Source organism: Acomys russatus, unplaced genomic scaffold, assembly GCF_903995435.1.
Source record: "Acomys russatus unplaced genomic scaffold, mAcoRus1.1, whole genome shotgun sequence".
Taxonomy (NCBI): domain Eukaryota; kingdom Metazoa; phylum Chordata; class Mammalia; order Rodentia; family Muridae; genus Acomys; species Acomys russatus.
The window spans coordinates 1-72,089 of NW_026131645.1; the positions used below are offsets into that span (position 1 = coordinate 1).

The window sequence follows — 72,089 nt, forward strand, 5'->3', positions numbered from 1 at the left end:
CAATGGCCAAATTCAAATCAAATGGAGTGAAACTCAAAGCAACTACACTAAAATCAGGCACAAGACAAGGCTGTCTCCTCTCTCCATACCCGTTCAATACAGTGCTTCAAGTTCTAAGACAACGGAAGGAGATCAGCGGGATCTAAATTAGAAAGGGAGAAGTCAAAGTGATTGCAGGTGTGATATGATAATATAACCCAGCCCCAAAGTTCTACCAGGGAACTCCTAAAGCTGATAAACACCTTCGGTGGGGTAGCTGGATACAAGATTAACTAAAAACAAACAAACAAAAAACAAAACAAAACAAAGCTCATTAGCTTTATACAAATGACAAAAGAAGAGAGAAAGGAACCAGAGAAACAACACCCTTTACCACAGCCACAAATAATATATCTTGCTGTAAGTCTAACCAAGCAAGCGAAAGACGTGTATGACAAGAACTTCAAGTCTCTAAAGAAAGAAATTGAAGAAGATACCAGGAAATGGAATGATCTCCTATGCTCATAGATCAATAGTAAAAATGGCCATCTTACCAAAAGCAACCTACAGATTCAACAATCCCCATCAAAATTCTAACACAATTCTTTACAGACCTTGAAAGGACAATTTCTTATGAAAAAAATTAAAAACCCAGGATAGTTAAAATAATGCTAAACAACAACAAAAACTTCCAGAGGTACCCCTGATTTCAAGCTATTCTACAGTGCTATAATTGTAAAAACCACATGGTACTGGCATAAAAACAGACAGGTTGATCAATGGAATCGAACTGAAGACCCCGAAGTAAATCAACACACCTATGGACAGTTGAGTTTTGATAAGGGAGCCAGAAATACACAATGGAATAAAGAAAGCAGCTTTAGCAAACGGTGCTGGTCTAACTGGACTTTGGTATGAAGAAGAATGTAAATAGATCCATAGCTATCAGCCTGCAAAAAAGCCCTAGTCCAAGTGTATCAAAGACCTCAACATAAAACCATGAACACTGAACATGATAGAAGAGAAAGTGAGGAAGAGCCTTGAACACATTGGTTCAGGAGATAACTTCCTGACTAGAACACCAATTGCAGAGGAGCTAAGATTAACAATCAAGCAATGAGACCTCATGAAACTGAAAAGCTGCTGTAAGGCAGAAGACACCGTCAGTAGGACAAAACTACAGACTGGAAAAAGAACTTCAACTCCACATCTGACAGAGGGCTAATATTCAAAATCTATAAAGAACTCAAGAAACTAGGCATATACCCTAAGGATGTTCCATCCTACTACAAGGACATGTGCTCAACTGTGTTCATAGTAGCTTTGAGGCATAACAGGCAGAAACTAGAAACAATGTAGATGCTCTTCAACAGAAGAATGGGCAGTGAAAGTGTGGTAGATTTTATACAATAGAGTCTTACTTAGCTATGAAAAAAAAGCATGATAAAATTTGTAGGCAAACAGATGGAACTACAAAAATAGTATCCTTAGTGAGGTAACCCAGACCTAGAAATGTGTGTGTGTGTGTGTGTGTGTGTGTAGTATATATTTACTTATAAGTGGATATTAACCATTAAGTAAATGTTAAGCAAGAGACAATCTACAGACCCAGAGAGGTTAGGTAAAGAGGTGGTGTCTGGGGGGAATGCATAGGTCTCACTGTAACAGGGAAACACAATAGATTTTACTGGGACCATAAGGGAACAGCAGCAGATTGGGGTGGTTTCAGATGGGATGATGAGTTGTTTTGTTTTGGGTTTTTTTTTTTTTTTTTTTTGGCTTTTTTGTTTTTCAGTAAGTTGCAGAAGATAAAATTTTTAGAATACAGGTATCTAAAATATACAAATAATACTGACAACTCAATAATAAAAAATAGCTATAAAAGGGGGAGCAAAATATGAGCAAACATTTCACACACTAAAAAATGAACTCAAAGGCACTAAATAAATGTTCACATCCCTGGTCATCAAGACACAGAAGCTAAGATCTTATGAACTAATGTAAGAACAAAAAACTAAGAAGCTAATACCATGTGCTGAACAATGGGATACAACTGGGTTTAGTATATACTTCTGATGAAATTACAAATATACAAACACTTTTACAAAGTTTCCCGGTTCTTAAAGAACCAAATATTCATTTGCCATGCCATCTCTGAGTAAACAGATAACACTGAGAATGTAACCATTTGCTCCTGTAGTTTTGCAGGGGAGAAATGACTGACACTTAGCTAAAGCCTGGACATGTGGAAGTAGAGTTTTCTTCATGGTAGTGAATGATGATTTTGCCTGAAGTACCTAGACAACAGGTGACCATGACTCTTGCTCTGTCATACTGCTTTATATAAACATCAAGGCTGCTGATGTACTTTGTAGTTTCTGCTGTGGTGGCTAGGTATATAACAGGATTTTTAAGTCTCAGTCCCTAAGACTTACCTGAAGTTCGCTACCAGTGAGAAAACATACTGTGTGCTCAAGGAAGAACTAGGAAGCTGTTGTGGCTACCACAATGCTATCGTCTACAGATTTTATTTTATTTTTTAATAAAAACTAAGAGGCTGGAAAGTTTAATGCAATATATATACAAACTTGACCATAACCCTAACAGGGTGAGATATCTCAGAAAAAAATTCATTCCAAGTGGTAACTAGTCTTTGATACAGGCATAGGGCACAGTGATGTCCACAAGCCAACAATCTCAAAACAGTGCAGAAGGACTGTGAGCAGTTACTCCTCCTTAGAATTTGTCTATCAAAGCCGAGGATGACTTGGTGGGAACACCATTAACTTCAGTCCAACATAATCCAAACCAAGGAAAAGGCAATGGAAAAATACAAAATATTTCTTCTACCTAACCCAGCTAACCACACTGAGCATGTGTACTATGTGTTTCTAAGTTGCAGCCTGTGGTGATGGCAAACATACTACAGAATAGCCAAACACTGTGTGCTGTATTTGGTATACAGTGGTTTTTTTTTTCCTGCTCAGCACAAGAAAAATCTACTCTCAAGCACACTTAAGGGCTGGACCGAAGGAAGGCCTGGTAGCAGCAAGGTGGTGAGATACAGGTTTGTTTGTTTGTTTGTTTATTTATTCTCTTTCTTCTTTTTGTCTATAGATTTTAACCCAAAGTGCTCATTGTTTTTTGACTCTTCTAAGTCCTTCTACCAAGTCGCCAATGGGAATGCCACCTAACTGTTCCATTGCCACATATTGGCACAAGAAAATGATAACCAAGATTAGTACATAAATGTTCACAGAAGCTCTATTAACAAGGGCCCCAAACTGAAAACACCAAAACGATCGTTGAGTAAATAGATCAACAAACTGTGATATATCTCTGAAAGATATTGATAAGCAACATGGTGGAATGAACTACTGATGCACAGAAAACAAGGTGAACACAAAGTCACTCTGTTAAGAGAAAGGAGACATAGAGGAAGACACACTGAACTATCACAGTTACATTCTAGAGATGAGAACACAGCTGCAGAGACAGGAGGTGTGCAGCAAGGGTGAAAAAAGTTCTAGAGATCATGGAAATGTTCTGAACCTTGGATACAGTGAGAGAGAGAGAGAGAGAGTGTGTGTGTGTGAGAGAGAGAGAGAGAGAGAGAGAGAGAGAGAGAGAGAGAGAGAGAGAGAGAGAGATATCTTTCAAAACTATAGTGTGGGCTTTAACTTCTACTTCATACTCTGCTATTTTAAAAAAGCCTGACATCTAAAATCAGGAAGCTGGACAATTTTCCAGTGTAATAAACTTGATTTACATCAAGAAAATGAATTTACATGTCATTAGGCAGAATTATCAGAGGTCTGAAGAAAATTACAAAGATTTAAATAGCTACAGTGGAAAACTAGAAAATTATTTAACAAAAAATGACAGAAGTCTATGTATACACGTGCTATTTAAAATTATCATTGATGTCTATTATTATCAGTTTGTTCTTGTTTAAATCCTTTCAAAAGCATATCTCATGCTCAAAGAAGACAACAGATGGATTTATAAAGCATCTAAATGTCTGATAGAGGAAAAAATGGCCTCCAAGAAAACTGCATCTCAATCCAAAAACCCATGAGAATATGATACTTTTAACATTCAAAAGGGGACTCTGTGGATGTGACTAAATTAAGAACCTTGCAAGGAAAAATTGTGATATATTATCTGGATAGGCAATATATTCGCAAAGGTGTTCCATACATTAAAGAGAGATACAGGAGAGTGAGAGAAAGATTTACCAGAAAACTGCCATAATGGTACAGCAGGCAGAACACAACTACCACTGGCTTTGCTGCATCAAGGAGGCCACAGGATAAGAAATGAAGCAGTCTATAGAAACTGGAAGAGAACATCAACGTGTGTCCTTCGTAGAACCTCTAGAAGGAGGACAGTTTTGCTAGCATCTTAATTTTAATCTGCTGAGATCCATTTGCGATTACAAAACTGTAAGATAACTGTGTGCTGTTTGTTTTATTTTGTTCTGTTAAGATTTATTTACGTATGGGAGTGTTTTGCTACATGTACACATCTCACCACATGACTGTCTGGTGCACAGTAAGGTCAGAAGAGGGCATCAAATTCCCTAGTGTGGAGGTTATGGGTTGGTGTTAGGTACCATGTGAGCACTGGCACCCAAGCCCAGGTGCTCAACAAGAGCAACAAGTGTTCTTATTTACGAAACCATTTCTCTAGTCCCCCAGTGCTGTTTGAAGCAATCAATTTAATGTTTTAGTATCTGTAAGCAATGATTACATTAGATTAAAAGAAAAGATATGTTATTTAGCCAACTTAGCTACATAAGTGATATGGCTAACGGGAGAAAAGCATACAAGGAAATTACTGACAGCAAAGAGCCATAAAATGTTATTTTTTTAAAATAACAAAATAAGGCAGATGGAAGCCAGAAGACAGCTCCATATTATTGTCTATACTCATCATCTGCACTCAGCATGCTCCATATTCATCTTTGTGTCCCAGCCACGGAGAACGACGCTTGCAGTTCATGTTTGCAGAATACATGATCAATTATTTGTATCACTGCTACCACAGCAGTTCAAGGAAATAGAAATGCCAAATCAAAAGGAGAAAATGTGAATTACTAGGAGCACAAAATTAGAGGCTAACTGGAAAGGGACTGCCTGTATCTTTCTACATATCATAAGCCTCTTCAGCCGTATCACCAAATGAAACCTCAAATGAATTTTAAAGACTCTCTGTACTAACTTTTGTTCTGTACTCTAACTCTACATATAGAACCACCATATATACGGGGAATAAAAGTTAGGAATATGAGCTTGGAGTGATGGCGCACACCTGTAATCCCAGCACTCAGGGAGACAGAGGCAGGAGGATCTCTGTGAATTCGAGGCCAGCCTGGTCTACAAAGTGAGTCCAGGACAGCCAAGGCTACACAAAGAGATCCTGTCTCAAAAAAAAAAAAAAAAATCGAATGACTGCGTTTGTTAGAAGTATTTTATATATTAAGAAAAAATTCTACATACTATTCCAAAAGCAAAACTAATGACCGATGATAACACTGAAAAACCTATTACTCTTCTGTGAATCCAATAATACTTTCCTTAGAGTAACTAACTCTCGCCTTGTCCACATGGCACACCCATCCATTGATGAATTGCAAACCTAACAATTCAGTTTAACTAAATTCATCCATTTTCCTGGCCAAGGTGAATGCTACAGATCAGTAAGATATCCTGAGACTTTCTGCTAAAACTTGTAAAAGTAGTTGCCTGTTAGTAGAAGAAAATGAAGGTGACACTGTCAGAAGCTTCAGTCACAACCACAGGCAGAGAGAACAAATGAGATCAAGATATAAATTTGATATTTTTTAATCCCTACATCTTCCTATGTTTAACATAAACAAGAATAAATTCCATCCCTTCATCTTATTTTTGATTTGTTATTTTGTTACTTTCGCCAGCTAGCAACAGCAAATGCATTAATTTTAAAAAACAGGAAACACTTCCAGCTGAAAGTTAAATACAATATACAGATCCAGTTAAGCTCCTGTTTCTGTGACCCAGAGTGGGACAGTTCAGAAACCACAGACACAACTCTGTTCTTCTTCCTATTTAGGTTTCACACTACTGATGTCCAGTGGGAAGACTCTTCTATAGAGAGGAGGCTCTGGTAACTGCAAATCACCACCACACACACACACACACACACACACACACACACACACACACACACACCCCAAAACAAAAACAAAAACTAGAGGAACTTTATGGCAAACAGGATTGCTCCAGTAAGTGAGATACTTGGTCTCCTAAGGTCCATCTCAAACAGTATATACTGACTTTTCTTTTATACAGCTATAATTAATCAAAAGAAGTTCTGAGTAGTACAGACACATTAAGAGGCTCCTTATTCATCAAGAAAAGCATATAATGAATCCAAATCCAAACCCCAATCCACAAGCCAAGCTTAATACTCCTAGTACAAGTAATCAGAATATATGAAATGAGCAAATATAGTAAGAATAAATAATGATAATTTTCAGTATCCAGATATTAATTTCCAGGATAGTAATCAAACATCTCAAAGTAGATACACACACATACACACACACACACACAAACACACACACACACACACACACAAAGAAAAATAAGCATCGCTTTTTTATGGGGCTGTGGATGTAGTCCACATCCATTGGACTAGGTAGGCTATTACTAATTGTTATTAAAAGGACACGAATCTGGATGGAGGAGGTTGGTGGGTCCCAGAGGAACTGGATAGTGCTGGTGTGAGTAGGTAAGATCACAACACACTGTAGTCATGCATAAAAATTTCAAAGAATAAATTCAAAAATTACTTTTAAAAAGAGGCTTCTACAAAATTACTTTAGCACACAAAACAGAATGATTTGCTAATTATACTTCTATTTTTAGGTCTTTTCATTTTGTTCCAATTACTATGTAACAAGTTGCTGCAACTTTACCTTGCTTCTTGTCTTTACTTTTGACTTGCTTTTCTGTTTTCTCTTTAATTTCTTCTTATTTAAAATTTTCTTATTCCTAAAAATAAGAAGTGCAAACATTATGAATATTTACATCAAGACATACAAAACCAGTGAAACAGGTTATGTTTAGTAGACATTTGCATGTTTCTTACATCTTCTATAAAGCAATATAATGTAATATGTACATAGATAGATTTTAAAAGGGCAATATTACAGAGTCAGGAATTACATATTAAAAATATAATTCCAAAAAGCATTTAAGGTATTAAATGAAGTTTTAACAACAACAACAAAATCTGTTCCAGGGACAAGCAGATACTCACAAAAGAGGGTGGGCAGACACTAACTGCAATCCGTGAACTCACAGAGTGGCAGCCTAGCTGTCTCTGAAGTTCATATTTATGTTGTGACATACTTGTATACAGATGCATATATGTGCATACACACAGAGTAAATGTAATTTTAAAAGAACAAACTTTTCTCACCAGTGGATATGCTAATAAATATCGAAAAACTTGTTGTTTATGTTAGTAAAAGCTTCAATGCAGAAAGGTTCGAGGAACTTTTTACTAAATTACTATTAATATAAAGAATATTGAGGGGCTAGAAAGACGGCTCAGTGGCTAAGAGCATTGGCTGCTGCTCCAGAGGACCAGGGTTCAATTCCCAGCACCCCACATAGCAGCTCAAACCATGGGTAATTCCAGTCTCAGGGAATTGGACACCATCTTCTGCTCTCTACGGGCACTGTATGCATATGGTACACAGGCACATATAGGCAAAAACATCCATGCCTCTACAGGCACTGTATGCATATGGTACACAGACACATATAGGCAAAAACATCCATGCCTATAAAATATATATCAAGGTTTAAAAAACAAAAGAAAAGAAAATCTGAGCTCATATCCTTAGCAACTAGCTCTCAGTGCCTGAGTCCCAGGCCAGATTTTTGCATTAAGGAAAAGGAGCCCTCGGAGTAACTTAGAAAAAGACATCCTTTCTCACTCTCTGCCCCCACAGTGGTAAAGAATAAAGTGAGAGGAATAAGAAGACTACCCAACGTTTCCTTTTCCTGTAACTTCATATCCTGGATGCTTACTATGCTTTGAACCCACTCCTGGGTAGCAAAGACATAAAATAAAAAAGACAGTTTTTGCTCCAGAAGAGAAACATTTATTTGCCTGTATTTTTCTCAACAGCTGAATAACACTGCATTGTGTAATATACATTTTCATTACCTACGCGTCAGCTGATGAACATTTGGCACAAATGCCATGGTAGTAACCAACCACTCTTTGATTGTATTTAAGGCCTAGTCCATGAGATGGAACCTTATATGACAATGCTAAAATGGCCAAAAACTAGAAACTAAAGAAGAATGACCCTCATAGGCCTATATGTTGATGCTTAGTCACCAAGGGATTGGTACTCTTTGAAAGGATTACAAGATTAGGAGATGTGGATTGAAGGAAGTGTATCACTGGGGCTGTGCTTTGAGGTTTCAAAAGCCCATGTCAGACCCAGGTTCACTCTCAGCCTATAGGTCAGGATGTGGGCTCAGCTACTGCTCTAGTTGTTAGTTTACAATCCAACAGACTGCTTCTAGGTTGCCTAGCAATCTAACATCACCTGAAGCCTGGCACAGGTGGGATGAAAGCCCCACCAGCCATTCTGCATGCCCTCTTATTCCTCTCTCCCTCCTACTCCCCACCCCTCACTCTTTCCGTGTCTCTCTCTCTCTCTCTCTCTCTCTCTCTCTCTCTCTCTCTCTCTCTCTCTCTGTCTTCCTATACTCTCCGGTTGTCTCTCTCTCTCTGCCCTCATGGCCCACTCAGGCCCTAATTCCTCTCCCCTTCCCTTCCACAATGAATCTCCTTTCATACCAGAACTGTTACATGGCATCTCTTTATCAGTATTAAAACCAACAGTGTCATGTGTGCCACCATGCTACATGCCATGATGATAATGGACTAAACCTCTGAAACTGTAAGAGAGCCCCCAGGTAAACACTTTCTCTTACAGAAGTTGCTTTGGTCGTGATGTCTCTTCACAGCAATTGACCAGGGACTAAGACACCTGGAACTTCATGCAGTAGAACTCAGACCGACAGCTGTACCATGTGCTGAGAGGGAGAGACTTTGGTGCACTTAGTATTAAATGGGATGTTCTCATCAAACAATTCCCCTCAAGGCTCAGGATCTATGCTTAAAAGGAGGGGAAACAAGATTGCAAGAGCCGCAGGTGGTGAGATGATTCCAGGGAAACAGCACTATCCAGACACAACAGCACTGACACGCGTTTGAACTCACAAAGTCTGTAACAGCAAGCAGAAGACCTGCACAGCATCAAACATAATAAAATCACAGCACTGGAAGGGGAAATAGACATAAAATTGGTGGGAGGAGTTGAGAAAAGAATATGATCAAAATATATTGCACGGAACAAATTAATTAACAAAAGTAAGAAATTAGGGCTCACAAAGGAGACAACAATTTGTTTGGATTTGTGACCCCAGACCTACGTGAAGAAAAGGAGGAGGGAGGAGAGGGGGAGAGAAAAAAGGGGGAAAAGCTGTTTTCTAGGGCCAAAATGAAAAAAATAAAATTTTACCTAGGTCATTTGTAGACAGGAAGGCTATTTCCAAATAAAGAAGTCAGGTAACAGAGCTAATGTGCTAGAAAGAAACACAGGCTCCATTTTCAGTTACTAAAGTGTCAAAAGATGGATATGGAGAATCAGCACATGAAAAGTTCATATTTCACACTGCCTGTTGCTTCACTCCTCACATCCAAATGATCACAAAAGCTAAACATATATTTCCTGGTAAGTCGTGGTGATGTCCACAGCATCTCTACTTAAGCTACTCTATTAACTGGCCTCTGTCATTCAGCTGGACCACAGCAGAGCGTCACACTTCTGTACCTCCACATTCCCCCCACCTCCTTCAATCTACTCTTCACCATCCACTTACACCAGTATCTTCTCAGTTCTCTTCAGATAGTCTGAAAAGACTGACATCATTTAACGCGTCCTCTTTCAGCATCTGGCTATGGCCACCTCTGCCATTTTAATCTGCATTTTAAAAATACAGAGTTTTTAAAGAGCCTCTTTTAGGAGGAGATTATATGAAGGGAACTTGCATCCGCCACTGGAAAATTAAACTGCTTTTGCCAGTAACATAACATCTTAACCCCTAACTCGATTCGAGAACCAGCATTTTTTCATGATATCTAAAAATAGACAAAACTCCAGAAGTCAGTCTTATATATCAGCAATTTACTTTGGAATTTCTGGTAATTTAAGAGTTTCAATAGTAAATCAACAGAAGCTCAAAGAAGCATGTCTAGAATTGGTTTTGTGAGGCATTTTTTTTCTCCACAAAAAGAACTTCATACACAAGAAAATATTGTAAAAGTAAAAGATAAAATGCTTTTTAAGTGAGGAAAATATTTTAAGTACATTAAGGGGTAGAGAGCTGGATGGCTCAGCACTTAAAACATTTGCTGATAATACAGAGAACCAAGTTCGATTCCCAGCACCCACAGAGCAGTTCACAACTGCCTGTAGCTCCTGTTCCAGGGGATCCACTGCTGCCTTCTGGCTTCTGCACACCAGGCATGAATCTGATGTACACTCATACAGACTTGTAGGCAAAGCACTCACACACAGAAAATAGGAATAAAATTATATAAGAATTACTATATTATTAAAGGAAAGTTAAACATTTCTCCAATATAAAAACTGAGCCTGCAAAAGTCATGGCAAAAAGCTATGTCGACAATTTCTCTATAAACTTATTAGTAGATCTGTTTCCTAGTAAAACAAAAATTAATCACAGTTTTTAAAATATCTCATTCAATATGTTCCTTCTAATTCAAATGCCAAGTTTTGATGAATGTACAGGATATTTGGGATTAAGAGGGTTCAATATTTTATCTAATTTTATTTATTAATGAAAACTTTATTTAAAAATTACTAAGCTGCGATCTAAATGAAGAATAGGCAAACGTTTTCTATAAAAGACCAGAGGGTTAAGAATTTACTTGTTGGAGGCCATAAGATCTCTGAGGTAATTGTTTCAACCACCAGAATATGAACACAGCCACAGATAGCACAGAAACAAATGATTGTGGCTATGAGTAAAATTTTATTCCTAGATACTGAAATTCAGTATGTAATTTTCTGTATCCCAAACATTCTTTATCTATTTTTTTTTTCTTTTGAGCTTTAAAAATGTAAAATCCACTCTTAGCTCATGGGCTATCCACAAAAATAGGAACTGTACTAGGTTTGTTACCTCCCACCTTTGCTTGTTCTACATACCAGTATGAGTGTAACTGAATATAAGGAATTGTAAAATCAAAAACAAACAAATAAACAAAAGATAATAGTAAAAAGTTTCTGAGCACATACCAAACAAAATCTAGTTCAATACCAAACACATTATAAATCCAGATGTCCATGTCATTAATCGCGCATGCTGCATCATGAAACTACACTGCAGTCTTAGTACTGAGCATGCTTTGCACTACACATAACAGGATGCTCCCAATACCAATTCAACAATGCCTTAAAAAAACTTCAGGTCAGATGTGATGCTACTATGTGTTATCAAGCAGTGTTTCCGATACAATGCAAAGTTTTCTGCTCTTACAGAAACATGCTTTAATTATAAAAACAATGACTGAATTATTTTCCTATGGTCATTTTTCAGCATGTATCAAAATCAGTACACCTTTAGATTGTATTGTGTTAGAATGTATCATTCTAAAAGTTATTTTGAGGTACTTAGTTGAATTTCATAAAAAAAATTATTAAATCAATTTTGGCTTGGGCCTGAACAGTATTTCCAATAAATACTTTCTAAAACAGTTTTGAACACAGTTCAACCATATATTAAATATTTATATGAAGCAGTATTCCTATCACTAATGATTGTAAAATAGTGATAATTTTGTAGTGGCTGAAGACTCTCTATGTCCTATAATATCCACTACCCACCAAAGAGTTAATTCTTGGCAAAAATAAATAAGCATATCCAATCCATCTGTACACAAGTTTGCTTTCCTCTTTAGTAAAAGGCAAACTACACATATAACAAAGGTTGTCCTAAAATAAAATTCTTAATGATAGCTCTAGAAGCCAGAGGCTCCATCCAGCTGTGCCTCAAAACAGATGCTGAGACTCACAGGCAAACACTGGGGGAGTCTTGCGGAAAAGTGAGAAGGATTGCAAAGGACCTGGAGGTGACAGGAGCTCCACCAGAAGACCAACAGAGCCAACTAACCAGGACCCAGAGGGGCCTGCTGAACTGAAGCACCCATGCATGAATGGACCTAAGCCCCCTACACAGATGGGCAGCTCAGGCTTCATGTGGGTCATGTAGTAAGGGGAGCAACAGGGGCTGGCTCTGACATTACTTCCCACAGGCAGGACTGCCTTGCCAGGCCACAGGGGAAGAGGACACACTCAGTCCTGATGTGACTTGATGAGCTGAGATGGATGGGAAGTGGGGGAGGCTCCCCTCTTCTGAGGAATAGGGGAAGAGATTGGGGTGGGGAAATAGGGTGCGACTGGGAGGTGAGGAGGAATGGGGCTACGACCAGGATGTAAAGTGAGTAAATCAATTTTAAAATAAATCAATAAATGGAAAGCTCTAGAAGAAATGAGAACTAAACAACCAAGCACAGAACACACCAAGATCAACTGAGAGCACTGGCATTGTCTTTTATGGGCATTTAGACACAAACAAGAATTGAACTTCAGTCAGTCAGGTGACTACTACTGAAGCAAACAAAAAACAGTAGGACTTTAAATGCACGCATGGTCCAGAATGACACTAAATCACAAATATGTTTTGGTGATAGTGATGGTGATGAAATAAGATATAAGGTCTCTTTACAAAATCCAGGCTAGCCTCACTGCCATTATGCTGTGTAAGCTAACCTCAAACTTACTACCTCCTGCATCAGCTCCTAAGTACATAATGTAATTCTTTCATTCATCAATTCATCAAAGACAAACTAGAGAGCCGAGGGTTAGCACTCACCTTTAATTCTAGCATTGGGAGGCATATGCAGGCGAATGTCTGAGTTTGAGGACAGCCTAGTCTACAGAGCAGGACAGCTAGGACTCCACAGAGAAACCTTGTTTTGAAAAAAAAAAAGAAAAAAAAGGAAGGAAGGAAAGAAGGAAGGAAGGAAGGAGGGAAAAAGAAAAACTAGGGATTAACAACAGAAAAATTAAAATTCTCAAATGTTGGCAACCAAAAAAAAAGCGCCTGCAAATAAGTTATGGGTCAGATATCTAGTCACAAGAAAACTAAAAATATTTCCTGTTAAATGATAAAAATGTGATGTCAACACTTCTAGAAGGAAGGAAGCCTAAAACAGCATTTAAACAAAATAACATAGCTCAAGTATGTATACTAAAAGTAAAAAGCTTCAAAGTAAATTATCTTGGTGTACAATTTGAGAAATCAGAAAGAAAACAAATTAAAAGGAAAGAATGTAGAAAGGGAAAAACAAGCAAAGGAAAGAGAGATCACAGATTCAACAGAGAAAACCACAATGCTAAAAATTAGTCTTCTGAAGAGATTAATCTCTAGCAAGAAAACAATTAAAAGTATAAATTACCAACATGAGAAATGGGAAAGGAGACATTATTTAAAACGGTGCTATACATTTGACAATATAAATGGGCAAGTTGCTTGAAAACTAACTTCCCAATACTAGATGAAGGAAAATGCCGTGTATAAGCATACCTCTGTCTGGAAGGCATGAAGGAGTTGAGCACCTAATCAAAAGCTTCCTACAGAAAACAGAGTCATGGCTTCCATGGTAAATTCTTGCAAAAAACTCTCCAATATTCTTAAAACAGTAGCAATCTTAGGCTAACTTCTACAGAGATTATAAAAAGAACAAATATTTCCTGAGTCATGCTATTTCTTTCATACTGAAGTCTGAAAAGGATATTCCAAAATATGAAAATGTCAATGAAATATTTTTCTCTGAAATAGAAGTATAAAGCAATCATCAAATAAGAATTTGTAAGTGATTTTCCATTGTCACTGGATACCATCCACCTTTTAAAACTCAATTATAAAACACCATGTATATGCTGAAGATTTCTATAGAAACCACCTTTAACCTCTATAGCTATTAATGACATTAATGGTGTGTCAGAAGCATCACTGACTAGGAAGAGGTAGCAGTCTGACTACTAATGAGAAAATTTGTATATATTTAACCCACCATGCTGTTGGTAACAGGGAAAAATGATCGTAACAATTCAAGTTGATTCACAGGAGATTATACAGGTATCCTACTTACACTTACAACCACTCCATTGAAAATTTTTTTAATGAGGAGAAGATGGGGAGAGAACTGTAAAGTTATGCTGGTAGTGGGCAGAGCAGAGAAAAGGAAGAAATGAAGAAATGGAAGGGAGGGAAGGAGGAAGGGATGGAGGGAGGGAAGGAGGGAGAGAAGGAGGGAAGCTGAGTGAACAAATGGGTAAAGCTGAGGGGAGAAACCTCTGAAGCAGTGTGACTCTGTAGATCACGCCTCCTCCAGAATCACACCCTCATAGCTCAGGTAAGCTGGGATACATATCATGATGCAACTTTAATCTACTCACACTAAACTTCAAAGAAACGCCCCAAGGCATTAATAGTGAATAACAGCAGAATTAGATACATAAAGATAAGGAAATAAATCTCTAAAAGCCCTGTGCAAAATGAATAAAACAGTGACTCTCAAAGAAGCAAATGCAGTGAGAATAGAAGTAGGTAGTAAATGCTCAATAAATTGTTTACATTATCATTCCCATCCGGAGCGCTCTACCTTGAGTTGTATTCCCTCAAAGCACAAAAGCAGAAGGGGGGAGGGAGGAATCAATTAATAAAAAGTGCATGAGCTCCCTAGTTTTTGTCAGGTGGACACAAACTGGCTTCAGCCAGAGGAGGAAACCTCAATTGAGGAACTATCTTCATCAGTTTGGCCTTGGCCTGTGGACATGACTGTGGGGCATTTCCTTGACTAGTGACTGATGTGGAAAGAGCCAGCTCAGGTGGGCAGTACCAGCCCTGGGCTAGAGGGCCTGGGTTATATAGCAAGCCATGAAGAACAAACTTGCAAGCAGCTGCCCCATTGTCCCTGCCTCTGCCCTTCTTCAGTTCCTGCCAGGACTTCTCCCAGGGATGAATTATGATCAGGAACTGTAAGCCAAATAAACCCCTTCCTCCGCCTCCTGCTTTTGGTCAGTGCTTCATCACAGCAATGAAAGCCAACAAGGACCGTGCATTATAAAGCTCATTACCACGATGGGTCATGGCTCACAGGTACTCTAACTGTAGGTGAGGAAAATGAGTTGCTTATCTATTTCTTACTCATTATTGGTTGGTGCATGCGACAGGCATGAGGACAAGTCATAGAGGCTTTGCTTGAAAAAGTTCCAAAGACCTCCGACTACCTAGCATGGTCCTTAGACATCCAGAACAGCTGTTGAGCCTTGCTTGACAAAGTTCCAAAGAGCTCCAGCTGATCACCACTGCCCTTAAATATTATGTATGGTCCAGGTGTAATTTTTCCTAAAAACTACTTTGAAATCTACTTTTTCTCTTAAAACTGCCTTTCTCTCTATTTCTCAGCCCTAATGAAATTTACACTGGAAAACTTTTTCCCACAGAGAATGTTGAAAGAAGGCATCTAGCCAAAGGCTTGAGACGATGAGAGAATCTTGGCTCTGACTGTGTGCAGCCAGGCAAAAATTGCTTGAAAAGAAAGTTAGGACTGACATAATAGTACCTGGTTAGAGATAGTTAGCTGGAGAAAAGTAAACTTGATTCTTTAGAATCTGCTTTGAGATAGAAGGTAGGCTTGGAATGTTGGCTTTACAGGTATTTTACAATAGAGGACCCCTTGGCAGTTGGCCTAGGCTTGGACAGCACACCTGTTGGTTTGGTACTGGAACTAAGTCAAGTCTTTTTCTGTGTTAAAAAACATTCAGTTTCAAGCTATGATGCTATGGCAATCATGTAAACACAATAGCTTTAGCCCGGGGAAATTTATGATTAAACTCACCCGAGTATTGTTTAAGAAATAATAATCAGGTCATGCTGACCACTGCTTGGATATTGATTTATTTTTGCTATATGCCTTATTGTAGGTTATACAGAACTGTTTGTATTCCTTTATTAGACTGTCTTCTTGCTCTGTTGATTTTTAACGGCTCTATTGATTGTAAAAGATGAGAAAATCATGATGTAATCTGTAATTTAAAAAACTGAATTTCATTTTATATAAAGTACTGGGTTTGGCCCAAGGAGACAAGGAAAAAGCAGAAGGAAACTAAAGTTCTCCTGGACTGGAAGGCCTTTCAGTTTGCATTGCATTTTTGCCTGGACTAGTATTAATATTCTCCTCCATTCTTCAAACTCTCTTCAACAACCAGTTCCTGTACCTAGTTGTTCAACCAATAGTTAGTTTCCCTTAACTAGCTGTTCACCACCTGCTCAATTCTCCCTACCGTGAAACCACCAAGATTTTCTGTTCTCTCTGATCCCGTAGCTGGTCTGAAAGAGATAAAAACATTTCTCTGGAGAAATTTCTGAAGTTCTGCACAGACTTTCAAGGCTCAAAGTCACTGATGTTTGCAGGAGACAGCTGTCAATGAATGTCAAAGAGATATAGCCAGGACAATAAGAACATCTGCTACAGTCTCTTAAAAGAAAAAAAATTTTTTTTTCTCCACTCCATTTCCTCTAAACATTAACTCCCGCTCCCCTTTCTAACCTTATTATCTCACTAAAATTTAACTTTTCTGGCCTTCTGAATGAAGAGTAGATAACAGTTCGCTATTATATTATTTAAATTTGTAAAAGTTAGATATTTTCCTTCATTGATCTCTCTTTGCTTTTGACACAAGGTCTCTCACTGAATCTGTATCTCAGCAGCTGGTTGAGCTGTCTAGCTAGCAAGCTCCAGGCATCCATCTGTGGCTGCCTCACCAGCTCTGGTCTGACAAATCAACAACACCGTGCCTGTTTTGTTTTGTTTTTATGGCAATGCTAAGGGCACCAACTCAGGTCCTCATGGTTGCTAAATAAGCATTGTCGCCCCAAATCCGAGTATAATTTCTTAATGCCACCTGCATGATCCTGTCTAAAGCCTCCATTCAAGTGACTACAAAAAAGGAGGCAGGGCTGGAGAGATGGCTCAGCAAATAAGAGCACTGTCTATTCTTCCCACGGTCCTGAGTTCAATTCTCAGGAACCACATGGTGGCTCACAACCATCTATAATGTGATCTGATGCCCTCTTGTGGACTGCAGGAAGAGCACTATATACATAATAATAAATATTTTTTTAAAAAGGAGGCAGTTTACGATGGCTTATTTGTGATATCATGTTGTAGTTTCAGAAGTCGAAACATATCTGCTAATACTATAATTATATAATAAAGATTTAAACTACTGTAAATATATCCCATCAAGTAAAGTCAAATACAACTGAAATACAAAGAATGAATTTCCCCGTACAGAAGAAAATTTTACATTGAATTAATAATATAAATTTAAATTTCATTAGGTAGTTCATTAAGAAAATGGAGATAACACAAAATCTATAAACTTGAAAATGGGTCAATAAAAATTATCCAATTTGGGCTGGCAAGATGGCCCAGCAAGTCACTGTGCTTACCATGCAAGCCTGAGGACCTAAATTCATGCCCAGAAGCCATGATGTGCCGGCTCCAGCATGTAGTTTCAGCACTCCCACAGTGACATATCAGGAAGTTGAAAGGCAGCAATGGCAGCAGAAATACTGAGACCCTGCCTCAAAAGCATGGTAGAAGAGAAGGGACTCCCAACAGCTGTCCTCTGATCTTCACAAACATCAGTTAGCTTCCTCTACTACTCTTCCTTCTTATGCTTTAGAAAGGTTCTCTTACTAAACCTGGGGCTTACTGTTTGGCTAGGCGTGCTGGCCAGCAGCCTCTGAGATCTGTCCACAACCACTCTTGAATCAGCCAAGGGCTGGTGGTTACAAATTTGCACTGCTTGGCCTAGGTCTTATGTGGGTAAAAGAGAGCCAAAGTTAGGTCCTTAAACTTGCAAAGCAAGCATTTTACACACTAACCCACCTTCTCAGCTCCTGAAAACTATTTTTATATCACTAAAATAAACTCATTCCAAAGTATTACTAGAGATAGAAACATGATGATAATAAAATAAAAACAACGGGTTACACCAGGATTTTTAAAATTACGTGTACGTACGTGTGTAGTAGTGTACTTGCTAGTACAACACAGGAAGAGAATACAGGTGCCTGCGGAGGCCAGAGGCAAGGAATCCCCCATGGGGCTGGATCTTGTAAGCTATCTAATGTGGGTGTTGGATATCAATCATGGGTCCTCCCAAAGAGCAGTAAATGCTCTCTACTAAAGCCATCTCTCCAGCACCAAGGCACCAGATTTCTAAGTTATAAATGTGTATGTATCCAACAGAAAAGACTAAAGCAACCATTGACAAAATTAAAGGGCCAAAACCATCTATAGTTACTTTTAAGACTAAAAAAGAAATACAGATACACAAAATGTCTAAACAACTCTCAAATTTAAGCAAATTTAACCAAATTTAAGCAATTGATTGTGATGGTTAATACTATCAACTTGATCAGGTTGAAAGATACACTAAAAGATTAGGACAAAACATCTCTAGGGGCATCTATGAGGGCATTCTCAGAGACAATTAGATCATAGGGCCTCTGACCTAATTAATGGCTTGATCAACTGATAGATTCAAATCTTGGATAGATTATTAGGTGGACTGTGGAAGAAAGCCTGGTGAGAGGTAGGCCACTGGGGTGTGCCTTGAAAGGATATATCTGAGATCTGATCCTTCCTGCTGCTCCTCTTTGCTTCTGGCTGCTATGAGGTGAAGTTTCCTCTGCCATATCCATCTCCATGCCTTGCCAGGGACTCAATCTTCAAAACTCTGGGCCAGAGCAATCTCTCTTGCTTACTGTGTGTGTGTAACACATCTGTCACATCCTCAAAATCCTAGCATACTGATGCTCATTGAACTCTACATCTAAAATCAAGAGAAAACACTGTTTTCAAGTACAAATAGCACAATTATTAGATTGCAAGTAAAAAATTTCTCAACAAATGTTAATGTGGATGGAGAAAATTTGATAAGGCTCTGCCCACAGAGGGAAAATCAGTCTTCCCAAGGGAAAAGGATCATGTTAGTCAAGCCCAGTGGTCACCCCTAAACACACACACAATAGATCCTATCAGTGTGTGTGTGTGTGTGTGTGTGTGTGTGTGTGTGTGTGTGTACATGCACATATATGCACAGCAATATTTTTTTAAGTAGGTGATGAATTTGAAAGCGATGGAAAGGGAACAGAGGAAGAGTTGGAATGTAAGAGGGAAGAATGGGAAGGATGTAAATACAATATCCATGCATGAAAGCTTGAAATAAATTAGATTTTAAAACTAAAAATTACATGAAGTATGCACTAGAAGTATTGACAATAATATTTATATTATTAAATATCTGAAAGTTAAATAAAATCCTAGGTACTATGCTAATCAAATACAAAGCTACAGATAAAAATTAACAGTATTTTAACTGATAAAAATAAAAATGTTTGGAATGCAGCTAAAGTTGTGTATAGATAAAAATTCAAAGGTTCAAATGTTCATACTAGAAAATAAAAACCTAAAGTGAATGACCTAAGATTCAAAAGCTGTGGGGAGAGGGTTAAAATAAATTCAAAGTGAAAGAAGTAAATGACAATGCTGAGATGAAAGCCAGTACAAAAGTAAACATCAATTACAGCACAGTAACACACTGCTTTTTGCCTTCTCTTGGGACCCTTTTCCTCCTACTGGGTTGCCTTGCCCAACCTTGACATTAGGGTTTGTGCCTGGTCATTTTGTTACACTGTGTTCAGTTGATACCCTGAGGCCTGCTCTTTCCTGGGGAAGATGGAGTAGGGGAAGTGAGTCTGGGAAGAGGGGAGTACTGAGAGAAACGGAGTAAGGGGAAACTGTGGTCAGACATATTGTATGAGAAAAGAATAAATTAGAAGCAAGTAAACAAACCAAAAGCTGGTTCTTTGAACTTCTAAGCAAAAATGAAAAATGGATGGCTAAAATAAACAAATAGACAAGTAAAAGTATGTTATCAGAAATTAAAAAGGAATCATCATTACAAATTGCACTGACATTAAAATAATAGTAAAGGGTATGTTAATAACTCTGTAAGCATAAACTTGGTGATTGAGATGAAACAGATTCATTCCTTGAAAGAGTTTATATAAGAAATAGATATCCTGAATTGTGGGGACTATGTGAATAAGGCAAATCAATAACTTAACAGCCTTTCAAAAGCTCACAGTGACTTGTATCCAGCTTCTACAGCAGTTCTAGCCTCCCTTCAGAGGATAAAGCAGAAGGCGCAGTGCCTAGCTCACTTTATGAGGCCAGTATAACCCTAGCATTAAATTGGGCCTGGCAATGAAATATTAGAAAACTGCAAACCAGCATCTCTCATGAATATATACAAAAGAAAACCTCTAACTTGTATCATATTGAACCCACCAATATAGAAAAATATTCACAGCAAACAAAGTGAAATATATCCCAGCTAGGTATGTATCATCTGAAGATAAATTAACAGGCTAAAAATAATCTATGACATCATCATGCCAATAGATGCAGGAAAGGCATATGACAAATTCAACCCCCAGTTCATAACAGAAGCTCTCAGTAAACTAGAAAGCAAGAGCCATTTCTCTTGCTTCTCACTATCTGCAGAAAATCGTACCGATAACATCCCACTTAGCAGTAAAAAACTACAAGCTTTCTCAATAATGCAATGGTGAACTCTCTTGCCACTGTTTATTAGTATTACTATGTAAGCCATAGTTAATGCAATAAAACAAGTAAACATGATATGACTGCCAATGCCAGAAATCCAAAGGGGCAAACAAAACAACAAAACAAAATAACAAAACAAACACAAACAACAAACAACCCTGGCATACCTAATAAGAGGTTATAGCATGGTTGCATGATACAATATTAGTAGTATATATACAAGTCAATTGTTTTCCAATATATCAGAGGCAAAGTAAATAAAAATATTGCATCCTCAACAAAGAATATAAATGTACAAATCTAAAAAAAGGATCTAAACGAAGAAAACTACAAAATTATGATGAAAGAAACTAAATTTAAAAATCATAGATTCAGACAGGAAGATTCAATATTATTATCACAATGTCACCTGACAGGCTTGGTGATCTACGCCTTTAATCCCAGCACTCAGGAGGCAGAGGCAGGCAGATTTTCATGAGTTCAAGGCCAGCCTGATCTACAAAGCGAGTCCAGACAGCCATGGCTATTAAACAAAGAAACATTGTCTTGCAAGGGGGAGGGGGGGATGGGAAGGGTGGAGGAACAGTCAGCCTTTCTAGTCCATTAATCTAATACAGTATCAATAAATATTCTAGTAGGTGATTTCTGGGATTTTGAAATGTTCAAGAGGGTATGAGGAAAGAGAAATAGCTAAGACAATGTGCACAGAAAAACCTAAATATCTCAAAGATTTGATGTAAAGCTACAATAATCAACACCATGTAGTGCTGAAACAAGAGACAGACCAACATGACAAAGAGCGGGGAACCCAGAATAGGTCCACATAAATAGCCAAATGGCATTTAGCAAAGAAGCAAAGCAAAGCAATAAAACAAAGGATGATGTAACAACTAGACACCCAGCAAAGAGGAATCTAAATCCAGACCTTGTATCCTTCACACACACACAAAACAAAACAAAAAAAACCTTCAAAACTCAAAATGGAAAATACACCTTGTGTGCAAAACACCAAACAATACAGTGCATAGATAGAAGAGGAGAAAACCTAGACAGCCCTGAGCACCGCAACAGCGTTTTAAATAAAACACTAAAGCATGAACCAGGAAAAAAGTTGACAACGTTATAAAATCAAACACATCTGCTATAATAATAATGATGATGATCATGATCATGATAATGACAATTTCAGTAGAATGAGAAAAGACACAGAATTGGAGAAGACATCTACCTACAAAAGACATATCTGATAGGAGACTGTTATCCAAGCTATTCAAGACTCTCAAATACACTACCAAAACAACAATCTTAAGGGAAAATGAGGAAACATCCTTGATACTTCCTCAAAGCAGATACAGAAATAACAAATAACACCTGAAAAGGTGTTCTACAACAGGGTCATCATAGCAATACAGATTAAAACAACAATCAATCAGAATGTCCAACATCCAGAACCCTGACAACACTAACGTCGTTGAGGACACAGAGCAAAGCAAACTCATACACTCCTGAAAGCTTCATTTCATATATATAAACAGCAAACCCACTTGGGAAGAAAATGTGGCACTTTGCGACAAAACTAAACATATGCTGAACATATGATCCAGCAATTAGAGATTCCGGAATGTATTTTACTCAAAGAAGCTGAAAACTTATGTCCACACAAAAACCGGCACATGGATGTTTATAGGAATTTAATTTATAATTGTCAAAACTTAAGAGCGGCCAAGATTCCTTTCCAGAGAACAAACTATACCTCCAGACATCAGATATTATTAAGTATTAAAAGAAACAAACTATCAGGACATTACAGAGGAAGCATACCATTAAGTGCCTCTGATGGAGTCTATCAAATATGTAAGAACACCAAGCCTACGTGATGTTTAATATAGGACAATAATTATTACCTAATTCATTTTACAAGGATAACTATTATACTAATGTCTGAGAGACATCCAGCAAATCACTTACGTGACAAACATCTGTGCTCTGTTGTGTTGACAGAGAGGTCCATAACCCTCCCCAAGTATAGCAGGGGTTTTCTGTTTTTCTTTTTAAATGTTTCTCTTCTAAGAGCCAGTGTCTCTTAATTCCTACTGCTCAGGCCACAGAGACAGGAGACACAAACTCCCCAGTTGTAGCACTGAGAGTGATGTTGAGTAGTGCCACTCCTACCTGTTCTTCTTTCTGGGAATACCAAAGGATGGCCTCTCATCCTTGCCGAGAGAGTATTATGTTCAAGCCAGGGTATTGTCATCACTATTGTCATCAAAAGACTTGATACCCTATCAGATCAGCAGCTTCTGGCTCATGTGGTATATAATGAGACAAATAGAACACAGGTCCTCCTTTGATGTAAGGTGGATCCCCAGTATAAAACAATCCCTGGGCTAAAGGCAACTACTGGGCACTGTAACAATTCTCAAGCATGATTCAGACTAAACAGGCCACTCTCCTGGGCAGTTCCATGTTTCTGACAAGTAATGCTTGATAACTTTGCAAAAACAGGACATCATCAAAAGAAATGTAGTATTAACTAATATCAAAGCCATTAACTATTTCAAGCTAGTGATTTGAGACAGGCACTGTTGTATTTCCTTCAAAAATTCAAATATCATAGAGTACGTCTGTGTATCTCTTGTGGGTGCTTTAGAATATCGCAGTTCAGTTTAGGAACATGTGTGAGAACAGAGATGCAGGGCCTTCATGCAGGTTTAACTACACCTTGACTGTTTATTGGTTTGTTACAGGCACAAGTACGAAGGGCAGTAGATGGTGCAGAGAGGCAGTACAGACTTATGTAGTCTTCAAGCCGGCATTTTCTAGTCATAATTAATCCACTTCTGCAGTCCTAGAGGATTCAGGAAAAATGCAGAGGTTCAAAGGTTTACAGATACATCGATTCTAAGGGTCAGGATTCCATTTCAACACAGAGCACTGACAGTGGTTATGGCAAACGGAAGTCTGCCCACCTTAGCACTTTAAAAGTTAGCCTTTGGCCAATCCTTGCTTCTTATCCCCACTGCAGATGTTCCTTTATTGTTACTTAAAAAAGAAAAAAAGAAAAAAATTCCGTTTACCTTTCAATGCCCAATTATCTCAATCAACCTTCCATCAGCATTCTCATCTGTCTATGTCACTCAGCAACAGCCGGCTGCTCATTACTCTACCGTTATAACAGATACCTGAGCCTCTCAGCAGCCCAAGACACAGTGCTCACCAGGGCGTTTCCACTCATAGGAACGCCGTTCCAGGTGTCAGTTTTAATAGTTACACAGCTGTGCGTGCTGAGTGTCAGCAGCAGCAGTGCTCAACAGACCATTTAGAATGTGGTTTCATCCCAGCCAGCACATAAGCAGGTTCCTAGACTGCCCCTGGTAGCAACTGAAATGACTGAAAAGGAGTTACACAGACCCCAACTGGCTGAGGGGCGCTCTTGTGAATGAACAACTGGGAGGAAGGCAAAGAAGCCGTTCTGAGCAGAAGCTGAACTGCAGCTCAGCCATAGAAGGCCTCAAGCAGCACCTTGGGGAAGCTCAGGGCTGAGATAGTCCTTAAAATTGTCTTGCCTAAGGCAGAGGGGCCAGGCACTAACACATCCTCGCAGACAAACCACAGCTACCTTCTCTTTTAGTTCTCAATAGCCCCCCAAAGCTTAGATGAGCATGTGACTCCATCTGGGAAGGGACGTGCGTAATCTGGGAGGCTAACTGTAGCCCCTGCCACATCACCACTGGACCATGACATCAAAAAGCACCATCTAATAAGTACAGAAAGTTTGGGGGGGGGGGAGCATTCCAGACTTCTAATAAAAGTGTTGACTCAGACAAAGACTACCAAAGGATACTAAAACCATCATGTGAAAGGTACAGAGGGCTACTCCTACTTCCCACAGTCCTGTGCTCATTACAAACAGAAAGCATAAACTGCAAGGGAGAGGTCTGATGGTTATTGGTGGTAGTGCCCTGCAAGTAAAGAAAGCCAATCACCTAGGACCGGGGCAGCATGCAGCACTCAATACATATACAAAATATTCCTGCTAAAAAATATCTATGTAGAATCTAGTGAAGTTTTACAGTCTAATTTCCATTTACAGGAAATACTGGATGGAAGACAGAAACATGAACAATATATAAGGCCCTGTCCTAACAGAAGTTAGATTTACATAGCATTATAGAAAAGGTATAATGCTAGATCTAGTCATCACAGTAGCCAGGAGGTGGGAATAGGAAGGCTTGAAGAAAGTTTCTGAAGTGGCAGAAATATTCTATACCCGACTGTGGTGAGTTTCAAGATTCTTTATATGAATATGTAAAGAGGGTTAATTTTATTCTATATAAATTGAATTTTAAACGAACCTAATACCCCCCCAAAAAGAATAGGCACATTTAAATCTGTTGTTGAGAAAAACAGGAAATCATTTTTATTGATTTCTAAACCAAATAGTTTATAATATGAAACTTTTATGATTAAATTAATATATTTTAATTTATTATATTATTATAAATTAACATATGCTTCTTTTAAAATAGATGGTTTTTCACTTCTTTTTTTTGCTAGGAGACCAATTCATTTTACATTTCTACCAATTAGTATGCCAACAAAGTAGCGTCTTTGCCTTAATGTGTGAGTCCACAGATTTAAACAGCTGTGTGAAGCAAAGTACTAACGCAGAGACGCAGATACACCACAGATCCTAACCCCACCCCACAGCAACCCCTACTTCACTTCTATAATAATACCTCTTCTTAGCAAAAAACCCTCAGGATTGACTCAATAATTCTGATTAGAATTTAATTTATCTTGTTCTTCCCTTTGGCTAATCTCTCCAAGCCTAGAATGAATTCTTACTCCTCTCACTCCTGGTAACTACATCCTACTATCAATAAAGCATTTAAAGTTGTCTACATTCAAACAGCCTTCTGTACCTCTGCTCGTGCAGTTGGGCAGATCCAGTCATCCCTTGTCATAACGGTTTTTTCTTGGCGATTTCGTCTAACATTTTCCTCACGTAATTGTCTTTTATCTTTCACCCCCCTGGTCAGATAATACACTCACTACGAGTAACTTCAACACTAAGTCAGAGAACAAATGGTTAACTATAGCTAATGACCCTCAGCATTTACAGGATTGACTACTTATCCTCTTATATCCCAAATTCCACACACGGATGGGATGGACTCAAAGACCACTTCTATTCTGTTTCATTTTGAGATAGGGTACCATGTACAACAGGCTGGCCTTGAACTTGTTATGTATCAGAGGCAAGCCTTGAACTCCTGACCCTCCTGCCTCCACTACCCAAGTGTGGAATTATTAGAATGTACTAGCATGCCAGTCAAGTGCCATTTCTAGCAAAAAGAAGCGCTACCAACGAAATAACTAGTTTAGCAGAAAAAGGACACAATACCCATCTCGGTCATAACATTCTCCAGCATTTAGAGCAGGCATGCCTGCTGCCACTGTAGACCCCGTGTCCTCACTTTTTCTTTCTATCTCAGGTTATTACTTCCCTCCTGGCAGCACGTCCCTTTTTACCAAACAGTTGACCAAAGCCTTCAATTCAGTTACACTTTAAGCCCAAATCAGTCAGCTCAAAGTTTTCCTCAATTATCTTCTAACTAGTAAGGTTTATAATAAGCTGATTGGAATTCTATATATGATTTTAATAATACAACAACAGCAACTAACATTTAGGAGAAATTTAACATGTGTGGCCTCACAGCCTTTAGACAACCCTAAAAAGTTACAAGAAACAGCCGGTCAGCTGTAGAGCACACACCTGTGAGCCCAGGGATCAGAAAGCTGAACCAGGAGGATCGCTTTCATTTCTGGGCTACACAGTGATCCTATTAGGATTACATGAGATCCCATCTCAAAAAAAAATAAAATAAAATAAAACACTCAGGCTGGCCCAGTAATGCCAGCAACATTACACGCTGAAGGCCTGACAGAGTCTACAGAGCATACACAAAGAACCCAACCTTACCCACAAAAAGGTCGGACTGGAATCTGAAGCAAGGCAGTCTACAACTGTAAGACTCTAACCAGAGAGGAGCGGCACTTCCCAAATGTAAAGTGGTCTACCACTCTGAAAACTCATCAAAACACTTTTTCCTGCCTTGCCTGGCCAGCCACCTTCTCCAAGAAAATGTTGTCATTTCGGCCAGTCTTCCTCATTCATATTCAGTCACTGCACACATAAAAACTATTCCCATATCCAGCAATCGTTGATCCAAACACTGAGAGTTAGAGGCAAGACTACTGCTTCCGTCTACATCCTCAGACTTCTCACGTTCAGCAAAGAAAACAAAACCCTAATACTTATATTAATATAATGTGCCAAGTGCTTTACAAATGTGTCCATCTCATCTACAAAACAAGGCACATTATTATTACCTTCACATTGTCTACAAAAAAGCTAAAGCATTGAAGTTATGTAACATTCAAGTTACACAACTGGCAGATGACAGAGGACAGTCAGTACTTAAAGCCAATCAAGTGTCAAGAGTCTAGGCTCTTAGGCACTTTGTTAAAATGCCTTCAAATTCCTGAGCACGACCGTAGGCTGGAATCTTACACCTAAAACAGTCTATAGTACTGAATATGTTTAACACTTGCTGATAATTCACTGACATTTTTGTTCCCTGAAACATAAGCTTGGTCTTCTCTTAAGGCACTTATAATTTCTTCATAGGCATTTCTAGATCTCTTTCCTCATTGCATGACAACTTAAATGTCAACTCCCAATGAGAACTTTGCTGACCCTAACATTCCAGTAGCTCAGTCCATGAATGGCTGTATTTCCTTCATCATTACTTATCACAAGAAATTACCAGTTCTCACCACACACCCTCAAGTGCCCATTCCAAAATAGTAAGACCTAGTTTGTTTTAAGTCGTACTTAACTGCTAGGTCTTTGATGTCTATAGTAGTGTACCTCCCAGGCACTTATTGACAAAATAAATGTCAAAAAACGATGCCAACCCATTCATATCAGCTGAAAGAATAGCTATGGTGGCCATCTTCAATAAAGTATCAGTCTGCACATTTAGAAATACTTTCTTTTCTAGTAAAGGAAGTAGTCCAACACAACTTTTTCAATGTCTAACCTGTCATCATAAAACTGCCTCCACTGATTTCTATCAATTACTCCCTCTTTCAATTCTTTGACATCTTCCTCTCTACGTAAGTTCCCATACTTGACTATCCCACTTGCCCTCCAATAACCTTTCTACACATCCCCCAAACAATCTCAACATGTCCCATCCCCTGCCACCCCCTGTTATGTGTATCCCACTTATGACCACTTGGCTCAAAAGTTATCAGTGACCAGAAAAACTGTTCTCACTTTCTTCAATGTCGAGAACTTCTAACTTTTCTTTACTTTTCTAGGACCTGAGGTGCTGCTGCCTGGTTCTCTTCTCAGTTTTCTAATCTCTTCACTCACTCGGTTTCCTTTATTGTCTCCCTTTTCTCACACCTTTAAGCTTGATGCTTTCTAGAAGTTCAGCCTATTCTCTCTCTAACTGAATGCCCTATATAAATAATACCAAATCCACACTCTTCTTCCCTCCCATCCTTAATTGTTAAGTGACTGAATCCAATTCAATCCACAGTAAAGAACACTTGCAGATAAAAATGAGAGTGAACAATAATATTATGAGCAAGTAGTAGGAAGCATTATCAAAGTAAGGTTAGCTTCTGTGAATATTTCTTGAGAGCAGTGAACCAATTCTTCATATTTTATTGACAGTTTGTAAAAACTGATCAAACTAAAACTCACCAATTTAAGTAGATGAACCTATATTTAATCTTGTCTACAACTGACAGTAAAGTTCTAGATAGAAGTCATTATTAAAAGGCAGTAGAAGTCAAAGCAAGAATATACACCATAGATTATGGCTTGGAATAGATGAAGTTTGGAAAAAGTATGAAGTAATTTTAAATCTTTGTTTTTGTTTTTAGAAACAGACTTTCTCTGTAACAGCCCTGGCTATCCTAGACTTCTTTGTAGACCAGGCTGGCCTTGGACTCACAGAATCCACCTGCCTCTGCCTCCAGAGTGCTGGGATAAAAGGTGTGTGCCACCACAAATCTTTAAGAGGAACTTGTAAAGATGTATTACAGTGCAATAATTTATTGACACATAGCTCGCGCTTAAACTTAATTATCAGGGTAAATTCTGTAATGTGATTTGTGCTGCTTTCCAAAACCATTAGCAAGAAGCATACTTGTGACATTCTTACCTTCATTCTAAATAGCAAAAGGGTAGTCACACACATTTAAATCCATGATTACTGATGCACCCAATACTGTCAACAAATAGGTGAGACTGGTTTATCTAGAAAAAGCGTGAAGAAAGCTTTACAACTCTCTCCAACAGATAAGCTATAACACATCATGATACCCTAGCTAGACTTAGACTTATGGACTAGAGACTTCTGGCACTGCCTAATAAGGCAAACTGGTGGGGGTGGGGGGCACTTCAAACTCACTCTTTAAAATCCTACTGTGCTTTCTGACCGCCTTGTAAGAGGCTACAGAAAGAAGCAAAGGTGATCCCAATTACCCCTCTCAAAGCTGGGAAATGAGTGCGTCACCATCCTTCAGGATATTCGACAAGTTAAGGCAAAGGAGCAAAAAGAACAGGAGAGCCTTTAGCTTGAAAAAAAAAAAAAAAGTACCCATATTTTAAGAAAAGAAAATGAAAGTGATTTGCCAACTCTATCAGGGAAGTTGAAGGTGTAGCCAGTCTAATTGAAAGAGCTCTGAGAGCTAAGTAGATTTTCTGATAGGCTAACTCTAGCCAGTTGTCACTTTTTTTTAAGTTCTTCATATTTTCTTTCCATTTTCCCTATAAAACTCCCTAAACTCTCAAACCTGTAAGTAACAGGAAATACAAGAGAAGATGATGAGATGGGACCAGTGAAAAAGGCAGCAGCTGCAAACACATTACAAGGCTAAAAGGCTCCATAATCAAACCAACTTCTAAAGGTCCCTATCAGACCCTTCTCACATCTTCACAAATCTCCATCTGTATCCTTTATTCATAAGTCTCCTAAAGGAGCCACTGCCTTTTTTTTCCCCCTAAAACGTCCTACAAAGCTCCCCACCTTTAACCTACACCACTGTTCCCCGTAGGGAAAGGCGGCTTTTATGGAGGGCAGCTGGAGGAAGGAATGTGATCGGGAGGGGTCGGGTCGTGCAAATAACACTGCAGCTCAGACACTAGCTATGTGAACACATCTCCTTACGACTCTTGCAAATTCTCTTCACGCGTTATGTGGTCTTATGCCCTCTCTATCCCTATCTCTTTTCTCAACAATGCACACACGTGTCACGACGGGCCAGCATTCTCTCTAAGGTTACCGGGTAAGTATCCATCTTCCGTACCTTCCCCTCCAAAAGACAGACACACGCAGACACACCACACACACACACACACACACACACACCGTGGCCACCACACCCTCTTGTTATCACCAAAGTGCATCCAGCGTTGACTTGAAAGCCCGGTGCTAACTGCATGGACTCACACGCACGGGTGTGCGCGCACACACACGATGCACACGCGGCATGTGGCGCAAGGAAGGGCGGGCCGGGGAGACTCACCTGGAGGCCGGGTGTCCAGTGCCGCTGCCGGCCTGGTCCCTGTCACTGAGCGCAGTGGTGTAAATCCTCCGGTAGCGGTCCGCCAAGGCCCGGCCTGACAGCAGCAGCTGATAGTGACCCCGGGAGTCCGTGGCGGGCAGCCCCAGCCCCAGCCCCGCTGCAGCCACCGAGCCATCGGGAACCGGCATGAACAGCGCCCCCGGCGCCGGGGAGGAAGAGATGGTGGCGGCTGCGAAGAATCCGTCCCCGCGGGCCCGGAGGAGGCGGCGGCGGGGGAGGCAGTCGCCGCGCACATCATCATCCTCGCCGCCGCCGCCGCCGCTGCCTCGTCCCCGCGGGCCGGGCGAGCAAGCAGGCGCGCGCCCTCGCAGCCTCCGCTAACGACGGCGGTAGCGGGGGCCTCGGGCAGGGACACTACAAAGACAGCGACCTCCTCCTCCGCCGCCGCCTTCTCCTCCTCCACCCCGCGCCGCCCTCACCGCTGTTGGGGCCGCTCATCTAACCCCGCCACCCGCGGAGTGTGAGGAGGAGGCGGTGCCGCCGCCGCCGCCGCCGCCGCCGCCGCTGCCACCGCCGGAGCTGCCCGCAATGGGAGGCGGCCGGCCGCACTAGGCATGCGCGCCGCCCCGCACATGCTCAGTAACCGGACCGGGCTCTCCAGCCAGCCCCACCCCCTCCGCCCGGCTGCCTCCGCCCCCGGGCTGTGGGAGTCGAGTGGCCGGGTGGTGCCAAAGCGACAGGAGATCCGCAGCTCCGGGTTTTACTAGCAGCACAAGGAAGAGCCTGGAAGGTGCTAGGGGAAGCTGTCAGTGGAGGCTTTCTTCTTCAGGTAACCTGGTTCCCTCCAGGTGAGAGAACCCGAACCTGACAGAAAGAGGTGCCTGTGAGACTAAGGACCAGAGCATGGCTCTACTCCTGCCGGGTCCCGGGCTCGCGCTGCCAACGTGAAGATGAACTGTACTGAGCGCTGGCCAGGGCACATTAGCAATTTTGGCAATTTTATTTGGAATTGGGGGGAGGGGTATATTTGAGTCTCTTAAAAATAGCTTTGATAACCTGCGGTCTCCAGGGCTAGCTCCTGTAATCTCAGCTCTTGGAGCTCCAAGGCAGGAGGAAGTTCGAGGCACCCTGGGCTACATAGCGAGTTCCAGTTCATGGCCTAGGCTGTGAAGAGACAGCCTATCTTTAAAAAAAAAAAAAAAATCACAAATGAAGAAAACTTAGACTAAGAAATAGTAATCGATACACCCATTACCCGCCCCCGTGAAAATGTAATTAGACATATTCAAAAGCTAGAGTCATTTCCAAATTCGTCTTGTCAGCATTTCTGTCAGAGATAAATCTTCATACAGTTATTCTCAAAGATTCTTTCAGTGGCTCCTTATTTAACTTTAAGATGAATTTTTATGTTGATAGTGTTTACATAGTGACATCTTTTTCGGCCCAGAGTTAAATTTCTAGAGATGATTCTTGAATATGACTTGAAACTGCAGGCATGACTAAGACTATGTTATCTGTGTCGAGCCTAACATTGATCTTACCATTCTTTGCTACAGAAATGTAACATCTACTCACTGGTCTTTATATCTGCGCATCAGAGTCCGGAGCAGAGTGATTAACATAGAACTTTGACAACTGGCAAACCTTGTGAACGAGTGAGGGTATTTTTTGTTTGTTTGTTTGTTTGGTTGGTTGGTTGGTTTGGTTTGGGTTTTTGTTTTGTTTTGTTTTGTTTTGCCTCAAATGGATTTATCTTAAAGGAAGTTCCACCTTAGTATTTGAAAATACAAACAAGAAGTAGGGAAGATCACTAATTCCAACTGGATGGATAAGGATGCTGAAAAGATTGAATTTTAACTGGAGCTTTAAATGACAGGCTTATGTCATCTAGATTCATATTTACAATGCTCTCTACACACATAGGGCAATGAAGACACAGGGACAGAGACAGACATGAGCAGGCAATATCTTAATACCTGCCAAGCGAGATTTTTCATGTATCTTTTTTCTTCACCTAAATTCTAGTTTGTATTTGTGTCTTCCACAATTACTAGTCTGGAACTTTGTGCATAACACGTGTGAAGCCTGTGCTGTTAGAGTTGTATCCTGCTGCTTCCGGGTAGAAAGTTACAAACCAGTGCTGACCAGGATGCTTCCCTGTCCGGCCGTGGCTGCTGGTCTGGAATGAAAGCAAGACCCTGGGGTAGAGGCAGCTGACCCCTACAGCCACACCGGTGGGAGCTGAATGGGGCACCGCTGTTGCAGGACCCACAATAGACTGCCTAAAAAGGATTTGAAGTCAACCAACCTTTTATTTGGATCCTGACTTAGCATCTTAATACTTGTATGTCTTTGAATAAGGTCCAAAGCCACGTCTACCTGGTTAAAGCACGAGGGGGCGGGGATGCAAGAAGGACAATGGGACAATGACACCGGACATCAAATATGTCCATCTTGTGTGTGACAATCTACCCCTGGAATGGCAATACGCACTGGACAAAATCAATCTACTAGGCTTTTTGCTCAGGGTGGGATTGGTGTCTGAGCCAACCCACTGACTGGCTGACTGCAAGTCGGGGATAGATAGGCAAGGCAGTGAATGTTGTCTGCAGTGTTAGGTCTCAAACGCGGGGTGGGGGGGGGGGGGCAAGGGGCTGTGTCTGAGGTGCCTATATAACATAGAAAGGTGGGTGTAGCCTCCAGGTTCTCCCAGCATCTCTCAGCCCTGTTACAGGGTATGGCTGGTATACCCTAAACTTCTTCAGCCCTTCCCTATATAATCCAGCCATTTTGGTTACCCAGCCCTTTTGTGTGTGTGTGTGTGTGTGTCTAGTAGCCTTTACCCTCCTGACCTCATTTGTTCTCCCGGGTCTCCGCCCTCCCCTCCTCCCCTCCTCCCATCTCCTCACGTGGCCGGGTTCAGGTTCAGATTCATTCTGGACTCTTCCAGGTGTCCCTGCCTCTGGCTATGTTCTCCTTCGCACCCACAGTAAAGGTTCCACTCCACCCTACCTAGGAGCATGTCCTTCCTTCCCCCCTCCCCCCCTCCCCCGCGCCTTACCCCCCCCGCTCTCCCCCCCCCCCCCCCCCCCCCACACACACACACAGGAGCTTTTAACCCAATTAGTTTCTAGTGGATTCCGACTCCAGCTCTGGTCTGGGGTTCTGCCCACCTCTTCCTGGATTTCCCTTACGTCCTTAGAACACTTGAAAGTAACCAGACTAGCCCCTTCCTGAGCCTTCTGGGTACTGAGAAAACAGGGCAACTGGATTTTTTTTTTCCTCCGAAACCCGATGTCATTGGGTTGCACCACTAGGCTTGCGCAGAGCCCCACACATGCTCACTTAGGTATCACAGGGTGGCGTTCTGTTGCGGTTGGCAGCGTTTCCTTCCACGGCAGCGGCAGCGGTCGCCCTACTCTAAATTGATAGCCAATGCAGCGGGGGTTTTTCCCTCCTCCTCCTCTTCCTGCCTCTGCACTGCACTGTTTTTTTCTTGGTTCCCTGCAACTGCCTTGGCAGCTAGGTACCTTGGAAGGCTTCCCTGGGATGGCGGGGAACAGGGCACGTACCATCAGGAGTGGGTATTTGGAGTCATCAGTCCACTATCAAGGGGACGAAGAGAAGCGGGGGTGGGGGGTGGGTCTCCAAGTCAAGTCACTACAACCGCCTTAAGCAACCCTGCAGATAGATCCCTGCTTGCTTTGCTTTTGACAGGCGAAGCTCTACCTCCTCAATGCCCTACACAGCCTAAGTGCTGGAGGAGGGGGGTCTTTTGCTCCTCACCGAACTGTGCAAATAAAAGAATAGAGGGTTTAAATTTTATTTTTCAGTCCCTGTGAGCGCAGCTCCAGTCCTTTGGGCGCTGCCATCTTAGCTGCAGCTGCAGTGCCTTCCTGTACACACTGTGTTCCCCAGGGTGCAGACGAGTGGGCCACCCTTAGGACGGCTGGGTGTTTGGGTGTTGTATGGGGCCTGACCCCAGTTCGTGACGCATTTGCCTTCAAAGAATAGCTTACAACCAAGGCAGATCCAGCCTTTGCCTGTTTTATTGTGGCCGTATTTTTCTTTGTGGTTGATAGGCTCATTTCTCTAAAGACTAGTCTGTCGTCCTGTAATGAGACAGTGGCTTCATCTTTCACTTTTAGGATCACAGGTGTCGCCATTCTTTTCCGTTTGTAAATCTGGGCTTTTTTTTTTTTTTAAACTTTTGTCCCATTAACATTTTTTTCTTTTTTGTATCTTAAAAAATATATATGTATATGTATATAATATATATATATATGTTATATATATATATATATATATATATTTTTTTTTTTTTTTAAGAAAGCTACCTTTCTAGTGTAGTAAATTACAAGCCAGGAGCCATGATGCACATATAAAATAAGAAAACAAAGTGAATTTCATTTAAATGATCAATGTACTAGGTGGAGATAGTGGTGCACCTGTAGTCCCAGCACTAGGAGGCTGCATCAAGGCAGGAGGATTGCCATATGTCCAGTCTCTGAAATAACAAAAATATCATTTTACTTAAATATCAATGACAAACTTCCAACACAGGAAGCATGTATACTATTGAGCACAAAAGAGGTTGAAAGTGTGGGGTCACAAGTCTGTGTTTTTTCCTGTACAATAACATTCAAAGCATTTACAAACAAGGTTGGCACCTGAAAGCGTTTTAAAACAAGTTTGGTAGCTGAGAACAATTGTTGGAGAGGGAGAGAGAAGAAATGTTTCCCTTTTCAGTGACCTCCACATTTTAAGAGTCATAGAATTCTGCATTCTTAGCAACTATGATAATATATCAATATATCCGTTTAAAATCTTTCAGATAACATTAATAGTACCAATCTGAAGATACAAATTAATGAGGTAGTTGGAATTCTTCAGTGCTTACTGATTTTTAAGAGGCAATGTCTCACCATGTTACCCAAGCCAGCTCCAGACACCTGGCCTCAAGCCATTTTCTAAGTAGCTAGAACTATAGGAGGCCACCACATCAGGCTTGAAATTCTTTTAAATATAAATTATATATAGTGGCACTCAGGTGCTTTCATCTATAAGAATGAAGAACTAATGCTTTTTCTTTTTATATTAGATTTTAAATATCCCTACAGCTAACACACTTGGGTTATAAAGGGGCTGAGTTACATTTGGATATTTTCATCCCTCAAAAATTGTTTTCAAATATTACTTCAGGTATGTGAATTCCATAACATATGTGGGGTGCAAGTCCCAACCTTTTTGAAAATCATGTTTATGGTGTATTTCTTCTGGAGTATGCTTTCTTGACCAAGTCATATAAAGTGTCACTCTACTAACAGAAGAAGTTAACCCACAGCATTTCAGCTTTGAACACTTCACTACAAAGGCCAGTGTAGTGGCTTACCCTTGTAGTAACAGCACTTGGGAAGCTGAGGCAGGGGCATAGTGAAACATTTGGAGTACACGATGAATTGTAGGTCAGCCTCGCCTGTAGAATGAGGCTCTGTTCTCAACAAAACAAAAGAAAAAGCAAAATATTTACTATCATAAATAATATTTAGCTTGGTTTTTATTATTAAGGTTAAGTAATTCAACTGTAAATATTTAAACACTGGAGGACTGCTAGAATTCATGGATAGCACAACAATGCTATTTCTTAAATAGAACAGGAGTTTAGATATCTAGAGTGGAAAAATACCCTGATCCCAAGACCCCTTGGAGTATTTGGGTTTTTTAATGCCCTGCTCAGGGACCTGAGTCTTAACAGCATCGTGTTTCCATGAGACGACCCATAAGATCTCCCATTGGAATATTAAATTATACTTAATTTAATTCATGTTTTAGTTCAAGAAACCAGTAAAGAGGAGAATCTCTGTCTTAGCAAAAGTAACTGACCTATTTCTTCAAAGATAAATGGGGCTGCAGTTACATATAAATACAGAGAGTATGTTTAGCATACAAGTTGATTTTCTTGGTGCGTGTGACTTAGTTTTAATGTTGAGTTAAGTACAAGCTCTACAGCTGAAGGAGGTGATCAAATGCTCAGATCTCCCAGGGCCACCAAGGCTATTAGAAATTCTAGCATTTAGAACAGTAGGTAATGGTGTTCTAGTGCAGTTGTGGAAGAAAAGCCTTCTGAGTTCTAGATATGCCAGATTTCTGCAGGGGAAATAAAAACTTACACGGAACCCTGGCTATGAAGGGAACATTGTATAAGAGATTATATGTGAGCAATGTTTTCTTTGTTTGTTTGTTTGTTTTGGGTTTTTCCAGACAGGGTTTCTCTGTGTAGCCTTGGCTGTCCTGGACTCGCTTTGTAGGCCAGGCTGGCCTCGAACTCACAGCGATCCACTGCCTCTGCCTCCCTGAGTACTGGGATCACAGGCGTGTGCCAGCTGGTTGGCTCTGAGCAATGTTAAGTGTGGACTCGGTCCCTTCTGTCAGTATTGAGCCTCTTATCTCCCAGCTATAAGAGTGTTGGCTGATGACAGTTCGTAGCTGATGGTTTCTGCCTGGTCAATGGTGACATCAGAGATGTAATACGTTCCAGGTACCATAACATCGTAGTGGTGAGAGGCCAGTCTAGGGTCTAACTGTCTTTCATTAGTTTGGTGGCTTGTCCAGAAGCCAGTGCATCTTCCTAATTGATCCTCAGCTTAGAGTATATTGCTGCTTAATCTTACTTCTTTATTGGTTCTGCTCCTAAATATAATCTCTATATTTTGTTTGGTTGTTTCACTGGTGGCTTCCTGGAGAATATAAAATCTATGAAATTACTCTAACTAAAAGGCATAAAGTTTCAGTGTATTTTTTATTTGTTTGTTTGTTTTTTCTTTAGTTATTTATTTAGGCAGGGTCTCACTAACCTTGGCTGGCCTAAAACTTGTTCTGTAGAGCAGGCTGGGCTCCAACTCACAGAGATTCGCCTGCCTCTGCCTCCTAAGTGCTAAGTGTACCTCCTAAGTGTACCACCACCACACCCAGCCTTCTTAAATAGATGGCAGTATTCATGATATGCCATTGTGTTTCTTTACTTAACTGAAAATTATTGCCATTATTTCGTGTGTGTGTGTGTGTGTGTGTGTATGTGTGTGTGTGTGTGTGTGTGTGTGTATGTGTGTGTGTACTCAGGGTCTCACACATGCTAGGGAAGATACATGCCCAGCCCTTGAAAGTTATGTTCTAAATTAATTACTCAGAAAACAGTTTTATCTGACTGTAATCTCAACTACTACTCTCAAGGCTGGGTCTAGAGGGTCACAAGTATGCCTGGCCAGCCTGGGCTACCGTGACCTCATGGACAATTTATTGAGATCTTGCCTCAATGCCAGCAACAAAGTAAGCTACATATGGTGGCTAGTGGCTATAATCCCATCACTTGGGAGGCTGTGGCAAGAGGATTGCTGTGAGTTCAAGGCCAGCCTGAGCTACACACATAAGACCCCTGTCTCAAACAAACAAAATGAACGGAAGGGAGGAAACAGTAAAAAGAGTGCTGGTAGGATACGTTAGTGTTAGAGTACTGGCCTGAGTGTTCAAAGGTCCCAGATGCAACTCACAGTACTAAAATACAAAGGAAAAGAGAAAGAGAAACTTTTCCCTCTAAATATTTTTTTAATCTTTTAAATGACATGTTTTAAATCATGAATGTTCAGCACAAGCTAAATGGATGTATATTTCACAATTACTTTTGTGCTATAAAATGACACCTAGTTATTACCATACCCACTGCCAACTATCTTCATAGTATTTAAAAATTTATGAGTTTAACTTTTTTATGATTCTTTTCTATGAAAGATGACATTTCTATAAGCCTATGGGGGTATATTATAGTAATATAATACATGTATATAATATATTATTAATCAAATCCAGGTAGCAAATACCTCCAGCTATCTAAATACTAATCATTTTTATGTGTTGGGAGTTTTTACTCTTCTGGGCACCTTGGAATGCATCGTAAGTTGTTTTAAGCGATGGTTGCTTCAGTGTCTCACAAGAAATCAGAAGGAATTCTCCTGCCTCCGTCTTGGTGGCCCTTAAATTCTTTTTGTTTCCCTTCAGCACTGTCCTACCTAGGGCCAGCAGCCAGGTCTCCACTCCATTGTTTTATGACATAGGCTTCTTAGTTTCCAAACAGGAGTGAGAATATGTATGTTTTCCTGTGTCTGAGTGAGTACATCACTCAGTGAAATACTGCCTCATTCCTGTTGCTGCAAATGACAGGACTTTGTTCTTTTTGTGGATGAATACTATTCCATGCACTGCATTTTTTCTTTACTGTATAATGCACTAGTATGAATCTAGGTTGATTCCACATCTTAGCTATTGTGAAGAGTGCTGCAATTAACATGAGAGTGTGAGGAAATTTTTGGCATAATGCTTTTTTTAACGTTTGTATATACTCATTAATGAGATTGCTGGATCATATGGAAATTTCTTTTTTTAAGGGATCTTCATACTGGCTGTTGTTTATGTTCCTTGGTTTGTTTCCTTACCTAGAAAAAAAAATGAGAAAATATCCTCAGGGACTACAGTCATTTCCCCACTTACATACACGCCTCGCCTCTGATGCTGGCTCATTGCAGCCTTTCCTGGATACTCCCTATGACTTTTGAAGGCACACTGTGTGAGGAAATGTTGCTTGGGTACCTGGAGGTGTGAGTCAGAGGCAGAGAACTTCTTTAATATTCATGAGGGTTTAAAGTCCAGCATGAAAAGAAGCTTGCTCTAAAAGTCTTTAACACCCTTACTGGAATGATTAAACCTAGTTGCCACAACAGATAAACCCAAGCAGTAGCTCCCCATCCACTCTGTCCTCTCACTCACCCTCCTTGTGCCCCCAGAAGGCTGGCTCCTGCAAACTGCATCAGCTGCCCTCCTGGGAGGCTGCACACTGGGTTTAGCTAATGAGGATGCTTTCCCTGGAGACTGCATAGTGGAGAAGAGGCATGTCAAGGTATTTTTTTCCAGATTCCCAGCTTTGTCAGCACCTCTGGCAACAGCTGAGTCAGTTTCTCACTTGGGCTCCTGCCTGGCCGCTCCTCCTGGGCTCCACCTTCAGAGCTTCTATTGCTTGTTCTTCACTTAGTTCTAGAGGTAGTGACAGTTTCATGTCCCCCATGTGTCTTCCCTGACTCTGCTGATGCTTCTGAGAGAATTTCTTTCACTGAAATCTATTCATTTGAACTATCTGGAGAGAATTTAGCTATATATTTCCCATCTTGGTGTCTTAATGCATGTTTACCCAGCACCCGTGCCATAGTCTGATACAGGCTGGATAGCATTCTTTACTCTCCGAATGGTCCATCTGGATTATGCAGTCTCCAACATGAAGGAGCAGAACTGTGAGTTGAAAGTTTGCATGAAATGCCTTACATCACATCCCCTGAATGTGTCAGGAGACCCCAAACAACAAGGAGGCTGGGAAGTGATAACTAACACTCAAGCCTTTCTGTTTGTTTCTAAATTTAGTGTCTTCTCCTTTATTTTAAATCTCTACCTTGAGTTATATTTTATTGATTAAGAATACGTTGCCTGAACCCAAATCAACTCAAACTTCTGAGCAGCAAAATGAAAATAGACATAAATGAATGGACAAAGACTACATCAGTGTTTTTCCAATTATTAGGATATATGATTCCTATGGAGTGTATAATATTTATCTTTTCTCCCACCAAAATACTTATTTTTAAGTTTGAACAAAGTACTAGTAAGATATATATATATATATATATAATATGTATTAAATATTATATTTTTCTGTATCTTAATATAAGTAGTTTTGTTATATCCACTATTTAATATTTTAATTAGCCTGAAATTATTCCTGTTTTAAATTTCTGTCATTCCAAAGTATTTTATCCCAAGTTCAGTTATTTCTATTAAAAAGTACTAGTCCTCTTAATAATTCCCTCTCACTATGCAAATGTGTTCATCCTATAGCCTTCCTCAATGGATTATGTTCTATACAACTATAACACTCATAATTCTCTGATGATCTCTTCAGGAGTTTGCTTTCAAGTCATATTTCATATGACTAGACATAAATGGCTTTTGGTAAATATGATATTTAAGTTGGTATACAAACCAAATAAATTTACTTTATGTCTTTTGCTGTAGGCTCTAAAAAATGTTACCCTCTTGTTTCTAGTAGATGGGAACTACCTTCCAGTTGATGAAAGATGCTGACACTTGTGTTTTTCCTGGCCCGAGTGTCAGATGCTGTCTGCCTGTTTTGGTAGACACTATGCTCTTTGCACACTAGATAGGTGGTATCTTCTTGGTGTGGTGATCAGAAGGGTAGCAACCCTTCTGTTGAGGTTAGATCTACTAGGACAGCAGAAAGGCAACATGTTGAGCTAAAACCACCCTTTAAATCAACCTTCAGCATCAACTCAGGAGCTAGTAAATGAGCCTCTGCTCGTTACCACTGGCACAAGGCACGAAGGATATTATAGATAGAATGCAAGCCATAATTACTTGGTTACTGTTGCTACAGAAGGCTCAGATAAATGCTAGATATCTGTTGTCTTTCTTAACCTACTTCAAAGACGGCAAAAGGAGTTCATTTTTACATCAAGTTTTATCTAGATGATTTATAAATCTGGTCACTGCTGTAGAAATCCACAGTGAGAAATACCTTGAATAAGCAAATAGTCACATCCTACCTCAGTTTTAGTATGGCCAACTATTTCTAGTAGGTAAAAGACAAATTGGTATTGTGTGGAAGGAAGTCCTGAGTTGATCGGTACTGGCAGACACAACACTGAAGACTATTACAGTTTATTTTTTAAATATGTCTGTCAGACCTTTTTCTCCCCACAGAAATTATAGAGTCTGTCTTCAATGTTGTAAAAAGGTTAATTTTGTATCAAGAAAAGTGTAATATGAAAATGAGATAGTAATAAATTCTAAAACTCAGCCTATCAATATTATTTATGATATAGATGCACAGTGAATTTGAGTTCATAACTTGAAATTCTTTAAATTTTATTTAACATTAGCATAAGTCTTATGAAAGGTAAACTTGGCATTTCCTAAAGATATTTATGGAATTCAAAAGAAAAAAAAACATTTTGCATGGTTGGAACAAGGTCTCGGTGCTTAAGAGCACTGGCTGCTCTTCTGGAGAACTGTTTGATTGCTAACACCCACATGGGCCCTGGAGATCCCATGACCTCCTCTGGCCTCTGCAGACACTTCATGTACATGGCATGCAGATATTCACACAGACAAAATACCCACACACATAAAATACAAATAAACAAGTTTTTAAAAGGTTTTTACTAAGAAAATTATTTTTGAAGGGGAAGCATTGCTTCTAAGTGTTTACATGCTCTTTGCGCGTAATACTCTCTTTCCCTGCTAATCCTTATCCTAATCATTTATTACAGACTAAAGTCATCCGTAAAACTTCTCTTTACTCACACATAAACTCAACAAGAGGTAGGAGCACCAGACCTAAACCAGCACTCCACCAGCCACAATGGTTGGCCTGAGGACCATAGGTCCCATGTTTGTCCTCTAGCTGTTCCCCACCCCCTCTTTGGGTAGGACCCATGACCAGATGATTGGCTCCTGACTTCCTGCCCCACCTCCAGTCCCTCCTCTTTAGGTAAGGACCTCAGACGTGCACTGCCAATTCCAACCATCTTCATAGCATGCCTCTTATGTTGTATTTCATGTAGAATGTGCTCAATTCTAAAATGAACTATTTTTTTAAATGGTGCAAGATTTATTTATGTGGCACTTAGCTGTCAATTTCTGGTAGTACACATGTATGCTACAGATAGAAATTTGTATGTCTCTTAATTTTTACTAAATTCCAGCCTCCCAATCATATTCATTTTATTATATATACATGAAGGAGGTGCCTATTTAGCACAGTAGGTAGTGTGTCAGTCTCACATATACCTGGGGGAGTAATACGTGCACATGAATACATACACACAGAGTCCAAAGAAAGTTGGGTCCCCTGGAGTTGGAATTGCAGGATCTGACTGCTGGGTGTGGATGCTGGGAACAAAAGGAGGAGTCAGCATAGAAAACAATGCGTTTCATTGTGATATAGCGTGTGTGTGTGTGTGTGTGTGTGTGTGTGTGTGTGTGTGTGTGTGTGTAGAGACACCCACTATCTTCCCTGTGCTCCCACTAGTCCCTTTTTGTTCCTTTAAATGGCTCTCTTTTTGTTTTCATGTCTCATTTGCGTGTTTACATATATGTGTATAGCTAAATATAAAACAACCCCCTTGAAAGTTAGAGATAGTGTATGAGTTTTGCTATGGTTTGGATATGGTCTGTACCCCAAGGGCTCCTATGTTGGAAGCTTGATCCCCAATGTGATGATGTTGAGAAATTGTAGGATATTTAAGAGGTAAACCTGGTGAGATGCCTTTGGGGAAACTGAGCTTGGAAGGAGCTAAGTAGTTCTAGGACTTCAGTTTTTTTGCAAGAAGGTTGTCAGGAACAAGCAATCCTGGCTCCTCCCCCTCCCCTTCCCCCCCCCCCTCCCCCTCCCCCCTCCTCCCTCCCCCTTTCCTCCTCCTCCCTCCCTCTTGCCATGCACTCTCTCCTTCCCATGTATGTCTCAATCATGAGGACGCTGTGATGGTGGACAGGAAGGGCAGTTGACAGAACTGACACCTGACTGCTGTTTATACTGATATGATATTTGGGTTCTCAGCCTTCAAAAACTGTAAACTGAATAAACCTCTTTATTTCTATATAGAATACCCAGCCTCAGTTGTTGTGTTGTGGGAACAGAATGATTACTCTGTGGTAAAAACATAAAGATCTCTTTAAAGCAAAGATTACACTCACCAAGGGCTGATCTTAAACTATTCAAGTTCTCTAAACTTTGAAATGGGGTCTATTATTGTAGACAAGTTGCCTTGAATTTCTAATCCCCCTCCCTGCTCAGGTTGACGTAGGACTCTCTGGTAACCCAAGCTAGCCTTGATTGGAAAACCCCTTCTGCTTCTGCTTCCTAAGTTCTATGATTATAGATATTAACGACCACAGTTGGCTCAAAGTCCATGCCTCGATATGCAACCCACTTTATATAAAGATATCCTCTGGTCCACTACATGTGGAATCCAGCACAAAATTAATATTCTGGCTGCTGATTTATTGGGAGAATAAACTGTTTCCTGAGTCAATAGCTGTATGCATCTTATCAGCATCCCTGAGACTATGGCAGGCTAACTTATAATTAAGATAAAGTGTCATTTCCAGGTTCTAGCTATTACAAATAAGACTACTGTGAACACAGTTGAGCATATGTCCTTGTTGTATGGTGGAGCATCTTTTAGGTATATTGCAAGGAGTCGAAGTATGGATAAAGAAACTGTGGTACATTTACACTGTGGAATGCTACTCAGCTATTAAAAACAAGGACATTCTGAAATTTGCAGGCAAATGGATGGAATTAGAAATGATCATCCTGAGTGAGTTAACCCAGATCCAGAAAGATACACATGGTATATACTCACTTATAGTTGGACATTAGCCGAACAGGGATGTCCTCTGAAAGTCTTCCCTTAGCAGGAGATTGGGATAGATACTAGGACTTCCTGTTGGGACTCTAGGTGAGAGAGGTAAGGACGCATGGGGAAATAGAAGGATTAGGTGGAGGTCCCTTTCTGTCACAGACCTAGGGGGAGGGGAATAGGATGAAAGAGGGAGGGAGGGGGAATGAGACGATACAAGTGAGATGTAATCTGAATATATTACTTAAATAAAATTTTTTTAAAAGATAAAGTGCCATATCCCTCATAGATCCCATGAGCCGGGCTGGGGGTGTGGGGGAGGGGTGATGGGGGAGGGGAAGAGAAGGTGTGGCTGTGATACTTTTCTTTTGCACTTACCTGAGCACAGAACAAGGGAACTAGCAAGATTGTGGATAGAGGACAGTTTGAGTGATGAGTCGGTAGATCACCATTGAACTAGAACCACAGTTTCTTTGGCCAACATAATCTAATATAAAACAACAATGAGATTTCAAGCATGCATTTCAAACTGAATATGATTTAGATGGATTGGCGCTCCTCTCTCTCTCTCTCGTCTCTCTCCCTCTCCTCTCTCCCCGCTCTCTCTCTCTCCCGCTCTCTCTCTCTCTCTCTCTCTTCTCTCCTCCTCTCTCTCCTCTCGCCTCTCTCCTCTCTCTCTCGCCTCTCTCTCTCTCTATTGGAGGTCCTTACCATTTATGTCTTCAACTAGAATAGCTTGGCACTTCTAATCTCCGAGCCAGTGGTCAACACAGCTTTCTCATGGTAATGACAGTTAACAAGAATGTGCAAGCCCAGATGAATCATTTCCAAGTCACTACCTACGGCATGTTTGTTAATAATCCACTAACCAAAATCTCATCTCACATCTAAAACAGTTAATTAAATGAAACAAGTATGTTTGATGAGCAAAGAAATCCCAGGGCAAGTCCCAACTGAAAGAATAAGAAATACACATATGGTTTAGTAAAACTATGCAAGAGTATATTGCAGGGTACAGGGAGGGCAAAGTACTAGGGCGTGGAATACGATAGGAAGATGAATGGTTGATTGTGGGTCTAGCGAGGAGGATGGGATGCCACTCGGGATCACTTCCTGCCAGAAAAAAAATCTCTGCAATAGCTGAAGCCTGTGGGTGCCCCTCAGATGGTACTGGCACGTGAATAAGGAGAGTACAAGAAATGAGCTGGAGCTAGGTTACCTAGGTTACGTAACTGTGCCATTTGGAAGGCCTTCACAGTTGTCAAAGAACACATATGGACCCTGAGTGAAAGCCAATGCTTTATTTTATTTTTTTTATGTTTAATTTTTTTAAGTTTTATTAATTATTCACTTTACATGCCAGTCATAGTCCCTTCCCCTTCCCCCTTCTCCTCTCAGTCCCATTGTTTCTTTCTGTTTCCCCTCTCCCATCTCCCTCCCCTACTCCTCAGAGAATGGGAGCCCTCACCCCAACATATCAAGTCTCATGGGACTGAACGCATCCACTTCCCTTGTAGCCTTGTGAGTAGCCACACCAGGAGAAAGTGCTCAAAAAGCAGCAACAGAGTCTATGTCAGAGACAGCCCACATTCCCTTCTAGGAGACCCATATGAGGATGGAGCTGCCCATTGGTTACATCTGTGTAGGGGGCCTAGGTCCTCTAGTGGATATAAGCATGTTTTTGTTTTGATCCCAAGTGTAGGATGGGGAAAAGACTTGTGAGAAAGCAGGTGATGTTTATGCACTTAGAAGTCCGAACCACCTTGAGGGGGGGGAGGCTTGGTTGTTGCCAGATGAAAGACATCCTAATACGACTCTGAGAGTATATGTATGTACATATGCTCAAAACAAGAGGCGGGGGCTTTTTGGATCTTGGTATGGTTTGACTGCTCATCGCTCCACTTCAAGACACTCCTAGAGAGACTGCTCCAGAGAAGACTCTGAGGCTCCGGGCTCCGGCGCTGCTGTTCCAGTTTCCAGCAGCAACTTTGGTGGAATTGCTGGTCTGCTGAAATCCTGCTGACTATGCCAGGGGAATCACTCCCAGGAACTGAGTTCAAGAAGGTCTACTTCTCCTGTTCCCATTAACCTCTTTTCTCTTCTATCTAGGGTGGGTGCGTTGGAAGGGTGGTATAAACATTTAAAGAACCTCAAATAAAGTAGGTTTGGAAAAGTTGCAGCCTACAAGGTCCAGTCCATATACAGTCTTTAGTTGGTGCTTCTGTCTCCTCAGACCCCCACCCACCTACCATGGGATGAGTGAAGGCATGGTTCGTTGGCTTTGTTGGTCTTCTTGTGGGGTTCCTGTCCCTTCTCGATCTTTCTATCCTTCCCCTCACTTGTCAGTAAGACTCTCTGTATCTATTTACACCAGCTGCTGGGTAAGCCACTCAGAGGACAACTATGCTAGGCCCAGTGTTTTAGGTGTGTGTTGTGGACATATGGTGACTAGTCCAGAGAGAGCCACTGCCTAGACCCAGTTGCTCATAATAGCACTTCTCTTTAAACCTGTACCTTGAGGAAAAAGTAAGGAAAGAGGAATGAACAGACTGCATTATTCTTCCAGTTTTAGAGTCTCTACCAGACTAACCTGAACTGGGATGGTAGGGAGAGAAAGCAAAGGAAAAGAGGGTGGGCCCCAGGAATCTGGAATCCACTGAGCATGCTCTCACCAGAATCTGGCTGGTTGATGAAAACAAAGCCGTCTTACATTATGTTTCTGAACTGCAATCCTTAGTGAGTCTGGTGCATAATAAAATATAAAAATTCTTTTGCCCTTGTTGACCTAAATGTATGTAAGGAATATAATACTTGTTCATAACCAAAAAAGATGTACGTGATTATGAAAAATAAGTGAGTCCAAGGACTGACACTGCTTTTTATAAATATCATTACCATCATTATGTCATTATCATCAGTAAAAGATGACTAAACTGTGTTATTTAAAAATATTTTATAGCCTTTATTATAAAACACATATGTGCTTATTTATAAAAAACTTAGAAATGTATTATAAATCCCATAACTCAGAAATAACATCTGTTAATATTCTGGTCCATTTCAATTTAGTACTATTTCTTCTTTTGTGCGCATATGCTTCTAAAGGTATTTCAAGATTATACTGTCTACTAGTATTTGTATCTTTTTAACTCAGAAAGTAATTTTTATATAATTATTTAAAAGATAATTTTAATGATTCTAATAAGTAACATATGAAACGATATTCATTCAACAATTCCCTTTTTGTTCTTTGTTTCCAATTTTTACCCTTTTAAACAATGTGGCAATGTATATTATTCTGCATAAAGTCTTGACATGATCTCCAAATCTTCTTTTCAACACTTTAACATACTATACACTGGCCAGGAGAGAAGATTTCTATTTTAACCTCAGGAGCAATCATGGCAGTCTCTATGCCGCAGTGCTCTCCCCACTATAAACATAAATTAGCTAGCATTAAATGCAAAACAGATGAATCCTTGATTTTGTCATTTTTATTGGGGGTTAGCATTTTTTTTCTCCCTCCCCTCCCTCCCCCCCTCTACACACCACACACACACACACAGACACACACACACACACACACACATACACACACAGTGTATGTCTATGTGCATGCACTTGCATATGTGTATGATCCTTGTCTCTTAGACCTGGTCTTTCCTTTTGTAAACACTAGCTCCCTATCCCCAGAAGGACCTCATGTGCACTGGGTGGTACCTCCTTGGCCTGCGCTTTACTATTGACTTACATCCCTAATCCCAAAGACTGGTAGGGTTGTTTATTTGTTTGTTTGTTTGTTTGTTTGTCTGGCTAAGAAACCATATTCTAAATTTCTTCCTTCTTTTTCTTTCTTTCTTTTTTTTTTTTTTTTTTTTTTTTTTTTTCTTTTTTCTTTTGTAGACTTTCTATATGTTAGGTAACCATTGTTCCACTGAGCTGTATCCAAGCCACACATCCTGATTTTTAAAAAAAAAACTTTATTCTTTTTCAATACTTATTACATAATGTGTTTTGACTATGTTCACCCAGTCCCTATTGCCCTCTCCTCCTCTTCCCTCTGGATCCATTCTTCCAACAAGTCCTCCTCCTCCTATTATGTTTTTGTTTGTTTGGTTGGTTGATTGGTTTTGTTTTTTAAGATCCACTGAGTTTAATTAGAGCTGTTTGTTTGTACATAGGTATGGGTTATTTATTGAAACATATATTTCTTACTTAAGCTTATACCACTGAAGAAAAAGGTCTCCTTTTCTCCCAGAAGCCCTTACCTGCTGACATCTTCCCAGCTAAGGTAATTACTTATCTGTACCTCTTCCCCCAACCCATGCTGAATTGTTGATGGGCCCAGTCTTGTACACATCTTGTGCCGATAACCACAATTGCAGTCGGTTCATGAGTGCTATGGTATGTCATTTCCAGAAAACAGTGCCTCTCTCTTCCTTCAGTTCTTACCTCACACACACTCCTCTGCTATGTTCCTTGAGGTGGGGAATGGGGTAGAGGGGTAATACATATGTCCCATTTCGGATTGAACACTCAAGAGTCTCTTATTCTTAGCACATTGACGAGTTATGCATCTCTGTACTAACCTCTGACACAGCAAAAAGGAAGCTTTTCTGACCACTATTGATAGCACCAAAGGTCTATGGGCATAAACATAAATATTTAGAAGACCATTTCACATGTTCCTTCAGAAAAATGACCAGGGACCTATGTCATGGGATTCTGATGAGATTTACAGTACAAACAGGAATTTCCTCCTGTGGAACAAGCATCAATCCTATTTAAAAAAATGGTTGGCTACCTTAATGACTAACGTGCTACTATTGCACTAGTGGACATATCTTGCCTGGAAGGTCAGTATTGTAGCACACAGTCTCCCACTGGCTAAGACCTCTGATAGCTGTTCTCCCCAGCAGCTTACATAGCACCTTAGTAATAGAAAAGGTAACACGAAGGGAGGAAGCTTCCAGCTCAATTCCAACTTCATTTCTGCATGTCCTACAACCAAAAATGTATGATGTCTTCATCTTACCATTTATTCCTGGTGGCAACCAAGAGCAGTGTTGTTTTGGGTGCCTCTAGGGTAGCGGCTCTCAACCTTTCTAATGCTGTGACCCTTTAACACAGTTCCTCATGTAGTGGTGACACCCCCCAACCATAAAATTGTTGTCTTTGATTCTTCATAACTAGTTTTGTTAATGTTATGAATCATAATGGAAGTATCTGATGTGCAGAGTGGTCTCATGTGACCCCGGTGAAAGTGTTGTTCACCTCCCTCACACACACACACATACAAAGTGTCTTGAGAACCATTGCTCTAGGGCCCCTCTGGTCACCTCATAAGGAAGGATCTCATTCCTGTCATTAAGATTTTTATGTAGTACTATGTGGTTCTTGAGAACAGCATTATCCATTCATGCACGGTACCTCTATGAAAATGCTCTTGTCTAGGTTGTATTTTTAAATTAGTTTATGAAGCAGTGGGTTTCCATTTGGTATTTTAATAAACCTATTATTTATTTACTTGTTGACTTATTTATTTGTTTGGATAACATTCCTTCTGCTCTCTTCCCCTTCAACAGCCAGTATCCCAGCTTAAGTCTTTCCACCTGCAATATTCCCTGTCTACATTCATATTGCATATTTTCTACTGTCCCTTACTCCACTCAAAGCCCCCTACTTGTCTCCGTTCATGGACTCTTTACTGTTAGATTTTGAAGGCTCATTCTATCAAGTTCTGTGTTTCAGACTCATTCATATTCATTTTTAACTTGTCTAATCTTCCATTAAAGATCTCAGGAACCTCAGGCTTTATGAAGTTTAGCTCAACTTCTGAATTTATTTAGGCTATTAAGTTAATTTTCTAGCCTAGAAAATAAAAGGCTTTACATGGTAATGAGAGACACTTTAGTTCAAACTCATTTCTGACCCTTACTAGTTCTGTGATCTGTATCCATACTTCCCTGAGCTGTAATGAGGATTATTCCAGTCTTAAAGGGCTTGGTTGTGTGTGTGTGTGTGTGTGTGTGTGTGTGTGTGTGTGTGTGTGTGTGTGAAAACTAAATGAGAGTGAGGAAATCTAGCCCATATGAGACATATACTGTTCTATTGCTCTATAGTCAAACCAAAAGACAGCAAGTAGAGCCATGGCAGAAATGTGAAAACTTAATTGTTCTGTTGCTTTAACGGTTTCTTCTAATAATGAGTTAACTTTTGTTTCCATGGTAACGGTTATGTTTTTCTACCAATAGAGACTAAAGGCATCTCAAGTTAATATATAAAACCCCATTTTCTACAAACCACTTCCTCTTCTCATTTCCTCTTTAAACACACTCTCTACGTGGTGACTCAGCACACTCTTTCTCTCTTCTCCCTTCCCCCTCTCTCCATCCCTTCTCTTTTTTCCTTCCTTGCTCCTTACTCTCACTCTTCTACTAAGCAGAAATTCTTCTGCATCCTTGCCTGTGAGCTACCACACTGATCACTGCTGGAATCCCAGCATGCTCTAGTAGGAAGCTTGCTTTTCAATCAGCTGCTTCTCAGGACAGAAAAGTGAGTCCCCCTTACATGTTGCAACTACTTTCACAGCAGCAGTGAATCAACTACATAAAGCATCACAATGAGTCTTTCAGGTTACATCAGCTACAAGATGTAGTCTCCATGTTTTGTGAAAACTCAATTTGTTTTTATGTAAAAAGGAACATGTCCAAAACAACACCACTTTGACTCTTATTGAAAGTGGTGTGCATCCACAGAAAGTTTAAGATTTGTGTTTGGAATTTGCACATCTGATGTGACATTGCAGTATGCTAAATATCTCTGAGAGAGTCTTCCTTTACAGAGTGTTCTTTCTTAAATTTTTAACTTATTATAATTTATTCAGGTTACATGCTAATTGTTATTCCTTGCTTTGTATCTCCCTGTTCCCACCCTCCTTCTTTCTTCTGCCCTATTCCCCTCCCCTAGACCTCTGGTAGAAGGGGACCTCTTCCCACACCGTTTGGCCACAGCTTATCAAGTCTCATCAAGCCTTCCTCTTCCTCTATCTGCCACTGGGCCTCCCCACCAAGGGGCACCAGAGTTCATGTCAGAGGCAGTCCCCACTCTCCCCACCACTGTGGGGAATGAGCTGTCCATTGGCTATGTCTGAACAGGGGGTCTAGGTTTATTGCATACATTGTCTTTGGTTGCTTAAACAGTTTGTGCAGGCTTCCCTGGGTCCAGATCTGCCAGCCTTGCTGGCCTCCTTGTGGAACTCCTGAACCCTCTGGGTCCTTCCATCCCCCTATTCTTCTATACACTCTCAGTGTTCCACCCAGAATCCAGCAGCAAGTCCCAGCATCTGTCCTAATCCCCCGCTGGGTAGAGTCTCACAGAGGACATCTATGCTGGGCTAATATCCACTTATAAGTGAGTAATATACCATGTGTATCTTTCTGGGTCTGGGCTACCTCACTCAGGATGATCATTTCTAGTTCCATCCATTTGCCTGCAAATTTCAAGTTTTCCATGTATTTTAATAGCTGAGTAGTATTCCATTGTGTAAATATACCACAGTTTCTTTATCCATTCTTTGGTTGAGGGACATCTAGGTTGTTTCCAGATTCTGACTATTACGAATAAGGCTGCTATGAACATAGTTGAGCAAATGTCCTTGTTGTATGGTGGAACAAAATCAGCGATATGACCAGGAATGATATAGCTGGGTCTTGAGGTAGCACTATTCCCAATTCTCTGAGAAAGTACCATATTAATTTCCAAAGTGGCTCTACAAATATGCACTCCCACCAGCAGTGCAGGAGTGTTCCCCTTCTCCACATCCTTGCCAGCATGAGCTGTCACTTAGGTTTTTTATATGTCATTCTGATAGTGTAAGATGGAATATCAGAATTGCCTTTATTAACATCACTCTGATAACTAAGAACACTGACCATTTCTTTAAGTGTTTCTCAGCCATTCAATATTCTTCTGTTGAGAATTTTCTGTTTAGCTCTGTACCCCATTTTTAGTTGGGTTATTTGGTTTGGTGTTGCTTAATTTCTTGAGGTCTTTATACATTTCAGAAAAGTACTTGACAAAATCCAACATCTGTTCATGTTTAAAGTCTTGGAGAGATCAGGGATACAACACACATACCTAAACATAATAAAGGCTATACACAGCAAGCCCGTAGCCAACATCAAACTAAATAGAGAGAAACTCAAGGAAATTCCACCAAAATCAGAGACTAGACAAGGCTGCGCACTCTCTCCATACTTTTCAATATAGTGCTTTAACTTCTAGCTAGAGCAATAAGACAACAAAAGGAAATCAAGGGGATCCACAATGGAAAGAAAGAAGTCAAAGCATCACTATTCACAGATGATAGGATAGGATACATAAGTGGCCCCAAAATTCTACCAGAGAACTCCTACAGCTGATAAACACCTTCAGCAAAGTGGCTGGATACAAGATTAATTAAAAAAAAAAAATCAGTAGCCCTCCTGTATACAAATAACAAACGGGCTGAGAAAGAAATTAGGAAAACTACCCCTTCACAATAGGCACAAATAATATACACTATCCTGGTATAGCTCTACCCAAGCAAGTGAAAAGACTTTTATGGAAAATACTTCAAGTCTCTAAAGAAAGAAATTGAAGAAGATATCAGAAGATGGAAAGATCTCCCATGCTCATGGATTAAGAGGATCAACATAGTAAAAATGACCATATTATCAAAAGCAATCTACAGATTCAATGGAATCCCTATCAAAATACCTACACAATTTTTATAGATCTAGAAAGATCAATTCTCAACTTCATATGGAAAAACAAAAAACCCAGAATAGCTGAAGCAATCTTGTACAATAAAAGATCTTCTGGAGTAATCTCCATCCCCAATCTCAAACTGTACTATAGAACAACAGTAATAAAACAGCATGGTACTAGCATAGAAATAAGCTGGTTGGTCAATAGAATCGAATAAAAGACCCATAAATAAACCCACATACCTATGGACACTTGATTTTTGACAAAGAACCCAAAACCATACAATGGAAAAAAAGACAGATCTTCAAGAAATGGTGCTGGTCTAGCTGGATGTCTACATGCAGAAAAATGCAAATAGATGCATATTTATCATCCTGCACAAAACTAGAGTCCAGTTGGATTAAAGATCTCAACATAGAACCAGACACACTAAATCTGTTAGAAGAGAAAGTGGGGAAGAGCCTAGAACTCATTTGCACAGGAGACAACTTCCTGAACAGAATACCAATAGCTCTAGGCTTTAAGAGCAACAGTTAATAAATGGGACCTCATGAAACTGAGAAGCTTCTGTAAGGCAAAGGACACTGTCCAAAGAATAAAACAGCAGGCTACAGACTGCAGAAAGAGCTTCACCAACCCTACATCTGGCAGAAGGCTAATCGACAGTGTTCTTGATAGGATATAGCTCAGAGGATTCCTTAACTTTACAAATCAAAGGACATCTCTGTGGATAATCTCTGATCTTATAAGGCAAAGCTGCACAGCTGGAAGTAGGCTCTCTGTGTGTACTAGCTAGATTTCTCCTGCTGTGATAAACACTGACCAAAAGCAACCTGGGGGAGGGAAAGGTTTGTTTTATCTCACAGACTTGCCTCCAGGCTAGTCCCAATTTTCTCAATCGAGGTTCCCAGATGACTCTAGCTTCTGTCAAGTTTACAAAAATCAAACCAAACAAGCAAACAAAAAACTAACCAGCATATTATACATGCTCAAAATATCTGTAATAATATTTTATATATCAAGACAAGGAGGAGGTGGAGCATAAGATGAAGAGCATGGATGTAAAAATAACGTTATTGTTCTAACTCTTAGATTTAGTAGATTTTATTGGTATTTGTTTTATTTACATAACTAATATTTTTTGTATTGTTTATTTGGGCTTACTTATACTTACATTAACATATTAAATTCATTTTAAGATACAATTTATTTATGTGTGTATGTGTCTATAGGAAATGTATACACATGAGTATGGTGCCTGCAGAGGCCAGAGGTACCAGATTCACTGGATCTGGAGTCACAGGTGGCTGTGTGCTTCCTGCTCCATGTGAATGCTGGGAACTGAGTTCAGGTTCCCTGTTGACCAGTATGTGCTCTTCATCACTGAATCACCTCTCCAGTCCCTTAAACCTACATTTTCACAACTTTGTATTTTAAATTTTCAAATGTAAAATTGAATGATACAGTAACATTCATGATTCATCTACTAAGTTTAACAATGATTAACACATTGCTGAATTTAAGATATTTCTATGTATATCTATATATTCATTTTTGCTGAGATAGCTGAAAGTTATTTGAAATTTGACTACAAAACACTTTGTTATTCAACTTGCAAGAACAAGAATGTTCTTCTTCATCATAAGGGAATCAATATTCCCAGTAAGGTTAATAATTTCATAGTATCATTAGTGTCCACTCACTACAAAATTCATATAATAAATTAAAGAAGTACCACTTGATTCTGGTGACACATGGATGGTCCCTGAAAACAACATGCTGAGTGAAAGAAGTTAAATGTAAAAGGCCATATGGTGTGATTCTATCTATATGAAATTTCTAGAATAGAAAAATCTATAAAGATAGGGATCTTAGTGGTTGGCAAGAGTGAGAGAAGAGAGACAGGAGCTACTAAATGTCTAGTGCAAGTTTGCTTTTGGAGTAAATGAAATGCCCTGGGATTATGTCATTGTGGTGGTTGCAATTTGCATATCATTGTAAACATAAGGCAAAATTCCTACATTTGTCAACATTAATTAAGGGTACAATTCTCAGTGAGTAATCTGTGTCACTTGCCAAACTCTCAGGGCAACTGTCAGAAAAGAGAAGAAGACCAAAAAGAGAGTGGGAGGAAAAGACAGAGCTGAGTGTGGAGGCAGTCTTTTCTATGAGTATAATGTTAAGAGCCGCAGGTATCAAGATTCTTGTATGAAAGGAGCCAATAGAAAAACCTGGAACCCCCACCAAAGCTGACATGCAACCAAACATGTACAGAAAAAGCACATGAATGAATGTATGAATGTCTTTATGTGCTTGGCCTAGAAATCACTAAACCATTGACCTTCCTGTAGCCCTGGCCCACTTCCAGCCCCAGAGGTGTTTTTCTTCCAAAAACAACAACAAACAGCAGCAGCAGCAGCAGCAGCAGCAACAACAACAAGCAAAAACCTCTATGTCTGTTTCTGCCACTACCCACTTACTTGTGGTCTAATTCCTTACGGTGAGACACAAGAACATGCAAATATCAACAGGTACCCTCTGGATTCTAATCCTCACCTATAATAGTACTATTACCTTGATACTAGGACACTGAAGCTTTCTGACTAGATGTGGCACTCGTGTTTTTAGGAGACTTATTGGGTGTGAAACCGAATCTTCAAGTACTTCAATTCCTTACATTGGAGAGACAAGACTGCTAAGCTCCAGTTCTAACAGGAGAGGGTTCATATAGTAAATATGTTCCCTGGTCCCCAGTGTCCCACTGACACTGAATACAAGGAAACGTTTATCACCATGACCATAGAAGTATCAGCTGACCTCTCAGACAGAAGCTTTAATTGAGTGGGAAAGTAACAACTCTGACCGTGACACCTAGACTGCCTACCTGACAGAAAAGAAGAAGCATCTTATCTAGTTATTGGAGTGACCCAAAGTCTGGACCAAAGCAAGTTCTGTTAGTCATGAGCATGACATTATAAGAAATGCCTGCCTTGTAGCTTGAGAGTTTTCCATGTGAAATACAAATGGGCAGCCAGTGTGTGTCCTTGAAGACATCAGGACACCTTATACCTGACTGGATTTTGCTTTTGTTTTACTATGAGGATAACATAAGGACAAAGGGAAGAGGTACATTCCATGCACTGTTGACAAAAGAGAAGAGAGAGTTTTGGTTGGTAACAGGTTATGGTTCCAGTACATGGCCAATGGTCTCTTGTCCCCATGAGGGTCTATTTCTGGTTTACCGCCAAGTCTAAAGAGCAGTCCCAGGACAAAGTGGTATTTTGAGCATGTTGATCTAAAACACAGTCCTCACCTCAAAGAGAAAAAGAGATTTTTTTTTTCCTGGAGCCAGTAGCAGTGACCAATGTCTAGGAATGCATATGTAGGTTGTCACAGATATGTCCAAGTAAGGTAACAATCTCATTAAGTTTTTATAGTAAAAGAACACAGGAAGTCTCATAAATAAAAACTCCTTTAAAAATATCAGTGCATAGATGAGCTACGCAGGTTACAGCAAAGTGGGGAAATCACCACTATGGTCCTCAGAAAGCATCAGATGCCATTCTTAGTCACTGAGTCTGTCTACACATTCCAGAGGATTTATCCTAGTTGCTAGGATGTTAGGTCACACAAAGGAATAGAATTGAATGGCCATTGAAGTTGCAAAATAGCCCAACATAGTTTGTCTCTGGACCTGCAACATCCATCTCCACCCAGTCACTGAAGCTCTATCAGCCAACCACCCTTGTAGAATGTCTGGGGCAGGTACAGCCTCTTTAGGAACTTCAGTTAACAATAAGTCAAATGCTCCCATTTCAGTACCCACAGCTTCCCCGTGTTTATCCTGTGCTCCAAGAGTAAGGATGGAACAAACTCTAAGTTAAATCAGCTGGGCAATGTCAGCCTCAGCCTTACATTCCCTCAGCTTGTGGGAATCCTCACAAGTATAAATGCATACAGTTCTTGCATACGGGCTTCTGTTTGCTCTTTTGCACATATTTTAAACAGTGATGAGATATTTACTATGCCTGAAAGACAAAATTGCTGAATATTACCAAGTAGCAAAGCAAAACAACAATACATTGTGGGAACAGCATATCCTAACCATACAAAAGACAGGGTCATTGTGAATATTAATTATAGGAAAACACACTTTGCAATTTTGTTGTGTGTCATTGTATATTTTTAATTGGTTTAATTTCTATTTTTAAATATAAAGATGTTCTCTTTTTTCATTGAGAAAGCTCAATTAACAGAACCATGAACATCAATTTACATAACAACAACTCTTTTGGCGCTAGAAAAGCTTAGCATTTGGTTTTTCTATAAAAGAAAGTCTCAGTGGGACACTGCGTGTTTTTAATCTTAATTTTTTGTAAACTCTATTGTTTTTTGGAATCTAAATTTGAATGTACAACATGTCATCGTGGTCCTAGCCAACACGGCTAAAAAGACCTCTTCAGTTTTTACAGTTGACCCAATGACGTTGTCTGACACTTTTTGGTCAGAGAAATAGGTCTTTTTCAACATTGCTCAAATTACCCATCTTTTTAAGTAGTTTGTGTTTGACTTGTACTTTCCCTTTTCCAGGTACTCTGTGCCTCCTCTTACTCAGTCTCTCCCACACAGAATTAGTTGCTTCTTGCTGTGTTCTTGCACACTCTGCACATGGGAGCATGGGGTACCACAGTGCTTTTCTCTCTGCATACTCCTAACCCTAACCCTCTGATGCACTGACTTCTGCAGAGCTGCCCCAGGGGTCTCCTGAAGGTGTGTGTCAGGCAGGAAGGTAGATTAGTGGAAGAGGCGGTTGAGTAGGCAGAACTCCTGACCCCCTCCACAGCCTAGGTGTTTTTCCTTCCCTTCCTTGCTATGTTTGTTTGTGGTATGTATGGTGTGTATGTGTGTGTATTTGTATAGCTGTCTTCACATAGCCGTGGGGATGTACCTGCATATGTGTGTGCAGGTGTGAGTTCATGTATATGTGCATTTATGTGGAGACAGAGGACAATACCCAATGTCTTCATCAATCTATCTCTACATTATCATGTTAATCTTATCTTTACATTATATTTCCACAAATACTTAAACTACTTTTGAGGCAGGATATCTTTTACCCTAGAACTCATCCCTCTGGACAACGGGCTCCAGAGATCCTTCTGTTTGTGCCCCAACAGTGCTGGGGTTGATGGGCACACACCACTGTACTTGGCTTTTTATGAGAGTGATAGAGATCTGAGCTCAAGTTTGTCAGGTCCAGAGAAAACTTTTCCCCAAATTCTGATGTGCGTTCCCTTCTACCAAACTAGCCATTTCCTTATCGATGTTAGAAGGACAAAATGACTATCTGTAGTGCCCAGTAGTGTACCAAAGCACATCCTGGTCTCCAGGACTCCTTACTATCACAAGGACTGTGGCTCTTCTCACCCTGCCCCCTACCCTAAGCTTCTCCAGCTCATGAGCTTCTCCCCCCGCCCCAGTTTTCTCATTTCAGCTATGCACTCTCTTGAACCTTCTCTCCTGCCCCAATCTCTTTGTCTATATTCCCCCTCATAGCTACAATAAAAACCTTTCTTGAATAAGTTGTCATGCTTATGAGGCAAACAACAGGAGGACTGAGCCATTGCCCCTGGTTCTTGCAGTTTTCGATAACAATGGCATTCATATCACACTGCCCTCAAAATGTGGATCCTTGGTTATGTTAATTACTTACTCATTGCTGTATCAAAACCAGATGTGGTGATTTGAATTACAATGGCCCCGCATAGGCTCATGTGTTTGAATGCTTAGACATCCGTGTGCCCAGTCAACACTATTTGAAAGGATTAGAAGGATAGGAGGTGAGGAAAAAAGTCACTGCATTATGGGTGGGCTTTGAAGTTTCTCTCTATTCTCTCTCTCTCTCTCTCCCTCTCTTCTCCCTCTCCTCTCCCCTCTCACTCTCTCTCTCCTCTCTCTCTCTCTCCTTCCTCTCTCTCTCTCTCTCTCTCTCTCTTCTCTCTCCTCTCTCCCCCTCCCTCCCTCCCTCCCTCCTCTCCACCCCTTAGGGATCAGAATATATTTCTCAGCTACTTCCCCAGCACCGTGCCTGCCTGCTGCCATTCTCTCTACCATGACGATGATGGACTAAGCCTCTGAAACTGTAAGCAAGCCGTCAGTTAATGCTTTCCATTATAAGAGTGGAAGTAGAAGAGTTGCCTTGGTCATGGTTTCCCTTCACAGTAGTAAAGCAGTGACTGTGCTGGATAGTCATATATCAACTTGACACAAGCCAAACTCATCTGACAGGAGGGAACATCAATTAAGAAAATGCTTCTATAAGATTGGTTTGTTGGCAGCCTGTAAGGCATTTTCTTAATTGGTGATTGAAGAGGGAGGGCCCAGCCCAATGTGGGTGATGCCATCCCTGGGTTGGTGGTTCTGGCTTCTATAAGAAAGCAGGCTGAGCAAGCCATGAGGGGCAAGCAAGTAACGAACACTCCTCCATAGCCTCTGCATCAGCTCTGGCCTCTAGGTTCCTGCCCTATTTGAGTTCCTAGCCTGGGTTGGTGGGCTACAATATGGAAGTATAAGCCAAATAAACACTATTCTCCCCAAACCACTTTTTAGTCTTAGTGTTTCATCACAGCAGTAGAAACCCTCACTAAGACAGTGACTAAGACAGCCAACAAAAAGCAGCTAAAGCAAGGAAACATAGAACTGCTTTACATGAAGAGAATAAAAGTTGTCGTGGTTTGAACAAGAATGACCCCTATAGGCTCTATGTTTATCTACTTGGTCCCCAGTAAGTGGAACTATTTGGGAAGGTTTAGGAGGTGTGGCCTTGTTGGAGGAGGTGTGTCCCTAGAGGTGAACTTTGAGGTTTCAAAGGCCAATGCCAGGCAGAGTCTCTTCCTTGCCACATGCTTTGTTAATCTGATGCAAGCTCTTAGCTACTGCTCCAGCACCATACCTACCTACCTACTAATTTGCTCTCTTCCATGATGGTCATGGACTCACCGTCTGAAATGGTAAACTCCAATAAATTCTTTCTTCTATAAGTTGCCTCAGTCATGGTGCTTTGTCTTGGCAATTAAAAAACAACTAAAACAAGATTGCTCAGCTCTAAATGAGTAGTCATCTGTATGAAATCCCTATCTCTAAGGCTCAGGGATCTTCAGAGAAGAGGAGACAGAAAGAGCTAGAGAAATGGGAGACTATAAGGAAACAATGTTTTCTGAACACAGCAGGATGGTTACACATGTGGATTCACCGTAATTATGAGAGCATGCACAAAAGCTGCATGAGATCAAGCTAGACAAAATCCAGTGGAGAGGGACAGTGGTGGGCATGAAGTTCCACCCCTAGATGAAGAGGTATTGGCACCTGAGAGCTACCAGGAGAGGAAGAGTCAGTCTTCTTTAAGCATATGACACCTAGTAGGTTCACCATGCTCCAAGGAAGGCTCTACACCAAAGAATATTTTGGCAACACAAATAGAAATTAATGGGGGAAAGAGAGATAGAGATGGGGGGGGGAGGGAAGGAAGGAAGGAGAGAGAGATCAGGTGAGAAGGATAGATATAGGAGTAATTGGAGGAGGGTATGAATGTGATCAAAATATATGTGTAACATTCTCAAATAATTAATTAAACATTATTTTTTAAAGCCCCATCAAATTGACACTCGAGAATTACCATCATACTGACCTTCCAGAAAAGAGCAGACACAGAACATTCCCTCTGACCATATCTCCTAAGGCTGGCCACATAGGATTCCTCAGCTTTCCTTTGGGGCTCTCATCCCTGTGGCCTAGGAGAAAGGATTTCTTATATCTGTGAGGACATGGGAGTAATCTGGAATCCTTGCTAGGGCCCCAGTTCATTATTATTTATTACCATTTATCTTACAATATTCTCCCCAACTGCTTACTCTTCATCAAACCTAAACAAAATGGACACATTTCTCCCCTAAGGTGTTGCCTTTGTTATATTAAATAAATCTGTATGCTTTTCACTCATTAAAGTGTCTTTTGCTATAAGGCTTTGTTCCATTCGTTCACTGACCTAGTAATGGGTAAAAAAAAAAAAAAAATTTATTTTCCCCACAAGAAAATAAAAAGGGTTTTCATGGAAAACTTTACTGCACGATGAATAAAGCCACGTAAGGCTTTTTGTTCGTTTGATTTGGAGTGGCTTATATTGTTGTCATTTGTTTGTTTGTTTGTTGTTTGTAGAAACTGTGTAGAGAAAGAAAGAGATTGAATTCTGGAGTCTGAGGCTCGGTAGCTAGTGGGGTAACCATAGTAATTCATAGAGTGCTTTTTACCTTAGATTACTATTTGTAGTATTGACTGCATAATAATTTGATATGGGATCAGGTGGAGACTAAATAGGGTTCTGTGAGTGATGTGTCTGGCCTGCTAGTAGACATCACTCCTTTCCCTCTTAGCATGTTACACATGATATTTACAGTGTTTTATGTCCTCCATGTCCTCTTAGAGCACACAAGCGTGGAAAGAGAAAGCACAGAATCTTATTTCATAAATGAGTGGATAGTTTTGATTTTGTTCCAAATTGATTTGGAAGTTTATGGGTTTACTTGATTTAAGTGAGTCTCAAACCAGACAGATGCCTGAGTTAATGGGAATTTTTTTTACGAGATTACAGTATCACCTTCTTTAACTCTGACATTTTTTGTATCCCAGATGGTCGTATTTTCCAGTAATTTGAAGTGAAACTATAATTAATTCACATATAGATCCATTTTACACAACTATTCATTCCAATTAGGGAATTTTACTTGGTGGACACAGTTTCCTCAGTTTTGTCATTATTATGTTTTAAAAGTCCTGTGCTGAGCAACTATCCAAGGCAAGGCAGATCCCACACTCAGAATTAACCAGGCTCAATAGTGGTTTAGGTCCCAAAAGTATGCTTAGGAAATAAAAAAATTTACAATCTTAAGTATTGTTTTGGGGAGAAAAGCATTTAAAAAATGAGTGCTGGCCAAGTACTACTTTTGGTTGGTCTTATTACCCATTTTTAACCTGAGAATTGTGAGGAGAAAAGACCAAACCCACAGTTGTCTAATTGAAGCAAGCTGTATTTTGGGGTGCATCCAGGATTAACCAGCCAGCTGTCTCACATAGGATTTGAGAGCACAGTCCATGCCAGCTTTTTGAGATCCTTTTTATAGGAGAGAGAGGTGTTCACGGGGGCAAGACTCAGCTGTGATACATGACTAGAAAAGTACAATGGAAGGGAAGGAACAGGGGTAAGGATATATATCATGTGAACAGGGTTGCAAGCTTAGTGAAGGTTGAAAAACATGTTTTGCAATTTATATCAGGTCTAAGAAGCAGGAATTTATTCTCTATTATAACTAAAAACCTTAACTTGCAAGGACTTTACACAGGACAAATAGGAACTTATTCTTTAACTATTGCAAGAATTTAACACAGAGCAAACAGAAACACATTCTTTAACTACAAACAGAAATTTTAACCTGCATAAGACAAACAGAAACTTATTCTGAACTGTCTCAACTGCAAACAGAACCCGTAACCTACAAGGTATATGGTTCCTGTTCTGGTCTCACAAAAATCTTACTACTTGAATTTAGTACATTTTTTAAAGATAAAGACTATGTTGTATTTCTTTGTAATCACTGCCTACTATAATGTCTTACATATGATGGACATGCAGTGAGTTTTTATAAAAGATGAATAGAGGGGAAAATATCACAAAGCCTTTAGCCAATGTTTCTGTTTTGGGGGCATAATTGTAGCACATCTTTTAGTTTCATTCATATATATATATTTTCAAATTTTTTCATGCTTCTTTTTCATTTAATCACTTAGGTGATTAAAAATCCTCCTACTAATATTCCATTCTAAACAAGAAGATTTATCTCATATCAGAAACACAGATGTGTCTGGAAACTTGAAAATGGTAAGGAAAAAATGTAAATAGTGATGACCTTTATTTGGTGGGATTAGAACTCAGGACAATAGGAGAATATAGCTTTTCTTCCTGTTGTTTGGATACATTGTAGGTACTGTTAATTCTTTCTCTCCACTAGTAAAGTGAAGAGATTCTTTTGTATTTATTTTAGCATATAGATATCAAGCTCAATGAGTGTAGTAATTACAGATTATTATTAAGTTATTATATATACACTTGCCTTGGAGAGTGGCTTAAGAAATGCTGAATGAATTACAACAAATCACATAATTACATTTTATGGTTCTCTTCATGTCCTTAGGCACAGACTAAATGTACTGATATAATTTATAGATTATTGAACAGAACTTCCTGCAAAATGCTGGCATAGTGTCTACTTGCATGAGAACATTCTGTGGTAGGAACACACAGTCCACTTCTAGTAATGATGGAAATGTCACAATTATGCAAAGAGGGTATTAGTGTCAGGTCCAAAGGAAACTCCAATTCTCCAGACTCCAGAAGGTAGCCCTGGACTATAAGAATTTCTTGCAGTTAGATAAAAGCCAGCATTCCTCAGGAACCTGTGAAGCTGGTTCACCACTACCAAAAGAAGTCATTTCCCTTATCACTACTGACAAAGGGGACAAATGCCTATCTGTGGTGCCCATTAGCTTTTCTTCTGGCCAGGCCCAGCCACTAGGCATGCTCAGTCTACCTCTTTCTCCCTCTCTTGAACTCTTTCACATGCCTCTGGCTGTTCTCTTTCTCTCTCGTATCTACAGTAAAAACCTTCCCCATGACTATATTTTGGGGCTTCATATGGCTCTCCACTGACATATACCTGTGGGTGCATATACGAACCGTCAGTAGCTCCCAGGCTCCTTCAGCCCCTGTTCACATGTACTTGTCTATATCTCAAAGCCCCCATGCTGGTCTAGACTCCTCCTGTATTATGCTAGGCCCCAGGTCTAAGCTCCCCAACTCCTCCTGCACTATGCTAGCCCCCTGGCTGGTCTAGACTCCCCAACTCCTCCTGCACTATGCTAGCTCCCTGGCTGGTCTAGACTCCCCAATTCCTCCTGCACTATGCTAGCCCCCTGGCTGGTCTAGACTCCCCAATTCCTCCTGCACTATGCTAGCCCCATGCTGTCCAGATCTTCCCACCCTCTTTGTATCAGCAAGAGGGGCCTGGCCATGTTCAGTCTGCTTCATTTTCTCTCTGCTCTGACCTCTCCAGGATGCCTCTGAATATTTTCTCTCTCTTGTCTACAATTTAAAATCTCAATTAAAAGTCAGGCATGATGGTACACTCCTTTAATCCCAGCACTCACGGAAGCAGAGACAGACAATTTGATGATGTGAGTCTGAGGGCAGCCTGGTCTACAAAGCAAGTCCAGGACAGCCAAAACTACACAGAGAAACCCTGTCTCAAAAACAAACAAACAAACAAAAAATAACAACAACACTTCAAACCCATAAAATACAACAACAAAAAACCCTCAATTAAAATGGAACAACTTTTTCAGTGTTTTTTTCTTTTACTGTTTCTTTCCCCTCACATACAATATATAATCTGCATTTTTCATTTTTGAATAAGTTAAATCATAAAATTGTATGCTATTTTTAATTTAGGTCTTGGCATAAATATTTTCAGACTAAGGAAATATGTGCAATAAGAGAGGGTAATATGGGATGAACATGAGCAAAGTACAGATACGCAGATATAAAAGTATACAAAGAATGTGCTTGTTAAAATAAATTTAAGACTCAACAGCTCATGTAAAAAGGAGAGATGAGCTACTAATTTACATAAAAGATGATATTTAAAGAATCTTTTTTTTTTTTTTTTTTTTTTGGTTTTTTGAGACAGGGTTTCTCTGTGTAGCCTTGGCCATCCTGGACTTACTTTGTAGACCAGGCTGGCCTCGAACTCACAGCGATCCGCCTGCCTCTGCCTCCCGAGTGCTGGGATTAAAGGCGTGCACCACCATGCCCGGCTATTTAAAGAATCTTGTTCCATGAAGTGGATAGTTCTTGGTATGTTCAAAAGTCTCATTCACAGTTTTGCAGAATATATCCAAATAAATGCCAGTTGCTGAAAGAACAGCCAGCATTTTCATTAATAAATAAGATGAGAATATTCTCTAGTATAGACAGATAAGACATCTGTTAACTTTGAGAAGTTCTTTAGGAGAGTAGGGAATGGATGGACTATTTGTTGTTACTAAGTTGTTCTGAGATGTCCGTGTTCATGTAACACACCTTTTAAAGTTACTGTTGGGAGAATATTTCCATAGGTTTCTGCACAGCCTAAGAGCAAAGGCACTGAAAGCCCCTGTTCCTTAGCCATCTTTTCAACACATTTGGTACTAAACAAAAGACAGCATCTCCCTCTGGCTATGAAACTCCGGAGCAGGTTCATTTCTGTTGACACAATGAAAGTAAAGCTGCTCTCTGGAGCCAAGTTTTGGAAAGCTCTTTTTTTTCTTTTTTCTTTTGCAGCCCAGTCTTTTCTAATAAACATCTAAGGTGTTCTAAACTTAGGAGCTCTCAAATGTATGAAAAGCATCAAAGTGAGCGGCTCCGTGTAACCTCAGTAGGACTCCAGGGAGCAGTGGAATTGACATGTGCTCGAAGCCCAGGATGCTGGGTGTGCTGATTCCAGGAACTGCACTTTGTTTTCCAGTATCCAGGACACCATACCAGGATAACTATGACTACTTAATTAGCTCTCAAACCTAGTGTTTCAAGTTTTCTTTTGAGTGTCCCTGGCTTGTCTGGCCCCAGGACCTCTGATATGGGTCACTGCTAGTTGACTTTTGTGAGGCTGGGTGGAAACTCAAGGAAAAGACAGTACTAGCCGGAGGCAAGTAACAGATATTATCAGGGGCTCAGAGGTGACCCGATATGATCAGCTACCCACTTGAAGTTCAAAGCAGCCAGCCATGAATAAATGGATCGACATCAGTAGGTAGGATGGCTCACATCCCAGAAACAGATTGGTAGGAAATAACCCTTCACTTCTTTGTCCTTTAATAACTGGCTTCTCATACAGGCCAACTTTCTTCTTTCCTTTAAAGCAGTTACCTCTAGGTAACTGATAGGCATTTTTATTAAGGTGCCAAGTACTTGGGCTCCTCTAGCTTAATGGTGGGCTACCAGCCTCTTAAAAAGGAAGGTTTAAAGCAAAGTGAGGCTCTTCCCATGGTGGAGAGGATTAACTGGGCCCAGATACTACTTTTTTTTTTTTTTTTCTTGTGCTGGTGCTTGATGTCTGGCTAACTAGATCACAGAATATGTATTCACCCAGGGGAGTGACCCTTGGGGATGAAGATGGGGTAAATACCATATGGTACTTTAGGCCGTAAGAATTCATAATGAAGGTGGGCATGGTGAAGCACGACTTTGATCCCAGTGCTCAGGCATGCAGATCTCTGTGAGTTCGAGGCCAGCCTGGTCTACAAATAGAGACCAGGACAGCCAATACTACACAGAGGAACCCTGTCTGGAAAAACAAAAACAAAACAAAACAAAAAAGTTATAGTGAGGAAAACAAATGAAAACGCAAGTTGATAGTGGCTTATATAGCAGAAATTTCCAAAAGAAGTGTCATTACATTTTCTTGGTGTAAACAGTTATGGGGCCACCCAGGAATTTGAAAGTGTTGGCTGTGAGCTCTCTAAAGGAAATGTGATGTAATGGTGGCACTCCATCTAAGCTGGCAAGCCAAAGCAGTGGTGGCTCCTCCTTCCCACACATAACAGACTTATGAAAAGGGACATACCAGGAAACATGATGGTCACGATGTAGTCATATGAGGGCTTGCTGAGGAAACTCACCGCTTGTTTCTGACTGTTCATTTTCCATGGATTCATGATGTCCTTCTAAATTACCTACTCTGTTCAGTGTTATCGCCCATATTCCCAAAGCAATACTTTTAAATAGAGCATTTAGGAGCCATTCATCTTAGAAACATATAATGTGATGTGTTGCCCTTGTGTTGGTTTATTATTATCTGTAGAGGAGATCATAGTTTCTAAAAGGTGATTTTGAATTTAAAAGGGCAAATTGGAGAGAACATAAGTCAAAAATAAAGAACTCCAGCAAAGCACAGGTCCTTGAAAGGGGGAAGAACTGCTTGTCCTTCATAGACAAAGTTTTAAAAGACACATGGAGATTGAAGAATAGAGCTATAGGAAAATCCATGAGAAGCAGGCAGAATGAGATAGAATTATGAATTTGGAGATACATTGTATTTCAAGGACAGCTCTTTTTTTTAATTAATTAATTTATTTATTTATTCACTTTATATCCTGGTTGTGGCCCCATCCCTTCACCTCCCAGTCTTACCCTCCCTCCCTCTCCCCTTCCCCCCCTCCATTCCTCATAAAATGGGAGCCCCCCCAATGGGAGTCCCCCAAAATGGGAGTCCCCCAAAATGGGAGTCCCCCAAAATGGGAGCTCCCCTTCCCATCCACCCCAGCTCATCAAGACACATCAAGACTGAGCATGTCCTCTTTCCCTGTGGCCTGGCAAGGCAGTTCCACCAAGGGAAAGTGATCAAAAAGCTGGCAGCAGAGTCCATGTCAGAGACAGCCCCTGCTCCCCTCACAGGAGGACCCACATGAAGCCTGAGCTGCCCATCGGCTACATCTGTGTAGGGGCCTAGCTCTGCTCCATGCATGGTCCTTGGTTGATGCTTCAGTCTCAGCAGGCCCCTCTGGGCCCTGGTTAGTTATCTCTGTTGGTTCTTGTGGAGCTCAACAAGCTCGACAATGAGGTTGAGCGCCTGACTTGAAGTACAAGAAAGCAAGAAAAAATTTAGTTTGGTCGTAAGGAGACAAAGAAAAACAAATATTGGCGACATGTTATTCAGTCCTAGCGGCACCTTAGAGTAGGTAGGAAAACTGATGCAAACAAAGCACCCAACAGTGAAGCAGCTACTAATGACTTCTGCATCACAGTCTAGCTTGGGTGAGACTATGTGTGCCTGGTAATGACAGTGATGCTAACAGCAGTTAGAGCCAAGAATGATAACTTTTATCTTGTCCTTTTTGGCTGCACGGTGCAAGTGACCTGGCTTGTAGCGCTCCGCTAGACCCTGGCTTTTCAAAAGCTCATGAACCAAGCTGGGGAAGAATAATCTAGGATGGAGCTAAAGGCTAAAGTTAGTAATTCCGAGTCGTTCAAACGAATTATACCGCTGAGTGTCAGAAAGCACCAGAAGTTCTTGGTTGGAGTCAGGGATAAGCCCTTCCCCCACTCCCTTCCTCCCCCTCTTATCCCTCTCCCCCAATCATCCTCCCTGCCACATTATTCAGAGGCTACATTCTAGAGTCTTCTCTCCTCCAATAATTTAACCCTATTGGTAAACTAAATAAGATGAGTATTATCAAGAGCCATGATAAAGTTAAGCATGGGCCTCCATAAAATATGTAAAACAATAGTAGGAGTGAACTTTGTGAAAAGTGGAGGAGATACTCACCGCTCTGTGTTAAAAGGGATGAAATGGGAGTAGACAGGTACTAGAATAGTATAAACTCAGGTTAGTGCAAATCTTGTGAGTTGAGAGAACATTGAGACACCTTCAGAATTTCAGAGTTATTATCTAGAGAGCTATATGAAGCAATGAAGCATCTTATATAAGTATCGCACACACACACACAGAGAGGAGAGAGATGGGGGGGGGGAGGGGAAAGATAAATGCATACACACATGTGCACCTAGCAGTGTCTTAAATATATATAATATTACTTTGCTATGCCTAGCCACTCCCTAGTAGGTCTCTCAGATCAGCTCTAAGCATGAGGCAGCCTCATTGTGTAGCTTGACCTTAAACTCATCACCTTCTGCCTTGGCCTCCTGAGTACTGGGATTACAGGTATGTGTCACACCTTGCTATGGGTGTTTCCTTTAGCAATCTTTGGGCTCTTCCCTCGGCAAGCTTACCTCCATTAGAATTCCTCTGATGTTGTTTGGAAACAGAGGTCAAGCTCTTTGGGTGAAGAAAGAAGCTACTACTGTATCTGAGATTCCAACACTCCTCCCGCAAGGGGCCAGTGGAATGGCATCACAAACCTGCATGTCCTGGTAAACCTGTGGCAATTCTTCACCTTAAGTCCTTCCATTAGTAGGAAGATATACATAAAAGTCCCTTCCTGTTTAGGCCAACAGCAGACTTTGGGACATGCTTATAACAAGCTATGTGGTTCTCTCATTAATATTCTTAAAATATTCTTTAATTTCTATATTCCTTCAGATGATTCATATTTGACACTTTTGTTTCTGTTTTAAAGATGTTACTAAGATGAAATATGATTCTTAATACCTCACAGACATCATATTTAGTGACAAATTGTTGCTAGGAATATTTGAGTTTCTGTGAATGCCCGAAAAGGCAATTATCGCGAAGGGACTATAATGCTGTAGCAGCCAAATGATTTGTATGGCTCCGGTGCTGAGATGCCTTGCAGCCCTTAGGTTACTATTTGAGACATGAAATTGAGGAAGCTTGTAAAAATGACGAGTTGCCAGAGTGCTATCCAGTATTAAATATTATCTAAGTTGCTAAGTGTCTAGCTTTGGGTGGAAATAGGTGTCTTACTTTCCTCCTGAAACACTTTCCCCCCATGAGAAGGGTTACTATGGTACTAGACTTTAGTAAACACACACAGACACACACACACACACACACACACACACACACACACACACACACACACAACCAACAAAACCAAAAACAAAATAGATCCAGGCGTGGTGGTGCACACCTTTAATCCCAGCACTGGGGAGACAGAGGCAGGCAGGTTGCTGTGAATTCGAGGCCAGCCTGGTCTTCACAGGGAGTCGAGGACAACCAAGGTTATATAGAGAAACCCTGTCTCAAAAAACAAAACACAAAAACAAAACAAAAAGACAAGTGAAGAAAGTGATGTCTACTAAAGGCTATTTTAAGTAACATCTCAGTGGATGCATAGCACTTGAGCACCTTCTCTGTGTTTAAGGGCTGAAGTTACATATTGGACTTTCTAATTCAGTGCATTCTAAACACTGAAATAGGTAGTGTTTGTTTTGAGAGATAATTACCTTACATGTTGTAGTTTTGGTCCACATGAAAGTATTAGTCATTTCCAATGGCAGTTTACAAAATATGGTCAGTTTTTATATGGAAACGAGCGAACTAGAACCAGTGCTTAGAAAGCTACAGCAGTGCACCTGTTGTAACTGTGAAGGAGATGAGAGTGTGGAAACAGACGAGGGTGGAGAGGGAGCTGTAGGTTTTCACAAGCGTTCATCAAAGGGTGGTGCCTGACATGCACATATTGCAGAAGGGCCATGAGTCCTCTGTCCAGCCGACAAGGCCCAATTAATTGGGTTAGCTATCTGTGCCAGCTTCTCTTCTGGCATCCTTGTGGCTTGGAAGCTGTTGTAAGCATCTGCTGAGTGCATGCCTTCCCTCTAAAGCTCCTTTTCGTTTTTAAATGAAAAACATTCAGGTTTATTAAAAGAATACTTAGCCATTGCTCCAAACTTATTTTACAGCTTTTAAAATCACTTTATGATAATGTTCACTAATTAACAAAGTGCTAAGAGAGAGAAATCTCATAATTTTTTTTTTTGTAAATGAAAGGTATTTACAAGTCACTTGTGGTAGTAAAATTCCTGTAATTCTAGCATTCAGGAGGCAGTGGCAAGAGGATTATTATTGCAAATTTGAGGCCATTATGGTCTGCGTGGCAAGATCCAGATCAGCCAGGGGTATACAGTAAGACCTTGTTTCAAAAATCCTAAATAAATAAGGAAATAAAACACCTGCTTATAATACTAACCTTGTGTGTGCGTGTGTGTGTGTGTGTGTGTGTGTATGCGCGCACGCGCGCACTCGTGTGGATGTGTATATGAGGGTTTCTCTGTGTAGCCCTTGCTGTCCTGGAACTCAGTAGATCAGACTAGCCTCAAAATGCCTGCCTCTGCAGGAATTAAAGACGCTCTCTACCTCTAAAGCTCTAAAAATGGCTAGTATTCTTGTTTCTGTCTTGTCTTGTCTTTGTTTACTTCTTTGTTTTTTTCTTTTCTTTTCTTTGTTTTATCTTCTGACTTCTTTGTCTTGACTAGAGAAAGCTGGTTTTATTGGCTGTCAAAGCTGCCTGCTGCCAGGGAAACCTAGGTACTCAGTGGGATAAGTTCCTTTTCTCCTCCATCTTTAAGAAAATTGTTGATTAGTCTCATTGGAGGACATTAAGCTCTTGGTTTCTCAAGTGCATTGGTTTCAATACTCTGTATGTAGGATATTCTAAATAAGTTAGTATTTCCAATAAAAATTAAACCATGTAAATGGACCTCTATCATGCTAAGTGTTGTAAAAGAAGGCAAGAGAATTTCAAGGCTCTTGAATATTTGATATGGTTGAGAATTCTATTATGTTGATAATATGCTAATCAGCTGTTTCTGGTTAAGTCTTTCTAGCTAGTACTCACAGAAAATTCAATTCAATTTATATGAGGAATAAATTAGAGTACTTTCTACTAATATATGCATACTCTTTAAGATACTTAATTGATGAGTCACCAAATTAAATACTGAATGCAGTTTTCTAACAAACTGTTGCCCTTATGGATGAGACTTATTATAGTGGATGGCAGCAATGAACTATTTGTTCCATATCCTAGAGCTCACAACTTTCAAGATTTATTAAAACCTTTAAAAATATTGCCTGTGTAATTCAGTACTTAGTCAATTCTGCTCTGAGGCCCGAGTGATTATGCAGATGTTGAACAGATATTTCTAGATGTCTGGGTGGAGCAAGGTGGAAACCTGCAGAGCAACTGGTTTTGTCTGTTGGCCCAGAGACTTGTGCCTGCCTGTTTCTGGAAGGGCGAGTCGGAACCACCCAGCATGTGGGTGCTACCTTCTGCTACAGAGTAGTGCTGGGCAGCAGGATCTGACTTTAGGATAAACACAATTAAGAGAAAAGCTAACAAAAGACTCTTGGAGATTAGGGTGTGTGCACAGTTGCAAATGCATGCTCAGAAAGAGTGAAAACTCACTCTGGTTTGTGACATGCACACAGTGATATGGAGGTTCAATATTGTAGATCCTGAGACTGGATCTTGTGGAACTTATTTTTCTTTTTCTTTTTTCTTTTTTTCTTTTCTTTTCTTTTCTTTTTTCTTTTTTCTTTTTTTCTTTTTTGAAATAGAGAACACTGAAAACTGAAAGTGTAAGCTCATTTACTGAGAAGGACATATAGATCACCAAATCCCAGCCCTTCGTTTCCCTTAGTCTTGACATTTCAGGCTCCACTTTGCACTCTAAGTATGTTTTCTTTTTCTTTTCCAAATTCTTTGTCAAAATTAATTCTCAGACAATTCCACGCATGTTTACAATACACTCTGATCACACTCAGCCCTTGTGACCCACTGAGTTTAAGCAGGGCCCCTGGAGTGGGCATGGGTGTGCCACTAACCACT

General features: G+C 40.3%; 1 protein-coding gene across 1 annotated transcript; it reads right to left on the reverse strand.

The window, feature by feature from the left end:
* Positions 1–6,622: 6,622 nt before the first annotated feature.
* On the reverse strand, positions 6,623–31,099 carry LOC127186350 (E3 ubiquitin-protein ligase MYCBP2-like). The gene is made up of 3 exons (XM_051142761.1): positions 30,977–31,099; positions 30,466–30,842; positions 6,623–7,016 (listed from the first exon to the last, which is right to left on the reverse strand). The coding sequence occupies exons 1-3, from the start codon at positions 31,097–31,099 to the stop codon at positions 6,914–6,916; spliced, it is 603 nt and encodes a 200-aa protein (XP_050998718.1). The 3' UTR covers positions 6,623–6,913.
* Positions 31,100–72,089: the final 40,990 nt, after the last annotated feature.

What these genes read in the sequence shown, in the direction of transcription:
- LOC127186350 (XM_051142761.1), bottom strand. Translation starts at nt 31,099, where the DNA reads ATGTGCGGGGCGGCGCGCATGCCTAGTGCGGCCGGCCGCCTCCCATTG. An exon ending in CTCCTCCTCACACTCCGCGG is followed by an intron (nt 30,843 to 30,976) that starts GTGGCGGGGTTA and finishes CGCCGTCGTTAG; the next exon opens with CGGAGGCTGCGAGGGCGCGC. An exon ending in ACTGGACACCCGGCCTCCAG is followed by an intron (nt 7,017 to 30,465) that starts GTGAGTCTCCCC and finishes TCTTATTTTTAG; the next exon opens with GAATAAGAAAATTTTAAATA.